General features: G+C 35.0%; 5 protein-coding genes across 12 annotated transcripts; 1 reads left to right on the top strand and 4 right to left on the bottom strand.

Annotated features, from left to right (window-relative positions):
• The first annotated feature begins 21,052 nt into the window (after positions 1-21,052).
• Positions 21,053-33,966, top strand: LOC112758341 (uncharacterized). Of its 6 annotated transcripts, none has more exons than XR_003179575.3 (32): positions 21,053-21,579; positions 22,353-22,440; positions 22,581-22,689; positions 23,207-23,305; positions 23,556-23,598; positions 24,081-24,152; positions 24,254-24,349; positions 24,479-24,709; positions 25,122-25,305; positions 25,786-25,897; positions 26,012-26,098; positions 26,196-26,334; positions 26,486-26,582; positions 26,687-26,749; positions 26,869-26,978; positions 27,309-27,413; positions 27,664-27,740; positions 28,068-28,143; positions 28,775-28,996; positions 29,560-29,631; positions 29,935-30,006; positions 30,090-30,154; positions 30,220-30,322; positions 30,402-30,528; positions 30,766-30,902; positions 31,082-31,189; positions 31,314-31,364; positions 31,431-31,508; positions 31,592-31,705; positions 31,973-32,169; positions 32,543-32,612; positions 33,176-33,966. XR_003179575.3 is itself a non-coding variant. In XM_025806988.3 (32 exons), exons 1-32 carry the CDS (start codon positions 21,448-21,450, stop codon positions 33,362-33,364), a joined length of 3,537 nt encoding a protein of 1,178 aa, XP_025662773.1. In that variant the 5' UTR covers positions 21,053-21,447; the 3' UTR covers positions 33,365-33,966. The 6 variants fall into 6 exon arrangements, 2 of the variants coding, with proteins under 2 accessions (XP_025662773.1, XP_072076066.1); XR_003179574.3 differs by having other exon boundaries at positions 30,759-30,902; XR_003179573.3 differs by having other exon boundaries at positions 30,397-30,528.
• Positions 33,967-43,834: 9,868 nt separating this feature from the next.
• LOC112756810 (uncharacterized) lies at positions 43,835-45,733 on the bottom strand. Its single transcript, XM_025805427.1, has one exon. The coding sequence runs from the start codon at positions 45,731-45,733 to the stop codon at positions 43,835-43,837; it is 1,899 nt and encodes a 632-aa protein (XP_025661212.1).
• A 6,023-nt stretch (positions 45,734-51,756) lies between these two features.
• Positions 51,757-53,015, bottom strand: LOC112758469 (protein LIGHT-DEPENDENT SHORT HYPOCOTYLS 1-like). Its single transcript, XM_025807161.3, has 2 exons — positions 52,881-53,015; positions 51,757-52,586 (listed from the first exon to the last, which is right to left on the bottom strand). The coding sequence occupies exon 2, from the start codon at positions 52,509-52,511 to the stop codon at positions 51,957-51,959; it is 555 nt and encodes a 184-aa protein (XP_025662946.1). The 5' UTR covers positions 52,512-52,586; positions 52,881-53,015; the 3' UTR covers positions 51,757-51,956.
• Positions 53,016-61,899: 8,884 nt separating this feature from the next.
• Positions 61,900-65,122, bottom strand: LOC112758337 (low-specificity L-threonine aldolase 1). 3 transcript variants are annotated; one of them, XR_011873991.1, is made up of 10 exons: positions 64,684-65,122; positions 64,014-64,468; positions 63,806-63,917; positions 63,483-63,533; positions 63,321-63,392; positions 63,099-63,231; positions 62,910-62,968; positions 62,547-62,616; positions 62,264-62,330; positions 61,900-62,015 (listed from the first exon to the last, which is right to left on the bottom strand). XR_011873991.1 is itself a non-coding variant. In XM_025806985.3 (10 exons), the coding sequence occupies exons 2-10, from the start codon at positions 64,454-64,456 to the stop codon at positions 61,977-61,979; spliced, it is 1,077 nt and encodes a 358-aa protein (XP_025662770.1). In that variant the 5' UTR covers positions 64,457-64,468; positions 64,684-65,122; the 3' UTR covers positions 61,900-61,976. The 3 variants fall into 3 exon arrangements, 2 of the variants coding, with proteins under 2 accessions (XP_025662770.1, XP_025662771.1); XM_025806985.3 differs by having other exon boundaries at positions 62,516-62,616; XM_025806986.3 differs by having other exon boundaries at positions 62,516-62,616; positions 64,014-64,523; positions 64,684-64,929.
• A 5,091-nt stretch (positions 65,123-70,213) lies between these two features.
• Positions 70,214-70,843, bottom strand: LOC112756809 (uncharacterized). The gene has a single exon (XM_025805426.1). It carries the CDS (start codon positions 70,841-70,843, stop codon positions 70,214-70,216), a length of 630 nt encoding a protein of 209 aa, XP_025661211.1.
• Positions 70,844-71,882: the final 1,039 nt, after the last annotated feature.

Genomic DNA, 71,882 nt, shown 5'->3' with positions numbered 1-71,882 from the left:
AAGTCTGGATTACCGACTTTTTCTTACTTATTTTTGTATCTTTGTGCACTGCTCCATCCAGTGCCCATACTTGCCACGGCCAAAACAAATTAAGTGTAAGCCCTCATATTCAATTCTAAAATCTCTTCCCAAAACGTAAATTGCTGGAGCCAGTTGTTGTCATAAGTCAATTTCCACACAAATGCGTTCAAACTTACCTCTAGAGTGTATAGAGGTGGTATGATCAACTTTGAGTATAGTATCAATCTTTTCCCTACTCTCCATAGGAACTGCTCTGTATACAACTCTATTGGAAGACCTGGAATTTTGACATAGACTGCGAGTTTCTGCACAGCTTGATCAGAGGAGCAAAAGAATGGTTTCCACTTTTGCACTAATAGGTAGTGATTAGTCACTTGCCATGACCCTTCAAACAAAGCATGTTGGTAATCACCTTCATCTGCAAATAGGATTAGGAAGAAATCTCCAAATAGATCCAAAATCCTCAGCTCTCCCTTTCGGGCCCAAACCCTTTTAACCCATGATTCCATTGCCCGAAAACCAGTATTCTTCCCCAGAAGTTTGACAATCAAAGAGCATTTCTATGGTTTACACCAAATGTTATATTCCTCCAAAGAAACATCTACTACCAGCTTTTGATTAAAGGGGGCTAGTTCAACATGATCTCGAAACAAAGCATTATCAACTTCATACTCATCTGTCACCAATCAAACAATTTCATCCAGAGATAAAACTATACCTATAGCATCTTTTATAAGAGACTCCTTATAAGAGAAGAATTGTTCTTGCTTATTATCAGGAACCATTGAGTTTTTCCTAACCTCAGCTAGTGAGTTAATTAGCTTTCTCTGATTAGGCATATTTTCATCCATCTGATGCACCGGATTAGGATTTGCGTTTTCATCAGTCATAACAGCCATTTCATTTACCTCAACTTCGACAATGGATTCATCCGCCTTAGCTTCGACAATAGATTCATTGATATTGGGTTTGGCTTTCTTTGTATCATGTCGAACCAATTCTTCTTTTTCGACGGACTTTGTTCCCGCCACCGCCGCACGTCCGCTCATGCGGAGAGAAAGGGGAGAAGGCCCTTGATTGCTTGCACTAATTTAATCGTTTACCGCGTCAAAGAAAAAGCCCTAGCAGAGCCTTCGTTTTCGCTTCCGTGAGTATATGCTAGTTCAGTTAATTATACCTCGTCCGGTTTATAAGGAAAAAAAGGGCCTAATTTGCAAGATTTTTGCAATTGCAACCGTCAAAATATTTTAAGCATACATTTAATCATAGAGTAATGCTACGTAGCCAAAATATTATAGACAATAAATAAAAATATATGATTAATAACACTTGCACTTAAAAAAGAATGTGAATTACTCTCCTAACTTAATTGACACAATTTCTTTCTATAACTATATTCTCTGATTTACTTACATCAAGAATTAATTTCAAATTTAATGTGAATCAAATCTCAAAAAACTCTCTTTCATTTTTACATTTATAATTCTATAATTTTTTTCTCAAATTTTTTTAAATTCTTATATTTTTAATCTTTAAAGAATCTCAAGTCACCTCGACACATTTTATAAAAAGTAAAAATATCGTAAATTTTAATCGGTCTCTATTTATTGAAAATTAGAAACGTCCAAAATTATTAGTTTATGACCTGCAAAATAAATAATAAATACTAAATTAGCACTAATTCGTTGATTGTAGACATTATGTGTTTAAAATTATAAATATTATACTATAAAATTATGGATGTTAAATTAAAAAATTTAACAACTTCTACTATACAACTCATATTTTATATATAGATTATTATAAAATAAATAGAAAATAAAAAATAATCAAAAATTAAAAAATAAATTTTAAAAGTAACTTATCATATTAAAATCAATAAATAAGCATACATATGAATATTGAATAAAAATATTAAAATAATTAAAATTATGATCTATTGGTGTACATATGAGATAATTTAAAATATACAATAAAACACATAATTTGAAATTTGATAATATTAATTGTAAAAATTTATTAATTATGGACATTATATGTATAAAATTATGAATGTTATGAATATGAAATTATAGATGTTGTTAATATAAAATTATGAATGTTATGTGTACCTAATTATAAATGTTATTTATATAAATTTATGTTCTGAATAAATTTGTTAATTAAATAAATTAATTTAAATATTCGACATATTTTTTTCAAATCCAATAACTAGGTAAAATTAAATCAGAATAAATCATTTCACTTTATTTTTTGATCTCGACGCCCTTTAAATTGCTTCGTGATAAGTAGGTGAATCAATATAACAGTAGTTACAAAACTCATTTCACTAATCCTCCAAGAATAAATGCATCAAACTCCTTGATTGATAATGCTTTAACATCGTGATTCCTAATTCTTAAAAGCTATTCCCTTTAAATTGCTTCTAATGTTGAATATGTGTGAATCAATATATTAGATTATTAGTGGTTACAAAGGGATCAATGTATTAGTGATTACAAAAAGAAATAAATTAAAATTAATGTTAATTAAAGTATATTATTATAATAGTATATATGAGAATTAATTTATAAAAAGTATCATTAATATATGATGATTGCATCCTAATAGTTAAGAATATATTGTTATGATTAATATGTGGAGGCCATATAATATGTGATAATACAAGTTGATTGATACGCAAGTGAGATAAAAAAAATTAAAATATAAAGAAGTTATATAAATAAAGTTAATTTTATAAATTTTTGGCTAGTTATGGTTGAATTATTTTAGTTTCTAAACTTTTTTTTAATGATATAGTATAAATCTTTTTATGATGTTAGTAGTTAAATTTAAAATTATCATGTAATTAAGTTCTTAAAAGATCTATGAAGAATTAATTTAGTCTTTAGATGACTTTTGACATCAAATAAAGGCTCTTAAAATTATATTTGTTTTTGTTATTAAGGCGTATGTCTAAGATATAACTCCTTATAGAAAGGAGATGCCGTGTTGTCTTTTTTATTGATAAGTTATACATTAAACTCCAAAAAGTATTAGATACAGTAGATACCTATAAAAGGTACTCCGATATTCAAATCAATAATAATTTAAAAAAGAGAGTGAAAATGACTTGAGTGAATATTAAGTTTTTTATGTCCTTTATTTTGATATAATATTACTTTATATAGATTGAAGAAGGACTAAACATTTCGAATATGTTCGATTAATGAATCATAAGCTACGGTTACAGTGAAAATTACAATTTAATTACTGTGATATTTTCAGTATCTGTTTTAACTATTTTATAGAATCATTAAATTATTGTGCTGAATGTTGTCATATTTTTAAGTTATGAACTAAGATAAAAATTTTATTAATTGAGTTATATGTAATGGATTAAGATTTATTCTTCGAGTTGATAACAAATTATGTTAACAACATATATAAATAGTAGTTATTTATGAGTAATGAAAATTTTAACATTTTTTTACCTAATTTTCGAATTATGGGTTATACTCATCAAATTATAATGACCAAATCAATACTCTACCTAAGTTACTACTACATTAACACTCTTGCTGATATATGTATATAATTATGACTATGATTATTTTCTATTTAAATGTTTTATTTCTTACATTCCACATTTTATTAAAATCAAATAATTTTTTTTCTTTTGGTTTCTTTAATATAATCTTTTAATGATATTAAGTGTCACTTAAATTAATATTTTATAATTTTTTAAAAGTAAAATATATTTTTTGTCCTCAAAGTTTGACAAAAATTTTAAAAATATTTTTAAATTTTTTTTTCTTTTAATTTTTTTCAAAAATTTTTTATTTGCATTACCTAACAGCTAAATTTTCAAAAATTTAATATCAATCTAACAATAATGTGATTGTTTGGGCGCCATTAAATTAATAAAAAAAATTTTCAATGAAAAAAGATTTATTTTATTTTTTAGAATGTTTGATAAATTTCTAATAGTAAAAATAAAGTACTAAAAAAATAAAAAATATCTTTTTTGAAAAGATATAATTTATATATTTTTTAAAAGATATTTTTTCTTTTAAAAAATAAATATATTTTTCACATAATAAATAAATAAAAAGTACTTTTATATTGTTATACCCAAATATAATTAATAGATAGAAAGATATTTTTACATGAAATATTCAAATATAAAATTATTTTTACTTTTCTATAAGATATTTTTAAAAAAATAATTCGAAAAAGATTTTTTCTTAGAAATTTATCCAAACAAGCCCAATGCATGGCAATTATGTTTGATTTGTTTATGTTGAAGGTTGTTCTTATGTAATTATTATTGAATTGGTCCTAAATTTTTTAAAAAATTAGTGTGGGTTTGGATTGACATTTGTCAAACTGTAGTTTGAATGAAAGTAATTTTGTAGAATTAATTTTAGGTAAAAGTGAGTCTATGCAAACATGATTTATGTTTGGTAATTCTATGCTACAATTGATTTTGATAAAATGAATATTATTTGGATAATATTAGTTTTTTTGGTGACTGAAATAAACTAAATAAAGAAAAACAAAACAAATAAAACAAAGTGAAGGTTGTGGTAGGCTTAGAGAAGGGGGATTGAATCTATGCCTTTCTTTTTTAGTTTCTGAACTGACCCTTTTAAACAATATTTGAATTCTGATTCTGTTTGAACTCAACAGCAGAAATTTATGAGATAATTTATTTTTGTCTCATGAATATCAGAAAACAGAACAGTGCAGAGAAGAGAAAAGCTAACACCAGCATATCTCCTAGTTCGGTTGCCTTGTGCTATGCAACCTACGTCCAGTCTCCTCCACAACAATAGAGGAATTTTCACTATAGTTAACAGTATTACATACACAAATTCCACAGGATTGACACAATCCTTTCTCACTCAAGTTCTAACCTAACTTGACATTGGCTATGCTAATACCTAACTATTCACTCTTAGTGCTAACCCAACTAAGAAAGGAATACCTTACAGGTACAAGATATAAGACACAGACATACCTAAAGAAATCTGAAAATAACTCTAGGCTTTTCTCTCAAGTGTATCTCTCAGCCTTTTTCCACTCATGACTTTTACTTGAGCTCTCTCAATATGCCTTTTCTCACAAGAAATTACAGAAAGATAAACATTAAAAAGTACATTACAATCTGTAAAACATGAAGGAGATTGACTACATCAACATCCTCTTTGCTATGTGATAAACCAGATTTGCATGTCTCTGATTCGGTTCTTTATTTTTGGCGGAATGCTTCTTTGAAAGAAAGCACTGTCCAAGTAGAGGAACTTCTTCAGAGAACTTCTTCACAGAACAAAAACCTCAATACACTGGGTTATCTCTCCTTATTTCTGAATGAGCAGAAAGTCTTCTTTTATCTCCTTGCATGTTGCTGGGTTCTCCTCCCTAGGTCAACTTCTTGAGTACTGTGCTTCACCAACACACCACATCACCTTTTTCCCAGTTAATCCCCAAGTTGAAAGTTTGAGTCTGACCTTCTTTCTTGACCGAAAGCATCAGGGAAGCAAAGAAAATTATTTTCAATAGTGAACCCAGATCTGAACCCTTGAGATACTTCTTGGTCCCTAAGAAACAATCTTGACCATTGATATATAGCAGTGGTGAACAGAGATTGCTTTCTTCATTTATCCCAAATTAGGGATTTTCAAGCTGTCTCCTTTTTGCTTGACCGAAGACATTTGAGTAGCAAAGAGAAAGTTGTTCAGTGGTAAACCCAAATCCAAACCATTAATAATGTGCTTTGGCTCCAAGAAACTTTGTGAACCATTGATTTACAGCAGCAGAGATCAAATACTTCTTTATTCATTTAACCAAAAATGGTATTGCAGAAGATTTGAGATGAAGTGAAGAAAGTAAGTTGCATGAAAATGGAAATAAATCACCTTTTAATTTCTGACTAGGATTAATATGGATTGATGTGGGTGATTAGATCTTTGCTTTATGATTAAGCTTTCTCTTTCTTTCTTCTCTGATAAAAGTAGAAGGAGGAACACATCTCTCTTTCTGATGTTTTGTTACTGACCGAAGCAATAAGAGAGAGTGAAGACTTCAATCTTGTATGAGAAGCTTGGTGGGATCAACTTGGGTAAGCATCTCGGGCTTGGGTTGGCTTTCTTCATATTCAACCCGTTGGTTTCTTTGACTTTGTTTCTTTTGGGCTCCACTTGACTAACCAGACCATTAGCCTTGATGACAAACATAATTAAAACATTTATCAAAAGGAATTGAATTTGAATAGAATTAAGAAACTTCCCTTTGAATGATGTCACTTGCTTTTGTGTTGCTCCCCTTTTCTCTTTCAAGAGTAGCTCCCCCTAGATTTATGCTCTTCTCTTCTTTCCTATTTGCATATACTTATTGGGAACACAATAAAATACTATATACTGTCCATGGATGCAGCAAACAGTAATAGTTTCAAACAGTTATAACATCTTATAAAATAGAGCTAAGGGATTTTACAAAAAATAGCCACAAGTTCAGCCTAAAACTGAATCAAAATATCTCAACAATAATAACAAGTATCCAGCTCAAGCTTTAACCAAAATAGAGCATCAAGACTAACAAAGACAAAACAGCAACAGATCATATAAAGCAAGTTCAAATTCTCATGCCAAAAAAATCACAGCAGCAGCAAAATTAGCAAATCAAATTCTCATGCCAAACAAGCACAGCAGCAGCAAAATTAGCAAATTCATATGCTACTAAATTCAATTCATACAATTACTCCTCCTTTTGTCATCAAGGGTGTAAGAGTTAATGAACTAAAATCCTGCAACAAGAGGTTCAGAGACTTTCCTTTGATGATACCAGATTAATTTGATGTGGTCCCCCTTTCTTTCTTATATGAGTTGCTCCCCCTTAATGTATGCTTATCGCTTAACCTGAGGACACAGACAATAATGCCAACACAACAATCCAATGTATATACATGCTTATCTGGAATTCTATAGTTGCACAAGAGTCTAATAATCCATAAAAGCACATATTGCAAATGACGACAGCATGTAAGCAACAATTCACCAGTACAACATAAAGTTCAAATGACTTAAAGTCATCCAAGTTCAATTCAAAAACAAGTCAAACAGATTTTAATTCATAAACACAAGTCAATTAACAAACACAAGACTAATCAAAACTAATATCCAATAATCTCAATAAGTCTTATGTCTTATCAAGCCTCGTATATGCATTTTTTTCTCCTTTTTGTCATCCAAGTGGGAAAAATAAAACAAAACAAAACCTGCCAAAATAGTATGTTAGATGCATGTTAAAGCTAAATGTTGTGTTTTGAAATACTAAGAAAAACTCGGAAGAGAAATAAAGATCATATTTCAACCAGCAACACCATAGTTATATAACAAAACTCACAATTGCAAAGACCACTTTTTGGTAAAAAAAAAAAATCATTAAGACCAAAAAGAGAGTTTCACATCTCTTGAAGGTTTCAAAAAAAAAAAAAAAAACAAAAAGAGACCACATGTGCAATAAGATTCAAGCATGATCCATGTCCATTTTTACACTACAAAAACTAGATCTCTCAAATGTCTCTTTGACCTGCAAAATAGAATTCTCAAACAAGGCATTAGCACAATTAAAACAAAAGTTGCAGTTTTTCAAAAATTGAAATGATAATAATGAGAAATGAAAAAAAAAACATGTACAATACATGAATAGGTTTGCAATTGCAGCAAGTTAAGAGTGTTCTTGAAAAAAAGAAAGTTCAGAACCCTATTCCAAAAAAGTTCAGAGCCCAGAAGATAAAATTCAGAGTGATGGTTCTTCTTCTACCCAGAATTGTCTCATCCGGACCTATGATACAAAAACTTCAACAAACACATCAGCAATTTTCAAACAATGAATCATGACTTAAAATCCCTAAACTAGTCCTAAGCATGCAAAATATGTCCTCAACTAGTGGTTTAGTAAAAATATCAGCTAATTGCTCCTCTGATTTAACAAATTGAATGCTAATATCCCCCTTTTGAACATGTTCTCTTATTGAGTGAAATCTCACTTCAATATGTTTAGTCCTAGAGTGCAAAACTGGATTTTTAGAAATATTAATGGCACTCATATTATCACACAGCAAGGGAATATTTTCAGCATTTAATTTGTAATCAGCAAGCTGTGTTTTTAACCACATAAGCTAAGAACAACAAGAAGAAGCAGCTATATACTCAGCCTCTGCAGTGGATAGAGCCACTATTGGCTGCTTCTTACTTGACCACACATTTAAGGACTTTCCAAAGAAGCAACATAAGCCTGATGTGCTTCTTCTATCAACTCTATCACCGGCAAAATCTGCATCACAATAACCAACTGCAGAAAAATCATCAATCTTAGGATACCAAAGACCAAAATTAGATGTGCCATGAACATATCTAATGATCCTCTTAACTGCAGAAAGATGTGACTCTTTTGGTTTGGATTGGAACCTTGAACACAATCCAACACTTTGCACAATATCGGGTCTAGAGGAAGTTAAGTACATAAGAGAACCAATCATTCCTCTATACCTAGTTTCATCCACATCTTTCTCAGTTTTTTCCTTGTCTAATTTTGAATTAGGGTGCATGGAAGTTCCCATAGGTTTGGCATTTTCCATACCAAATTTCTTAACTAGTTTCTTGGCATACTTCTCTTGATGGATGAAAATACCATTTACAGTTTGTTTAATTTGTAGCCCAAGGAAAAAATTAAGTTCACCCATCATACTTATGTCAAATTCACTTGTCATAAGTTTTCTAAATTCAGAACAAAGGGATTCATTGGCTGATCTAAAAATAATGTCATCAACATATATTTGGACTAGTATAAAAGAATCATTAGAATTCTTGATAAATAGAGTTGTGTCAGTGGTGCCTCTTTGAAAACCATTTTTCAAAAGAAAAGAGCTAAGTCTCTCATACCAAGCTCTAGGAGCTTGTCTTAAACCATAGAGAGCTTTAGATAATTTGAAAACATGATTAGAATGCTCTTTATTTTCAAAACCAGGAGGCTGCTCCACATACACTTCTCTATCTATCACACCATTCAAAAATGCACATTTCACATCCATTTGATATAATTTAAAACCACAAAATGCAGCATAAGCTAAGAGAAGTCTTATGACTTTCATTCGGGCAACAGGGGCAAATGATTCATCAAAGTCTATTCCTTCTTCTTGGTCATATCCTTGTGCCACTAGCCTTGCCTTGTTTCTTGCAATGCTACCATCTTCTCCCAACTTGTTCCGAAATATTCACTTGGTGCCGGTCACTTTCTTTCCACTTGGCCTAGGAACCAAAGTCCATACTTGGTTCTTTTCAAACTCAAGAAGCTCATCCTCCATAGCTTTAACCCAAGAGAGGTCACTAAGGGCTTCCTTGACATTTTGAGGCTCTATTTGTGAAAGAATGGCAATGTTTGATCCTTCATTTGCCTTTCTAGTGGAAGACCGTGTTTGCACTCCATGAGAAACGTCCCCAATGACAAATTCCTCAGGATAATTTTTCAGGAATCTCCATTCACGAGGTCTGGTGGATTTGGAGGCAGATTCAGATACCAAGAAATTTTGGATGCTGCTGGCTTCAGGATTTCCTTCAGATTCATGAAACAAAATGGAATTGTCTCTTGAATTTTCAGCAGTTGCAGTTTCTGGTTCGATTTGACCAGAATTTTCTTTTTCATGATTTTGAGTGGTTTCATCTTCCTTTTGATATTGATTTCCTGCATTACAGTCTTTCAAAATACTTTGCACCAAATTAATATCACAAAATGTAACATGTATGGACTCCTCAATAATCCTAGCATCTTGATGATAAACCCTATATGCTTTACTAGTTGTGGAATATCCTACAAACAGACACTCATACGCCTTTGGATCAAATTTACCCAAATTATCCTTGTTATTTAAAACAAAACGTTTGCATCCAAAGATGTGCAAGTAATCTAAGTTTGGTGGGTAGCCTTTCCAAAGTTCATAAGGGGTTTTCTTCAAAAATTTCCTTATGATTGTTCTATTCAAAATGTGGCAAGCCGTGTTAACCGCTTCAGCCCAAAGGAATTTTGGAACATTACTCTCACAAAGCATAGCTCTTGTCATCTCTTGTATGCTTCTATTTCTTCTTTCTACAATACCATTTTGTTGTGGTGTTCTTGGACAAGAGAAGTTGTGAGATATTCCAAATTCCTCACAAAAGGATTCAAACAAATTATTTTCAAATTCAGTTCCATGATCACTTCTTATAGAAGAGATTTTTAAATCCTTTTCATTTTGAATTTTCTTGCAAAAAGGTTCAAAGGCCGAAAATGCTTCATTTTTTGTGTGCAATAAATAAAATCCAACTAAACCTAGTATAGTCATCCACAATTACTAAACCATAATGTTTACCACCTAGGCTTTGAGTTCTTGTTGGACCAAATAAATCAATGTGTAGCAACTCAAGTGGTCTTTTAGTAGAGATGTCTTCCTTTGGTTTAAAAGAACTTTTTGTTTGTTTTCCCATTTGGCAAGCATCACAAGTGATGTCTTTGTCAAAATTTATCAAAGGAAGGTCTCTTACTAATTTTTTCTTTACAAGTTTGTTTATTTGAAACATACTTGCATGGCCCAATCTCTTGTGCCATAACCACTTTTCAGATTCTTTAGAGTGAAGACAAACTACATTTTGATCCTTTAGTTCATCAAGGGTAAGTCCATACATATTATTAAAACACTTGGCAACAAACATCACTTCATTTGTCTTTTCATTAACAACACAACATTCAAGTCTTTTGAAAATCATTAAATATCCTAAATCACACAGCTGACTTATACTCAAAAGATTGTGCTTCAAACCACATACCAAAAATACATCGTCAATGAAAGTAGATTGCTCATTACCTACTTTTCCAACAGCAATGATTTTACCTTTACCATCATCTCCAAAGGTCACAAAACCTCCATCATACTTATTTAGTTTGATGAAGTATGTTGACCTTCCAGTCATGTGCCTTGAACATCCACTATCTATGTACCACATGTCTTTTTTGTTCTTGGATGCTAGGCAAATCTGCATGAAGAGTTTCAAGTAGCCTTAGGTATCCAAATTAATTTGGATCCTTTGAAGTTAATCCATTTTGGTTGCCCAAGTGCATTGAAATCACAAACAATATTGTAAAATTTGTTTCTCATAACTCTCTTTTCAATGAAACATTGTGCATATGAGTGTCCAAATTTTTTACAATTTACACAATGATTTTCTGATGTGTGTCGCTGAAATTGAGGTGAGTTGCTTTGCTGGAAATGATTAAAAGTTTGAAATTTTCTGATTTTTGGAAGAGGTGCATTTCTTTTGACAAATTGATTTTTATTAAAATTGTTCCTCTTAATAAAAACATTTTCACCAGAATTCTTTTGAGCTTTTGGGCTTTTCGAATATGAGGTTTTGTTGTAAAATGGTGGTTTTTTGAAAGCAGCCTCATTTTTCGAAATGTACCCCAAACTTGGCCTATTTAAACTAGGTTCGGTTCTTGGTGAAGGTTTAGTTTCACTTATATTTACTTCATCAAATTATTCTTCAAATGTTGGAACATATCCAATACCAGATTTGATTGGTATGGATTTTGTATTTGATGAAGAAGCTACAAACTTTATGAGGAGACATTTGAAACTGCATCTTACTTGGCTATATAACCTAAACCAGATTTTTCAAACAATGGTCTTTGACTTGCAAGTAATTTGTCCAAGTTACTAGAACCTTGAGCAAATTTTGCTAAGTCACCATTCAGCCTTTTAATCATATCATTTAATCTTTCATTTTCAGCAATTAACTCATGAGAAGGATCCACAATGTGCTTTCCTTTTAATTTTTCAAGTTCAGATTTTAGAAATCTATTTTCTTTAATGATGTCCAAAGCACATTCAGTTTCCTTCACTTTTTCTTTTAAAAATTCATTTTCAGCTCTTAACACATCTCTTTCAAATCTGCATTTATTGTACTTGTCAAGCAGTTTTGAGGTGTTTAAAGTGAGATCATCAATAATAGCATGTAAGTCCTCAATGGTCAAATCATAATAATTTACCTCATCAAGATTGTTGTTTCCAGCCATGAAGCAGTCTTTATCATCTCCTTCAGATTCTGCTTTTTCATTTGAGTCGTTCTCAAGATCCTCCCAAGCTGCCATGAGCACTCTCTTCCTTTTCTTCTTTCCTTTGTCCTCCTTTTTGAGCTTTGGACAGTTTAGCTTGAAATGTCCAGCCTCCTTGCAGTGATGGCACGTCACCTTGCTCAAGTCGATCTTGTGCTCCTTTGAACTTGAACCCTTGTATTTGCCCTTGTTCTTCATCATCCTTCTAAATCTCCTAGCAAAAAATAAAAGCTCATCATCTGAAATACCATCACTAGACTCACTCTCTTTTGGTTCTATTTGTGACTTGAGGGTTGTTCCCTTTTTCTTTGAGTCTGTGTTTGTGTGTATGGTTTCATAGGCAAGGAGTTTTCCTCTCAGCTCATCATAGGTTATGGGACTTAGGTTGTTGCTCTCGATTAGGACAGTGGCAGTGGTTTTCTATTCTTTTGTGAGGCTTCTAAGGAGTTTTCTCACCAAGATTTGTTCTGCATAGTTTGTATCCATAGCATCAAGGTTGTTGATTATGATTGAGAATCTCTCAAACGCTTCATCAATGCTTTCTCCATCCTTCATGCTAAACATCTCGTACTCTTTTCGCAACATATCAATCCTTGTTTCTTTGACTTGTTTAGTGCCTTCGTGTATAACCTAGAGTTTTTCCCAGATTTATTTGGCTGTCTTGCATCTAGACACCTTCCGGTACTCTTCAAAGCTGATAGCACAGTGAAGAATGTTGATTACTTTAGCATTCAGCTCCATCTTCTTCTTATCATCTTCATTCCATTCAGCTTCTTCTTTTGGAGTCACCACTCCATCAGCACTTGTTTTTGTTGGGATCTTGGGACCGCTCACAACGATCTTCCATATGTTGTAGTCAATGGATTGGATGAAAATCCTTATCCTTTCTTTCCAGTAGGCATAGTTCTTCACGCTGAAGAAACGTGGCCGGTTGTTTGATTGGCCTTCAGTGAGGGTGTAGGCAACTGTGGTTGTGCCCAAGTTGTTCGCCATTGGATCTTTGCTCCAAGCGGTTAAGCTTGATTCTTGAGACCTTAGCTCCTGATACCAATTGAAGGTTGTGGTAGGCTTAGAGAAGGGGGGTTGAATCTATACCTTTCTTTTTTAGTTTCTGAACTGACCCTTTTAAACAATATTTGAATTCTGATTCTGTTTGAACTCAGCAGCGGAAATTTATGAGACAATTTATTTTTGTCTCATGAATATCAGAAAACAGAACAGTGCAGAGAAGAAAAAAGCTAACACCAGCATATATCCTAGTTCGGTTGCCTTGTGCTATGCAACCTACGTCCAGTCTCCTCCACAACAATAGAGGAATTTCCACTATAGTTAACAGTATTACATACACCAATTCCACAGGATTGACATAATCCTTTCTCACTCAAGTTCTAACCTAACTTGACATTGGCTATGCTAATACCTAACTATTCACTCTTAGTGCTAAGCCAACTAAGAAAGGGATACCTTACAGGTACAAGATACAAGACACAGACATACCTAAAGAAATCTGAAAATAACTCTAGGCTTTTCTCTCAAGTGTATCTCTCAGCCTTTTTCCACTCATAGCTTTTACTTGAGCTCTCTCAATATGCCTTTTCTCACAAGAAATTATAGAAAGATAAACATTGAAAAGTACGTTACAATCTGTAAAACATGAAGGAGATTGACTACATCAACAGCCTCTTTGCTATGTGATAAACCAGATTTACATGTCTCTGATTCGGTTCTTCATTTTTGGCGGAATGCTTCTTTGAAAGAAAGCATTGTCCAAGTAGAGGAACTTCTTCAGAGGACTTCTTCACAGAACAAAAACCTCAATACACTGGGTTATCTCTCCTTACTTCTGAATGAGCAGAAAGTCTTCTTTTATCTCCTTGCATGTTGCTGGATTCTCCTCCCTAGGTCAACTCCTTGAGTACTGTGCTTCACCAACACACCACATCACCTTTTTCCCAGTTAATCCCCAAATTGAAAGTTTGAGTCTGACCTTCTTTCTTGACCAAAAGCATCAGGGAAGCAAAGAAAATTATTTTCAATAGTGAACCCAGATCTAAACCCTTGAGATACTTCTTGGTCCCCAAGAAACAATCTTGACCATTGATATACAGCAGTGATGAACAGAGATTGCTTTCTTCATTTATCCCAAATTAGGGATTTTCAAGCTGTCTCCTTTTTGCTTGACCGAAGACATTTGAGTAGTAAAGAGAAAGTTGTTCAGTGGTAAACCCAAATCCGAACCATTAATAATGTGCTTTGGCTCCAAGAAACTTTGTGAACCATTGATTTATAGCAGCAGAGATCAAATACTTCTTTCTTTATTTAACCAAAAATGGTATTGCAGAAGATTTGAGATGAAGTGAATAATGTAAGTTGCATGCAAATGGAAATAAATCACCTTTTAATTTCTGACTAGGATTAATATGGATTGATGTGGGTGATTAGATCTTTGCTTTATGATTAAGCTTTCTCTTTCTTTCTTCTCTGATAAAAGTAGCAAGAGGAACACAGCTCTCTTTCTGATGTTTTGTTGCTGAGGGTAGCAATAAGAGAGAGTGAACTCTTCAATCTTGTATGAGAAGCTTGGTAGGATCAACTTGGGTAAGCATCTCGGGCTTGGGTTGGCTTTCTTTATATTCAGCCCGTTGGTTTCTTTGGCTTTGTTTCTTTTGGGCTCCACTTGACTAACCAGCCCATTAGCCTTGATGTTTAATTTTTATTCCATTTTGGGCTGCTAGACAAAGTCTTGGCCTGCAATGTTTAATAAATAATTAGCAATATATCATTATTAACACTCAACACTAATTATTTATTTTACCTAAAAATAATGTTTGTCATCACTAATTAATTTAGTTAATTTCTTAACTCAACACAAAGGAACTGCTTAAATAGAGGGATAGTCCCGTTTAAGACTACTCTTAAACTCCTCCACATGAGAAAGTTATAACTTCATCGCCATCTTTGCCATAGTATCTGCCACCATGTTTGCATCTCTCATAATCAAACGAAAGTCAACATGCCAATTCTAATGCATGATATCTCTTATTTTGAGTACCAATGGATCAATAAACTCAAAACCATATTGGTGATTAGTAATAAGATTAAATGCTTCCACACAATCCTTCTCACAAATAACATCTCGTTGACCCATATCCCAAGCTAAGAGATGTCCTCTCCAAATAGCAAATAATTCCCCTTGAAGAACACTATTACTCTCAATTATTCCCAAACACCCCCTTTGCCAACTCCCATTACAATCTCTAATAACACAAGCAAAACCAATATTATCACCCGAACCAAGATAACTAGCATCACAATTAATCTTAAAAGTACCAATGGATGGGGATTCCAAAAACTATTTAGAGTAGAGGGAAGGGACATACGTTATAATTCAAAAATATTTCTAAACTCCTTTTCTGAAGTTAATGTTAGGCAAATCACTTTTTTCAGAGGCCAAGTTTCATGAGGATTAAAGATGTCATTATACCTTACTTGCCATATCCACCAAAGTCCCGAAAAGAACTTGAACGGATGCTCTCTGCTATGATACAAGAACCAGTTCTTCAAATCCAAAGGATGACAAGAAATATCCAACCTACGCCATACAAGCTGTGCTTTTGGACAATCCCGAATACAATGTAACACCGATTCCTGACTAGAAAGACATCTTGGGCACCTATCCGATGACGACATCCCTCTTCTAAAATGAAAACTTGCAGTAGGAAGAGCCTCCTTAAGACACAACCAAGCCAAAAACTTGTGCTTTTCCGGAACAAGCTGACGCCAAAGCCAAAGCCAATTCTCCCACTCCTCCCAACCAAACAACTACTTACACAACCACAAGTAACCATTGCGTGAGTCATAGACTTTGGCAGCAGACCCAAACTAATACCAACCCACTTCCGGACCTGCTTGCACATCTGGATTGTAGGAGAGAATATTACATTTCAGATTTTGAGATAAAGGAGAATAAAGAGTATCCAAATGCCACCTACCAACCGACCAAATATCCTGTATCCGAATTCGAATCAGAAATGTGAACATAATCCATCTCATTAGATAACCGTCCTTCTCTTCTCCAGCTAGAAAACCAAAAATTCTGGTTCAAATCTTCGATACACCAAGTAAACATCCTTCAACACTTTCCAATCCTTGCAAAGACTCCTCCAAATGGGAGAGTCCTTGTTCTTAGGACAACTAAAACAGTCATATAGAGATGATCGGTATTTGGCATCCAACAATTGGACCCATAACTTGTTTGGCTGCTGGAAAAAAGTCCAAACTAGCTTTCCAAAAAGAGCAATATTCACACAATAAGGATCTCTAATCCCCAAACCTCCATTTTTTTTTGGAGTAATCAGTACCTTCCAACTAACAAGATTCAATCCTCTTCCATCAACTTGTCCTTTTCAAAGAAAATTCCTCATCATAGACTCCAATTTACTAATGATTCTTTTGGGAAAAATAGAGACCTGCATCTGGTACGTGGGAATAGCGGCTGCAACAGAATTAACCAAGCAGAGTCTACTAGCCCGATTGAGTAAACTCCCTTTCTAGCTTGTTAGTCTACTCCGAATCTTATCCAGGACACCATTGAAAGCTGAATGGATCACCCTAGAATGGCTAAGGGTAACTCCAAGATACTTGCCCAAGTCCTGGACAAATCTGATAGAGGATACCCCGATGAAAACCTCTTTTCTTGTTGCAGAGACATTCTTGGAGCAAAGCGCTTTAGACTTCTCCATATTAATCTTCATCATAGATGCTTTGCAAAAAGTCTCTAAAATCAACATCACATTTTGCACTTGTCTCTTTGTAGCTTTACAGAATAGAAGCAAGTCATCCGCAAATATTAAGTGGGATATTTTTGGTCCCCCTCTAGAAACAGTAACCGGCTCCCACAAGCCCAAATCAACCCAATGACTAATAAAGCATGCCAATCGCTCAATACACAACACAAAAAGATAAGGTGACATAAGGTCTCCTTGTCTAAGACCTCGGCTAGGAGTAAAGCTATTCAGACGATTCCCATTCCAAAGAATAGATAAGGAGGAAGCAGTGACACAATTCATAATCAAATTAATTGTAGGAATAGGCAAAGCTCTTAAGGGTATGAGTTAAAAATCTCCAGTCAACTCTGTCATAAGCTTTCTCCAGATCAATCTTAAAGGCCAGTGTGCCTTTCTTTGATTTAGTCTTCTTCATAAAGTGGAGGACTTTTTGAGCAATAATGATGTTGTCAGGAGTTCCTCGTCCCAGAATAAATTCTCCTTGAAGCGGGCCAACAATCTCCTCAAGATGAGGACATAGCCTATTAACAAGGACCTTCATGATGATCTTGTAAACTACATTGCAGAGACTAATCGGCCTGAAAACTTTCATAGATACCGGTGATTCAACCTTTGGAATAAGAACCAGTAAAGTCTCCATCATTCTTGGATCAAGAGTAACACTGGAGAATACCTGCTTAACCATCTTCCAAACATCAAGACCAATGATCTCTCAATATTCTTTGAAGAAGAAAGCTTGAAACCCATCAGGACCCGGAGCTTTTTAAGAGTTCATGTGAAAAACAGTTGTTCTGACTTCCTCCATAGTAACTGGTGCCGTAAGATTATTGCAAGCTTCCTCATTCAGAGAAGGAAGATGCACATCACCAAGGCAACCCAAATCAACATCATCCAAACGACAAAATAAGCTTTTATAGAAAGACTCTGCTTCTTGACTCAGAACCTCTAGATCAGTTTCCCACACTCCATCCTTGAGAAAAAGGCCATGAATCTTATTATGCTTCCTTCGCACAAGAGTTTGAATATGAAAGAACCTTGTATTCTGATCCCTGAACCTTACCCAATGCTCTCTGGACTTTTGGAACCATAGGAGCTCTTCTTGCACTAGAGTATTATTATAATCATCAAGCAACTGTTGCTTTTTCTGACACAAATAAATGCTATCCACCACTTCCAAATGCTTTTGTAAATAATTAATCTGCTGCTCTAATTCACATTTCTTAACAAAAATATTACCAAATACCTTCGAGTTAAACTCTAGTAAATTCTTCTGTACTTTCGAAAGCTTGCCATGAATCCCTCTATTACCAGATCACCATGACTGATTCACAATATCTCTATACCCGGGATAAGTAGCCCAAGCAGCAACAAATCAGAAAGGTCGATTCCTTTTAGGTTGAGGACGACATTTACAACGCACCAGAATAGGACAATGATCAGACTGAAGCCTATTTAAAACTTTTGCATAAGCCTCTAAAAAGATAAATAACCAACTACTATTTATACAGACTCGGTCAAGCTTTTTTGCCACGTCAATATAATTTTTCACCCTCCTGTACCAAGAAAACTACCTCCCAATAGTCTTCAAATCAAACAAACCATTATCTCCTAATGAAGTAGCAAACATGTCTGCTCTTTGATGAGAAAATTGGCAGCCCTTAGATTCATGAGAAAATTTGACTTCATTAAAATCACCAAGAACAATCCAAGGTCCTTGAAAAACCATGGATTGTGCAACAAGATAATCTCAAAGGAGAACCCTTTTATTAAATCGAGGACTACCATAAATACCACTACACCTCCAAATTAAATTATCAAATTGAACCTCAACAGTAACACCCTGATCAAAAGTATCAATGAACTTACAACAAACACCCTTCATAGAGGATAGAAACCAAATATCCCCTTATGCCCTTTTGCTTCTACTATACCAACAGAGTGATACCCCAACTTTTCCCAAAATAATTTTAAATGCTGAAAAGGGGAGTGAGTTTCAACCATAATAAAGAAAACATGTCTAAATTTTCTAACAAGTTCCTTACAATGCACCCGGACTAACGAAGCACCCATAATATTCCAAACAATCATATTTAAACTATCCATAAATAATAGGGATATAATAAATAAGAACATAAACTCTAAATAGAATCACCAACCTCAATAGGTGGTTTGTCCTGCGCTACTACCACACTCTGATCCTCAATAATTGCCACCTTCGGACCCCCTAATGCTGCACCTGTCATGCTTCCATCTACTAAGGTTTCCTCCGTTGCTCCACCATTTTTTATCAACTAGCGAGTTCTACAGGGAGGAAGGCCGCGGACGTTTCCGTAGAGAAATTCCAATCACTTTAGATAGATAATTAATTAATTACTAAAAAAATATAATATTAAATTATAATGTTATTTTTTTAAATATATTTAATCTTTTTTATATTTTTTTTAATATATTTTTTATAGTACTCTATTTTAGTATGTTATAATTTTTTACTATTATGATAAAAATGAATATTTATTTATTAAATTAAAAATAACATATAAAAATTGACAACTTTTTAAATACGTTTTTTATAATAAAAATTAATATTTATTTATTAAATTAAAAATAACATATAAAATAATATATTTTAATATTTTTTAAATACTATCAATAATTTTATTTTTATTATTGTTTTAAGTTCTAACTTTTTACTAATTATATTTTTATTATTATTTATAGTTAATTTGTTATTTAATTTATCATTTCTAATAGAAACAATAATACATATTATAAAAAATTAGAATAATAAACAATGCACAAGAATTACAATAATAAATTTTACAATATTAAACAAAAAAATATATTATAATTATTTTAGTATTCTCAGTATTTTTTTATTTAGTATTATTTTGGATAATAAAATTTTATTATTTATGACTCTATTGTTATGTATGATCAAGTTTTTATTTATTTTGTCCTTTTAAATAAGATGAATAATTCATATTATAATAAAATTATAATAAAAATTTAATAAAAAATAAAATTAAAATATGAAAAAATATATTAAAAATAATAAAAAATTAAAATATTAAAATAACTAGAAACAAATCTAAACATTCTTATGGAAAAAACTACTAAAACCAATAATAATCAGCAAAGTAAACGCAGAAGCTACACTTTCTTGCTTCAAGTGAATGCGCTTATAGGATGCAAAATCTCGTGTATACGTTTAGAAAAAAAAAATTACCAAAAACCAGAGAATAACGAAAGAACTTAAATGCACTTTTATTCTCTTCAACGTGTTTGCTAAACACATCTTTAATCGCCAAAAATATATTTAATGCCAATTATTTTAGAACAAAATTAAAATAAAATAAAATTTAAAAATATTTTAAAATCTTTTATCAAATTTTCGGGACAAAAAATATAATCTATTCTTTTTTTAAAGAAATACAATAACTAATATTTCGAACTAAAGTCTGCCGAAATATTATTTCATAATGAATTCAAATAGTCATCACATTTCATATGAACTAACTAATAAGATTGAGAAGAGTAATACTAATTTATATTTATCACTTTTAGTTTTGTTGGTGAAAAACGAAAAAAATTTATATGAAGTGTAAAAATCAGTAAAATCATAAAATAAAATATTAATCATAGTTAAATTTGTAATTTTTATTATATATGAATTTTACTACTTAGTTTAAAAATGATTAAATCTTAAGATATATTTGATTTATGTTTTTATTTTAACAATTTGTGAAAAATAAATATTTTATTATTTTATTGTTGTCTAAATACTAAAAACAAAAGATATTAGAAATAAGAATGCAAACTAAATGCACTTTAATTTTTCACTTTAACAAATTCTTTACTCTCATATTTAAAAGTTAAGACATTGGAACTTATATAATAAAAAAAAAACATAAAAATTAACATAATTTATTATTTTTTATTAACATTTTTAACTATCAATCTAATAATATATTTTTAAATAATATTAATTAATTTTAGATAAAAATAATAAATTGTGTTAATTCTCTAATATTTTTATTAATTTATTATAAATTAAACAAATTAATTAATTTTTAATTTTCACTAATTACTAATCTAGTGGAAATAAAAGGGAGGGGTGGGGAGGGGAAGCAGAAGTGGGGAAGAAACTGGACTTGACGCTCAACACCACCTACTCGCGGCGCACTTCTTGGGTTACTGCCGCCCGCACACTCATTCGTTACATTATTACTCGCCACCTCAGCTCCACTCCTCTTCTTCTTCTTTTGGAAGTTAAAGAAAAAACAAAGAAAGAAGAGTGAGTGTGATAAGTGATAACAATAAACCACTCAGCTCCATTCTTAAACAACACCTTCATCACTCTCACTTCCCCCGATTTCAATTCCCAACTTTACCTCCTCATCGGCGACGCTGCTTTCCAATCTCTTAAACAAAACAAACTACTAATTCAATTCAAAGCCCTATATAATAGTCAAATTGTTTGTTTGCTCGGAATCCCTTGCGTGCGCCAAAGATGCAAGGGTTTACAGCAGCAGCACCACCAGCAGGTGGTGGTGGTGGTGGAGGCGGCGCCGCCGGACCTTCCGATTTGGCTCAGCTTCAGTCTACCATGCAAGCCATCGAGCTAGCTTGCACTTCCATTCAGGTTCCCCTTCTACTTTCACCGTTTTCTGGTCTTGTCACACTGGATTCAATCATTCGCAATGGCATTTAGTTATTTTGTGCTACCTGTTTTACTACTGATTTTCAATCATGCTTGCTGTTTACATACAATGAAAGATCGGCAGAGTGAAAGTTCATAGATCGTTATATTGTGTTTTCTTCCAAGTTGCTATCCTTATCATTACTGGAGAGCAAGTTCCTTTTCTGGTTAGAATAGGAGGTATAAACTGTATGATAAAGAAAAGTTCTATGATCATATAGTGTAAATGTTGTACACCCATATAGTAAGAAATTTTTGCAGTTTCCTAAACTCAGGCACATTGCAAGAATATTGTATCTGAGATCATTTTCATTAATTAGTAGAAAATATTTATTAATAAGGAAAGTATCGACATGGTACCCACTGTCAGATTCATGGAACTTTCTAACCCATGCCTTTGCAAGGGAACAGATTGTAGATTAGTTTAGGAAGGCTAGCATAGCACCTACCTTTTGAGTGTAAACAAAAATTGCATGGAACCTCTTCCTGTTGCTGTTCATTACATCTCTAAAGTTGTAACAGATGTTGGGTATTGGGTTGTGCCACAATCTCACTACTTTTTATTGAATATGATTTTTGCTTTGAGATTTTCTGCTTCGAATCAATGAGGGTGCAGTAAAGTAGTAGGATCTCTGCATGCATTTAATAAAACATGAACTCATGCACATAAATTACTTATGAGGCAGTCATATTATCATTTATGTGTTTGTTTTCAGATGCACATAAATCCAGCCGCTTCTGAGGCAGTCATATTGTCATTAGGCCAATCCTCTCAGCCATACAAGACTTGCAAATTCATTCTTGGTAAGTATAAATGTTGTAAACAGACAAATCCGTGGTTCTTGGGGATACTGTTCGGGTTCTGTCAAACAGCCTTTTTATGTTCATTAAATTATTCATATTATTGTTAGATCGTGCTGATACTGTTCTGGATGTCTTTGCAGAAAATTCCCAGGTGGCAACTGCAAGGTTTCAAGCGGCTGCAGCAATCCGGGAAGCAGCTATCAGAGAATGGGGTTTTCTTAGTGCTGATGATAAGAGAGGCCTGATTAGGTTTGCTTAAACCTTTGAATACCCGTTTCCTTATGAATACTCTATGTACTGATTCAGAAGAAAGAGGTTTCGGTTATCTAGGGCTTTTTTTTCCTTCAAAAAATGACGATAAATATAAGGATGGAACCAATTCAGGATTTAGACAATACCTATTTTATTAACCACACAAGTTTTATCTTGTGTATGTATGCATACCACTTAAGAATCCAAACTGTGTTGTTTCAGTAATATTGATACTGGAACTGTCTTCTTTATTCTAAAGGAGGAAAATATTGCCGTGCCATTTCTTCTCAAAGGTTGCTAATTTATACACTTGCTGATACCAAATGTATTCTTTGACATCAAATGGTATACTTTTTTCTAATTCCTTGCCACATTAGCTGGGAGTGAAATATGTATGTTTCATGACTTATTAGATAATTATAATTTGAAGGATATTTCTCTAGTGATCTTGTCTCTATTAGAATCTGTCAAACCTATTGCTACTTATTCTTGTTTTATATTGTACTATGTGCAGTTTTTGTCTATGCTATACTATGCAACATGCTAGTTCTCCTGATGTGTTTGTCCAAGCAAAGGTTTCTTCAGTGGCTGCTCAGTTGATGAAAAGGGGTTGGTAAGTGACCTGCATATCAGCGTTGTCCCAACTAATGCGCATGCTAGATATCTTTTGCTAAACAAACAATTTACTGATATACCATGTGTTTGATTTGTTCTGATTGAAATTGCATAATACTAAACTTCTCTTTTTTTTTCAATACGTACTATAGCAATTAGCAATTTTATTGGCAGATCTGTATTGGATAAGGTTTAAGGTTAGATTTATGTCTCATGTTGTTGACTTGGCAAATGATTTCTATATATAGGCTTGAGTTCACGACTGCAGAGAAGGAGACACTCTTTTATCAGGTACCAGCTTCATTTTTTTCCCTTTTGTTTAAGCTATCTCTCAGACTATGTTACTCTTTTTACATGTTGACTTCTTCCTCTGCCTCCTTGTACTCATGCTTGAAATGTGTCAGTGGGCTGTTCAAATTCCTCAGAATTGATACAGTGATGACTGACAACTGGAGTAAATTTGAGTGGGTAGGTTGGGTCTTTTTCTTTGGATAGAAAATATTTGTTTGCTGTCTTGGTTTGGGGTTGCAACATTTAATATCCATTATTCATTTGTGATGCTAAGTTTATTCTGCAGGATATCCCGTATTGTAATTTGCCCTACTTATTATAACTTAATGCTCTTCTTGTTTGCTTACTTTTCCATTTTCCTCCTGTTATCTGGTTTTTCTGCTTTTTCTTCTGCATTGCACATATTGTTTGTATATCCATTCAGTTTTTTAATTTGCTTGGAAACTTTTGCCTCTCATGCCTGACAGTTTTATATACTTCAGGTGAACCAAGCTATTTTGGGCATTCATGGTGTTGATGTGCAGTTTGCTGGAATCAAATTCCTTGAATCATTGGTATTTAATATTGGACTTCGTCACATAATTTCGGGAGATTTCTTTTTATTGTTTCAAGTGTTAATCTTACCTGCTTTCTTTGTATCTATATTCTTTTATAGGTATCTGAATTTTCTCCATCCACTTCAAGTGCTATGGGTCTTCCAAGGGAATTCCATGAGCAATGTAGGAGGTCACTTGAGCTAGACTACTTGAAGGTCTTTCTAATATATTTAGTCTCTTTTCTGCAAATCACTTGAAGTTTCTCTAATTCATCTTAGTCATCTTTATTTTCTTTAGCATTAATGTAGTATTTCTTTTGTTTACCTGGCTCATGTTTATTTTAGATATTCTACCGTTGGACACAAGAAGCTGCTTTAAGTGTCACAAACAAGATTGTTGAATCTGACTATGCTGTTCCCGAGGTTAAAGTTTGCACTGCAGCACTGGATTTAATGCTTCAGATTCTTAATTGGGATTTCCGTTGCAATACCAATGATACAAAAGTAAATGTATTCTCTGCTGGAATTAGGCAAGATGGGGATTCTCCTAGAAGGTCTGAATATCACCTAGTGCAGGTTAGAAGTTGGTTTACCTTTAATGAATTAATATGCCTTGGTGGAACAAAAGATAACATGGTGCCAAACTTGGTGGGTTAAACAGTTTAACCGATCGATTGTATTGTGTCATGGCAATCAACCCACCAATTCATTTTATTTTATTTTATTTTATTTTCAACTTCATTATTGACCATGTTTAATATTGTTATCCCTTTATGGGGTGACCTTCAAACTGATCTTTTTAGAATGATGAACCTACCCAACCCTAGTTTTGGCTAACCCAAGGTTTATCAGGGCAGGCTGATCCTCTTGCTATCTCTATTGCTGCCATGCTTAAGAGAAGAAAACTATGATTTAAGTCATAACTAGAAATGTTGTGCAATTAGTCTGCTATTGCTGACTCTATTATTTTTTTTATGCTTATCTGCAGCCTGGTTCAGATTGGCGTGATGTATTAATATCAAGTGGTCATGTTGGATGGCTTTTGAGTTTATATTCAGCATTGAGGAAGAAATTTTCATGTGAAGGCTACTGGCTTGACTGCCCAATTGCTGTTTCTGCCCGAAAGCTAATCGTACAGTTTTGTTCTTTGACAGGAGCCGTATTTGCTTCTGGTATCCCCCTCTATGTTCAAGTTGATAAATATTTTACATATCTTTCTGATGCTTGTTATTTTAAATGATGGACTTACTGAGGTGTGGGGTTGTTGTGCGGATGGTAAGATCATCCTTGATAAGGTGTTAAAGTAAAGTAATTGGCCCTTTCTATAAACTTTCCCTTTTGTTCCACACACACACGGGATTGTCTTTTGGACTGGAAAGTATGGGATGACACTTTAGAGATTGGGCTTGGCTTCAAGCACTAGGCAGGGCTGCTAGATTGCTACTGTTTCAGTTCTTAAAATAATCTTATGCAAATATGTGAATATTAGTTAATTCAAAGTTTCAAACTATTATTCATACTGCCTGATTTTGCTAGATAATTAGTCGTTGTTAAAGGGGGTCTCTGATTAGCAATAGGGACTCAATTCCCTGTATCTTCCTAACTTGTGGAGAACCATGATTAAAGTTTGAGTTTTTTGTATTGTGATCTAGATGATGTGAAAATGCATGAGCACCACCTTCTGCAACTCTTATCTGGGATAATAGAGTGGGTCGATCCTCCTGATGCTGTTTCAAGAGCTATTGAATCGGGGAAAAGTGAAAGGTATGGGGGATCATCTGTATAGTACACCTGTACAAATGCACAAACCCAAATCTCAACCCCTCAAAACTTTTAATTATTTATATTTGACCCTATATTGGTGCTGGCTTCATTCAGTGAGATGCTTGATGGTTGCCGTGCATTATTAGCCATTGCACATGTAGCAACTCCCTATGTGTTCGATGATCTCCTAAAGCCTATGAGGTTATTTTTTATTGCAATTTCTTTTTCTGGTTTTTTCATTGTTAAACTTAATTGTAATTGAGTTGATGTGAACAAACTTTTTCCTTCGATATTTCAGGCCCTTTGGTACTCTTACATTTTTGTCAATGTTGATGTCGGAAGTAATTAAAGTCCTAATGACTAGCAACACTGATGAGGAGACTTGGAGCTGGGAAGCACGTGATGTCTTGTTGGATACTTGGACTGCCCTTCTTACGGTACTAAGTTAAAATAGAAAATCTTTTCTTTTATAATTTCTATTATTATTATTATTTTAATGTTACTCGTTACCTTAATAAGATTCTTTCTGTCCTTGAATAAAGAAGGTTTAGTTCTGATCATCAAACTGAAATATTTGTTGTTCTCCAGCCAATAAATATGATCTCTGCAAATGCTTTGCTTCCATCTGAAGGGATAAAAGCTGCAGCAAATCTCTTTGGTTTCATTGTAGAATGCGAGCTTAGAAGTAACTTTATATACAACTTTGTATATTGCTTTGTCATTTTCTTGTTTTACTTGCTTCTTTTTCATCGTATAGTTATGTTGATGTGATTTTTTCATTTAATTTAGTGGCCTCCGCATCAGCATTTAATGATGAGGGCGATGCAGACTATCTTCACGCTTCTGTATCTGGTATGGAACAAGAATTATGCAAAGACTATCACTGCTGAATTTCAGCGGTAAAACATATGTTATGTTGGAGCTTGATGAGTTTTCCTGTTTTCCTTTTTACATTAATATTGTCTTTGCAGCCATGGATGAAAGGTTAAGCTCCTATTCTCTTATTGCTAGAGCTTCTGTTGACGTTACAATTCCCTTGCTCCATGGAGTGTTTTCTGAGCGGGTTGCACGCCTAAATCAGGTTTATCTATTCTCCTACCTATTTAGACTACAAAAATTCAAATTGGTGGTTGTTCAGATCTCAGATATTGAGATGTTGGCCTTTTGTGATTAAGAATAAATTATCAAAGGAAACCATTGTACAGGAGGTAGACAAATCAAATTTACTTTTAGATTGTATAAAGGGAGAAAATATCACGATGCTAACACTGTAACACCAGCTCATTCCACTCAGACTTTCTCTTATATATATTGTTCCCTCTTTTTCTGCTTGTATTGTACTCACCATCCATAATATTTTCTGCTAAGCTGTGAATTATTTTCATAACTCAAATTATTCACTTCATTGTAGGGACGGGGAATAGTTGACTTGACTGAAACTATGGAAGAACTTTATTCATTATTGTTGATTATTGGGCATGTAATTGCAGATGAAGGGGAAGGGGAAATTCCTCTGGTATGTGGATTTTATTTTCTCCTTATTTTTTAAATTTCACTTGGAACCAGCCTTTAGTACTGCATTTTTTTAATATAAAAAATATCCTAATAAGGAGCAAACGCTCAACGGATTTTTATTTTTATTTTATTTTGGAGAAAAAGGTTCTTCAAAGTTACTTTGTATTTCAAACTTTATTTCATATCATATTAAATGTTGGCAGTAATGTGTGATTCAAGTTTTAATTTAATGTGCCTTGTGATATATTTAGGTTCCGAATGCTATACAAACCCAATTTGTTGTTAATGCCATGGAAGCAGACAAACATCCTGTTATAGTACTTTCCAGGTAAATTTCTTTTCCGCTCATCTGATTTGGGAATTCTCATAAACCTTTTCGTATTCAGTTAATACAAAGTGTTCGGCCATTTTTGCCATTGTTTCTTGGTTAGGCCATTTTAAAATTGTTGTCCTTTTGCATTTGGGGTTTGTTTTTGTGCACATGTACATGTATGTGGCCCTTAACTTGTAATTTTGAGTTGAAGAACTGGTTTGGCTTAAGGTATGAATTCTTCCTTGGATATGGAAGAATTGGAATTTGAAATCCTGATAACATTTGATATGATTTTAACCCAATTGTCCAACCATAAAATATTTATTTTCCTAATCAATGCAGCTCAATCATAAAATTTGCTGAGCAGTGCCAAAATCCAGAAATGAGATCATCAGTTTTTAGTCCCCGACTTATGGAGGTAACAAATGCTATTTATCTTGTCCTATACAGTATACGTTCATTTTCTATGTATTTGTTATTGTCGTCAAATCTGGATATGGTGCTGTGCTGCCTTGGCTTTATTTCAGTCCTAGACTGTATCTTTGGGGGAGATTTTCTATAAGATTTTACAATCACAGATTATTATAATCATGGGCCATTGCATATATTCCCCACCTTCCAACCCCCCCCCCCCCCCCTTTATTTCTCCCTTTCTTTTGTTTTCAAAATGCCAAGACTTACTGTTAAACAACTTGAAAATTTTCAAGGCTAAGCTGAAATTACTCTTTACCTCGATTGGTTGCATATGAATAAGCCACTTATGTGTTCAATGCTTTTAAGTTGTCTGAGGGAGGACAGTTTTAAAACCTCTGTCTAAGATCCTCCAAGTCTTTCTCTAGTTTTCTCACTCTTATTGTCACGTGCTATCTATGTCGTATTTATGTTATCTAAAAATGTGGGCTTATTTGGAGCTTCACTACGAAGTTATTTATTTGAAGTGAGATCATATTGATGCTGAGCCTGATACTGCATTTTGCAGTTTCTGTAATTCTTTTCTTCAACAGACGCGTTTAACTTCCCACTCCCTTTTTATTGTTTATCAATGCCAGTCACTTATATGGTTCCTTGCACGGTGGTCACGTACATATTTGATGTCTTCCGATGGGAATGGGGACAAAATCTTGGATTCAGGTCATCATCCCGAGCATAGTTCAAAAAAGGCTTTGCTTAGTTTCTTTGGAGAGCATAACCAAGGAAAACCCGTCCTTGATATTATTGTTCGAGTATCCTTGGTCACACTTATATCATATCCAGGGGAAAAGGATCTTCAGGTTTGAGTTTAAAACTCACATCATTTTAATATTTTCAAATACTCTTCTAAATAAAGTAATATTGAACAATTCTTCAAATCTTTTTATGCAATTGGGTGACAGATTAGGGCAGGTGGATATACCTGTAGTTTGTTTCCTTTTATTGATAAACAAAGAATATTAAGAAGAAAAGAACGATATAAGATTAGAGGACAAAATCTCCTTACATGAGTAAAGCGAAACAAAAGAAAAAACTATGAATGAAGGATAGTATTTTCAATATCGAACATGTTTGAGGGAAAAAAAAATCCTCAAAATGTTTTGAGTTTTACACCAAATTGAGGCCAAACACCTAACTATATCCCCCAAAACATGCTTTCTGAAAATCTAACATTGGAGGTGTGTGAATTGCACTTGAAGCAAATACTCCAATTATTATCGACTTAATATGCATCTTTGCCTTTTCTTTTTCCCCTTCTGAAATTTAATATTTCAATCATAAGCTCTGCAAGTTTATCTATGTTAAAACTACTGCAATAATAGTAAACTATCTTGCATTATTCTTTTGTATTATTTTTATGCAGGGCATTACCTGCTACCAGTTACTTCATTCACTGGTTCAGCAAAAGCATATATGCATTCATCTTGTTACACTGGTGAGCCAACAATTGCATGTATAATTTTATCTCTGGAAACTGGATTTATCTCTCAGACTCGTTTTCTGTTATGCTCTGTACAAGTGTTTTAAAGATATGAGAGACTAAATTTCCAATTATCTTAGAAGTAATGGTTATGTTCCAATGCTTTCAACGACCTTCAACTTTGACCATAGTCACTAAACTTCTAATTTTATGGCACTCGGTACTTAAAAACAGTAAATATTGTTTAAAAAAAAAAAGAACAAAAGAAGTAAATATTACCTTGGCATGTTTGTCTTGAACTTTTAATATCTTGGGCAGAATTCATGGAATGAACTAGCAACTGCATTTTCCACAGAAAAGACTTTGTTCCTTTTGGACACTGCTCATCAGGTAAGAACTTTATTAAACTTGCACATCCCAGCTGATTTGTTGCCATATGTTGTGGTGTAAATGCCTTCTGTTTTTTCCTTCAGCGGTCACTTGCACAAACACTTGTTCGTTCAGCTTCAGGCATGAGAAATTCGGACACATCAAGCCAGTGAGTATCTGCTGCAGCATTATTTTGTGACTTTACAACTTCCCTGACACTAAATTTATATGAAGGTATGTGAGGAATCTCATGGGTCATATTGCGACATATATAGTGGAGATGTCCAGCAAGAGTAATTTTAAAAGTATTGCCCAACAGCCGGATATCCTCCTATCGGTGAGGACACAAGCATTTATTTAATTCTCATCTTTATGTGAATAGTTTTCCAATATAATCACTGATATCTGTAGGTCAGCTGCATGTTAGAACGTCTGCGTGGAGCTGCTAGTGCTTCTGAACCTCGAACTCAGAAGGCTATTTTTGAGCTAGGGTTTTCTGTAATGAATCCCATTCTTGTTCTTCTTGAAGTATATAAACATGAGGTAGCATTCACTTTTTTTGATACCTTGCCATATTTTGATATTTTTATGCTCTTGACAAGTGTGATTTCTATGACTGTCGGTGATAATTTGTTTATTGTCCTTATAATGTCCGTTTTCTAAGTTACTCATATTCCTTACTATTAATCCATCATATTTTTAGTTTAGCTAATGTGTATGAACTTCCATGTTTCTGACATCTTTCACTGTACTTATATGTAATTATTGCTTAGTCTGCAGTTGTCTATCTGCTACTCAAATTTGTAGTTGATTGGGTTGATGGACAAATTACATACTTGGAGGCGCAAGAAACTGCTTCTGTTGTTAATTTCTGCATGCGTTTGCTTCAGTTATATTCATCTCACAATATTGGCAAGGTATTTTTTGTTTTATTATCAATTATGTACTATATTGGTTCTTTTATGGACAAATACTTTGGGATAGGACGAAAATTTGACTTGTTGATGAACTTGTTACTGGATGAAAATCTTGTATTAGTTAGACTTGTAACTTTCTCTCATACTCAGATCAAGTCTATTTTTGCTCCTTTTGTCAGATATCAATAAGTCTTTCAAGCAGCTTACTTAGTGAGGCAAAAACGGATATGTATAAAGATTTGCGTGCTCTTCTTCAACTTCTTTCAAGTCTTTGCTCTAAAGACATGGTATTTTTTTTATTTTTTTTTTTTGTGTATATTAGCTAGGTTAACCATTGCAAAAGGATATACCTGTCTCTCATACTCCTACCTAGCATTTGGCCTGCTTAACTGAAAATACTTAATGTGCCAGATCGATTTCTCGTCAGATTCAATTGAGATCCAAGGCACTAACATATCTCAGGTATTATTATTATTAAACTATTTCATATAAATTTACTAGTCAAACTCTGATACCTGGGTCTTACAGGTGGTTTACTTTGGTCTTCACATAGTTACACCACTGATTTCTATGGACCTCCTGAAATATCCCAAACTTTGTCATGATGTAAGATATTCATCCATCAAAGTGGAAAAATTGCTGTAGTGATTATTTGATCAAAAGCTGATACTTTAATGATTAATTTGCAGTATTTTTCTCTCCTTTCACATATGTTGGAGGTTTATCCTGAAACTTTTGCACAACTAAATAATGAAGCCTTTGCTCATATACTTGGAACTCTTGACTTTGGCCTCCACCATCAGGTAATATACGTGACACTTCTTTTATAGTACTCAATTACATTTGATGAGACAAAGAAACTACAAAATTTTAGATATATATATATATATATATATATATAAACTGATTTAGTTTTACCATTCACTGTCCTTTATGAATTTCTTGTGTTGAAAACAAGCGATATGTTCTCTACTATATATGTATTTCCAAATCCAAATAATTCTTTTGCATTTCATATAATGGTTGTAATTAGAATTTGTGGCAAATCTGCATGCCTTACTTTCTTGCAGGATGCAGATGTGGTTACCAAGTGTCTCAGAGCTCTGCAAGCTCTTGCTTCTTACCACTACAAGGAGACGAGTAACGGTAACATAGGCTTGGGCACACATGCCACGGGTCTTAAGGATTCAAATGGGAGTTCCCAAGAGGGCCTCTTGAGTCGGTTCCTTCGTTCATTGCTGCAATTGCTCCTTTTCGAGGACTATAGGTGAGAGTTCAAACAAAACATTTCCTTCCTCCAAAGCCTGTTCCCTAACAAAGGATTGTGTCTTGTGTTTATCTCTGCAAGCATAGAATGATTAATGTAATTATGATCTTGTTACTGCATGACTTGAATCTATCCATAGAATGAATATATTTGAATGGAGGTCAGTTGCATTTGAATCTATGGAACCTTCCATTCAGTCTCACATTGTTTGTAGAAATGACGATAGACCATCAAATGAATTTATATATTACATTCTGCCTGACCTTAAAGAACATAATTTCAGTATTTCAGACTTGTGAGCATGGTTTCTCACAAATACCTTGTATTGGTAAAACCATTCCAAAATTGGCTTAGTATTGGTTTGTTATTTCAGTTCTGACCTAACCAGTGTGGCAGCAGATGCTCTCCTTCCACTAATTCTTTGTGAGCAAAGCCTGTATCAGGTATGCTTCTCAAACTTGCATTTCGTATAATATTTGCTGCAAACTTTTCCGGTTAAAAGTGCTCATTTTGGTTAAAATGCGTAAATTAAGATGAGCATGAGCAAGGATGATAAATCAACGCTTGCTGTTTGATATTCTTATAAACACCTCTTAATCGCATGAATTCCTTAAAGAGTTTAATTTTGATGCACTGTCATTGGAAAGTAGTTTTACACGTAAATCTAATAACATAATGCCACATCAGCAAAAATAATTGTTTTTTATATTGACCATGTGAATCATCATCCAAAAGAACAGATAAGATTGCACGACTGTGTAAAACATTATACATTGTCAGTGCATCAAAATTAAACTCATTCCTTAAATGCTATGTTTTTTATTAATAATATTTTATTATTTTCGAGTTATCATTATATGCGGGAACTCCCATTGAAAGTCGGCATGTACTCTCTATTACCGATTACTAAATATTATCACAATGCGCCCCCACCCCTGTTCTCTGTGTGTGTTCATTCTTTACTAGACGCTCCTGAGATGTCTGTCTTGGGTGAATTTTTTGACAGAAATTAGGCAATGATTTGATAGAAAGACAAACAAATCCAACGCTCAGATCAAGGCTAGCAAATGCATTGCACACACTAACATCTGCAAATCAGCTCTCTTCCTCCCTTGATAGGATAAATTCTCAGAGATTTAGGAAAAATCTTAGTAGCTTCCTGATTGAAGTTCGTGGATTTCTAAGGACAATGTGATCAACCGTGTATGACTTCTGTTGTATAATGCTTCAAAGAATGAGTTGACATTCACATTTGAAACAAACCACCGGAGAGAGAAGCTCGTCAGATATAATTTTTGTGGAGTAATTGAAACATCCATCATATCGGCAGTGCCCATTCTGTTTACTCAGATCCGTCTGGTTGTTTCCAAAGGCAAAAGCTGGTTGTTTATGTTGGTCAGAGACTATGAAAGAAAGCATCAAGGCTCTTTAAAGATCTGAGTACCAACTTATTGGCATAATGGCTTGTGATGCCATTTTCTTCTTGGCGAATTGCATTGTTGTGTAGATATGTTACTCAAGTCTAAGATTCGATTGGAGGGGTTTTCTTTATGCAACCTTTCATGTTTGTGAAGAAAAGCACATTCTGTTCTGATCTGTTGAGATGTTAAACCATTTCCGTGTTTCTGCATACTTAAAGCTTTTATACACCTGTAACAACTATACTAATGCCCCCATCTTATTTTTGGTGTTTTTTCATCTCAAGAAGCACAATTTGTATAGCTGTAACTTTTTAACTGCAATTGTGTAATTATTCATGATGAATATTGAATTTTGCGGTTTTTCGTGATAAGTAAACTACAATGCTCCACTATGGTAAGTAATTGTCTGGGGTTAAATAGCTGTTCATCGTGGACAATCCTTACGTTGGGGCCATGCACTGGAAACACCCTACAAACAAGACTTGTTTGAAGTTATTGACAAAGAAAAGGAGAATGACTAGGATTTTTTTTATTATAAAATAAAATCTTTATTTTCAGATAAAAATTATTTTAACCTTAATTGCGAAGATCCAAATTTTTCTTTTGGTGTTAGGAGCAAGTTCGCCGCTCCGCTCAAGGAACCTTGTCATTTTCACAAGGTTTGCCACTCTCCTCGGGAAACTTTAGAGTGTCTGTTCAATAAAATCCCACTAGGCTAGTCAGTCACTAAAATCATTACTAGTAACTCATTCTTCTCCTTTTATTTTCATTTTTTATTTATTCTATACAATATTTAGAATTCTATTATTATTCATTCATTATGGTGGTGAAATAGTATATGATCAAGAGGAATTTATCGTGCTTAGTTCTGCTTAACTAGTATTTACATATATGTCACCTGAAGTCGAAAGTCTAATAGTGTTGAAGAATTTAATATTGCATACCATCGGTCAACAATGCATGAAAAGAGTAAAAAAAATTTAGTACAGATATCTGTCCGAAGTAGATAACACTTTGTTTTACAAAAAGTATATCATAGATTATAATTGAATATTATTATTTTGTTATTTTTTTTATTTAATGATGGTTTTTATTTAAGATTTTATATCGGTTACGTGATGATGAGGACATACGTCATATTACAGCTGAACCCCATGACAGACTCCCACATCGACCAAGGTCATCCAATAGAGGCAATCACCTCATATGTATGCAAGAGTCAGAGGTATTCGGAAACAAAGCGTCCCCGATCATCTGCATGATGTGTCTTCTGGTGTAATGCAGCAGGCGCTCCTCTGTCGGGTATTCCTCCAACTGCTCGCAAATTGCGAAATCAAGTAAGATTGACAGTTTACTTGTTTTGTGATTGTCTATCATGGGGCTCAAAATAACACCTAACAGCTGCTGACAAAAGTCCTCAATAGAGTGTCCATCATAAAACTGCTCCCACCCACCGATGTAGCCGCTGACTGGATCTCCATTAATGTTGAGTCCCAATTGATACGCCACGTCCTGTAGGGTGATAGTCATCTCTCCACAGGACAGGTGAAAAGTATGGGACTCAAGTCGTCATCTCTCGATCAAAGCAGAGACCAATGCCCAATCATTTGTCCCACTCTAGCATATATGCCACATGCTCAAATCCCGTTCGTCTAAGGTGTGTCCTAGTATGTTCGGGCAGCCATTGTAGTAAATTCCTTCTTGTACACAAGACTCGAGGACCCTACCAAAAAAATCAACCAATTAGACAAAACGGAAGCCACAAGTAATAAGACAAATTTTAAACATATAAAATACATAAGTTATAAAGTATACCACTCGGCCAAGTCTGCCAGCAATATGGTCAATCTGATCTCGTCTATAAAGGGTATCCTCGTATTCTAACATGTTTTACGCCATAAAACTATACTATAATAGAATAAATTAGAATAAAATAATTTTAAATTAACTAACTTTTTATCAGATATATTCAAAATAAATGTAAAACTTAAATCATAAACTATAATTTTATTCTAAACCGTAATAAGTTCAAATGAAACAATAATCTAAATAAAAAAATTTAAAATTAACTAGCTTATTATCAAACACATTGAAATAAATCTCAATACTCTAAATACTTAGACCATAAACTATAATTTTACTTTAAATCATAATTAGTTCAAATGAAACAATAATCATATTAAATTTTTTCATTAACTAACATCTATTAATCCCCTACCATAATCACATGATCGTTTGACATTATTTAAACTAATAATAGATGGTAATTTAAACTAACTATATCATCTAATTATCAAACTAACTAAAACTAATAAGAAAAGTTAATCTAACTAAATAAACAGTTAAATCATAAAATAATAGAACAATAAATTAAATTAAAAAAATAGAAGAACAAAATAACCTAAAATTGACTAATAATTGAAGAGATAAAAAAAATTGAATATAGCCAAAATAAAAAGTAAGATAAGAGAGGACGAGAGTAAAAAAGTAAAAAGTGAAATTTAAGGAAAGATCACCTTATATTTAGGCGAACTTACTTGAAATTCGTCAAAGAGAGCAGACAAGGTTCATCGAGGGAAGTAGCGAACTTGCCCTTGACGCAAAAAAAAAAAAAAAAAAATTCAACACTAAAATTAGAATAATTTTTATTTAAAAAAAAATATTTTTTATTTTATAATTAAAAAAATCCAGAATGACAATGTCTAATTGGGGATAATTAATTCGGGAATGTTAGGGTGTATATTTTTAGTATATAAAAAAAAGGAAAAGTTGGCTATTGTTAGTCTAAAATTCTAAATGTAAGATAAAAATAAAAGATATATATTAATTATTTAAGGGATAAGTATTGTTTTGGTCCCTCACGTTGAGGGTCGGAATCGAACCCGTCCCCGATCTAATTTTCGATTTAGAATTATTCTTAACGTTTTTTTTTCGTATTAAAATCGTCCTTTTTAATTTTTATTCCTAAACTACCCTTCCTTTTTAATAAAATTTAAAAAATTAAAAATAAAAAAAATAAAACACGGTTGGGGTGGGGGGAGGAGAGACAGGGAGGGAGAGACCGGGGGTGGGGGTGGGGGTGGCGGGAAGGGGAGACAGGAAGGGGGAGACCGGGGGTGGGGGTGGATGGTGGTGGGAAGGGAATACCGGAGGGTGGGGGAGGGGGGAAGGGGGAAAGGGGAGACCGAGGGTGGGGGTGGCGGGAAGGGGAGACGGGGAGGGGGAGACCGGGGGTGAGGTGGGGGTGGGGTGGGGTGGGGTGGATGGTGGTGGGAAGGGGAGACCGGAGGGTGGGGGAGGGGGTGGCGGGAAGGGGAGACGGGGAGGGGGAGACCGGGGGTGAGGTGGGGGTGGGGTGGGGGGAGGGGGGAAGGGGAGACCGGAGGGTGGGGGAGGCGGGAAGGGGTTTTATTTTTTTTTTAATTTTTTAAATTTTATTAAAAAGGAAGGGTAGTTTAGGAATAAAAATTAAAAAGGACGATTTTAATACGAAAAAAAAACGTTAAGGATGATTCTAAATCGAAAATTAGATCGGGGACGAGTTCGATTCCGACCCTTAACGTGAGGGACCAAAACAATACTTATCCCATTATTTAACATTACTCAATTAATTATATACTTTAAGGAGAAGTATATCTTTAGAACATGTTTGGTTAGAAGAATATTTTTATATTTCTAAAAGATTTATATTAAAAATTTTACATTGGAATAATTTTACAATGTAACATTTTCGAAAATGAGAAAATTTTTTACGAACTACACATTTCTTTAGTGGTAGAAAGTTTCAGCATACATAAAATTGAATGGCAATTTGCACATCGATCCAAAATTTGTTTGAAGCACATTTTTTTATTTTAATCGTTAAATTTAATAAATGCATTTTATTCTCCATTAAAAATAAAAAGTGTTTGGTAAGCCAGTTACCGGTCGGTTCGGGTGAAGATCCTGGGGGATGGTAGGGCTCGTCAGGTCGTGGACTGCCGGCCAGAGATGTGCGAGGTCCCGAATACTTCGTGTGAGAAAAGGGGGGTGCCACCTGCAAAGACACTCCGACGCTCTTGTCAGTAAATGTGCAGGCGGAAAGGGTGATGTGATATATGACGTACCTTGGGGGAAGGGTAGGTCCTTCCCCATATATACTATGTTAGAGGTGGGCCCCGCTAGGGCAGGCCCACCTTTTCCAAGGCCTCTCCTGCACAACTGTGGAGAAGCTATCAGGGACGCGTGTCCGGGTCAGCAGAGAAGCACTTTGCCCACGACCGCTTGGGTCGGGTAGTACTCGGGTCGGGCCGGCCCGTAATTGGTTTGGGCCAGGCCGTAACAGTGCCCCCGACGCGCCAGTAATGATTGTGAGATATTGGTGGCGCGTGACTTCTTCGTTCGTGTGTTGTCGCCGGGTCGGCTGGTCGTGGGGGAGACGTGCCCCCTGCGCGCGTGTCTCTTGGTTGTTGAGGTGACCGTTCGTCGCTTCGTTCTTCGCGCTGAGCATTAAATGCTCATAATGGGTTGTAAAAACCCCGCGCGCAAAGACCATTTTACCCCTGGTCTTTTCGCGCTTCGTGTAGCGGTTTTTAAACAGTTTCACAGTTTTTTCTTTCTTTTTCTCCCATTCTTGCTATTCCCATTTTCTTCTTTCCCTAACATCCAAAGCTTCTTGTTCGAGCATCCCTGTGCCTCTTCCTTCACTCTCAAGTTTCTTCAACTGATTCAGGTAATTCTCGCTCCTCATTTTCTCGTGCTTTACCTGTGCCTGTGCCTTATTGCTGTATGTTTATTGCTTGTGTTTACTGCATGCTTTCGCTGCTCTGCTTGGTTTTTGTTGCTGGATGACCTTCCAGTATTTAAGTAGATGAGTTAGGGGAGGGGTACCATTGCAGGGTAGGTTTCTAGGTGGCTTTCTTGATAGGTGTAGCTTGGTTCATGCCTGATTTTGACCGTTCAGTAGGATGAACATAGTCTCTGGGCGTTTTTCGGGCTCCCGATCTCATAGTCTAACGGAGTGGTACCCCGCTTGTAGGTATGCCTCGCGTTGTTGCTCGGGCTTCTCCTTCTGCCGCGAACTACGACCCGTACGCCTGGGTGACCTCCGATGTGAAGGATTCTCCGAATCAGATGGATCTGGAGGAACTGACGGAGTTCCGGCAAGCCGGGTACCTCTGTGGTGGCACAGACGAGGAGCTCAATTACGAGACCATCGTCCCCGCCCCCAGTGAGCGACTGTATGAGATCAACTTTCACGCTCCCCGGGTTGCCGATTGGATTTGGTTTTATAAGGCCATGTTCACCCAGGTAGGCGTCCGGATACCATTTTCCGATTTCCAGATGGCGCTCCTTAATCGTATATCCGTGTCGCCGTCACAGCTCCATCCGAACAGCTGGGCTTCTATTCGCTGTTTCGAGATGGTTTGCGAGTATCTCGAGCTGCCGGTGTCGGTGGATGTCTTCCTCTTCTTCTTCACCCTTACTAACCCCTCTAAGCAAGGGAAGGCGAGGAAAGGGTTCCTGTCCTTCCGATCTGCGACAGGTCGGAAGGTGTTTGGTTTATTTGAGGATTCCTATCACGGATTCAAGGACAAATTTTTCAAGGTTCGCCCCATTAAAGGTCGCCATCCGTTTTGGCTGTCGTTGGAGGGGGAGCGCCTCATCCCGACGTACTGGAGTTTCGGGGCGGGGTCTAACTCTTTTATTAAGGTGACGTATAAAGGGATGTCCCCCGTAGATAAGAAAATAGCCGATGTGTTGTTTGCTCTCTTTGGGAAGAACCCCGTAAACCCCCATCTCCTTATGGTGAACGGGAGGCCGCCAGGAGCTATATCCGTGAGTCGTTTTGTTTTGTGCTTGTACTGTTTATCATTGCTTGTTTTACCTGATCTAGCGACTGATGTGTTTGTCTGTTTGCTACAGTGGAGATGTCTGCCTCAGTAACGGGGCTTGAAAATTTGATGAAGACCTTCTTCGAGGACAGTGATGAAGAGAAGGCTGAAGAGAAAGATGCCGGGAAATCGGAGGGGCCTTCCGGGGAGAAGGAGGATCATGATGTGCCCTTTCCCCAGGATACCGGTATGTCGGAGAAGAACCCGGAAGGGGCGCAGGCTTCCCCCCTTCCTGAGGTGGTCGTTGGTGGGCATTCGTCCTCTACCCATCAGGAAGATAACGATGTGGAATTTGTCCACACCCCTAGGAAGCGGAGGGCGTCTGCCAGCCCGGAAGGGACTCTCACCATTATGGAAAGAAATTTTGATGCAACAAATTTTATTGACTCGCAGCTGATCCCCGGGACGGAGGAGCATTTTCATGGAACCGACTTGGCTGGGCAGGCGAGATGGATGTACCGGACTCTGCTCCGGGGGGCCGTGATAGCTCGAAAGGCTGAGTTCGAGTTGTCGGGAATGCAGGCTCTCCGGAGGAAGCTCGAATCCTCTGGCAAGGCAAACAATGATTTTAAGGTGCAAGTTGAGCTGCTCCAGAGTCAGCTGTCCGAGATGGGGGAGAAGCTCAAGGTTTCTGAGGAAAAAACGACATCTGCCGAGGAGAAATTGAAGGCTTTCGACGAGACGGTGGCCCGTTTAGCTGAGCGGGAGATGACTCTTGAGAGCCAGCTGAACGCTGCTCAGGGTCGGGTGGCGATCTTGGAGAAAGAGCGTGACCAAGCCGTTTCGTCGGCTAAAGCCGCTAAAGCCGAGGTCGAGGGGCTCAGGAAGAAGCTGAAAGCAACCAAAGAGCAAGGGAAGAACGCGATCTCCATGACTGAGGACGCCCTGAAGGCCCAGGTGAAGATCGTGACTCCCGACTTTGACACGTCGGCCATTGGGCTCTTCAAAATGATCCAAGATGGCAAGATTGTTGACATGCCTAGGAAATGATCTCTTTTAACTTTGGCTTGGTGTGGATTTGTTGAACTTTTTGTTGTAACTTTGTGGCTGACTTTGTGACTTTTATGGCTAACTAGTCGCTTGGTCGACTTGTCGTTATTACCGTTTATTTTGCTTGTCGTTTTATTTTTGTTATCGTTTTTTCGTGGTGGGCTTATTGCTTGTGCCCGTTTTGCCGTTTGCGCTGGCAATTCGATTGGAACCGTTGCGGTTCTATTTATGGAGCCGTTTGATATGGCCGTGGTTCCGCTGGCCTCCCGGGGTGATCAGTCCCGGGTTGCCGTTTACGATTGCGACCTCGTGGGGTGCGCGTCGAAAGAAAATAAATGGAAGAGTTTGGACAATTAAGAATTAGTCGTTATCTAGACAATGTTTATGAACATAAAAGGCATTCGATAAAAACAGATAACTGGGAATTAACATTTGATCAAATCAAAACTCTACCCAGTTCGTCGGGTCGGTTGGTCGATGAGCCCAAGCTATGAATAAAACCTCCTCAGGTTAGCCGCGTTCCAGGTTCTCGGGATATCCCTGCTGTCGAGTCTTTCCAGCCTGTAGGCGCCTTTACCGAGAACCTCTTTGATCCTGTAGGGGCCTTCCCAATTCGCCGCCAGTTTTCCTTCTCCTGGGGTCGGTAGACCGACGTCGTTGCGTCGTAGGACGAGGTCTCTTTCCTCAAAATCCCTTCTGAGGACTTTAGTGTTGTAGCGCAAAGCTATCCTTTGTTTCAATGCTGTCTTAGACAAGTGGGCCATCTCGCTGGTCTCTTCTACCAGGTCCTTTTCTACCGCTTCGTCTACCCCTGCGAGCAGTAACCGTGGACTCGGCTCGCCGATTTCGACGGGTATCACCGCGTCGACCCCGTACGTTAGGCGAAAAAGGGTTTTCCCAATAGAGCTTTGTTCGGTTGTTCGGTAGGACCAGAGGACCGAAGCCAACTCGTCGGCCCATGCGCCTTTCTTGTTGTCTAAGCGCTTCTTGACACCAAGTAGGATTACTTTGTTTGCGGACTCCACTTGTCCGTTTCTCTGGGGATGCTCCACTGAGAAAAATTTTTGTTTTATCCCTAGGCCGGTGAGGAACTCCGTGAACTTCTTGTCAGTGAATTGCGTCCCATTATCCGAGATAACGACCTCCGGGATACCGAAACGGGTTATCACCTGTCTCCACATGAATTTCCTGCAGTTGGAGGAAGATATGCTGGCCAGTGGTTCAGCCTCTATCCATTTGGTGTAGTAGTCGATGGCCACTATGAGATATTTGACTTGTCCTGGGCCAACCGGGAAAGGTCCTAAAAGGTCAACTCCCCATTGAGCGAAAGGTCGTGTAGACGTCAGCAGGCTCAGCTCGGAGGTCGGCGCCTTGTGGAAGTTGGCGTTTTGTTGACACTTTACGCACTTTCTGACAAATTCCCTGGAGTCTTTCATCATTGATGGCCAGTAATATCCAGCTCTGATGAGCTTCCTCGCTAGGGCTTTGCCCCCGATGTGGTGGCCACAACATCCCTCGTGGACTTCTCTAAGTACATAGTCCGTTTGGTCGGGATGTAGGCACTTTAACAGGGGTTGGCTGAGCCCCTTTCTGAACAGTTGCCATTGTATGATTGCGTATCTGGCTGCCTCCCTTCTCAATGCTTTGGCCGCCTTCTCATCGTCAGGTAACTTGCCTAGTTCCAGGAAGTTCGTGATGGGGTCCATCCAGGAAGGGCTTGACTCTGTCAAATGGAGGGCGACGGTTGGTTCCTTCACCATGCCCTGGATGAGAGACCGGTTACCTGCTCCCGGCTTCGTGCTTGCAAGTTTGGACAGGAGGTCTGCCCGTGTGTTCCTTTCTCTCGGAACGTGTCGGACCGTGATCTCTTGGAATTCTCTTGCCAATTCTTTTACCTTTTCCAAATATTTTTGTAGAAGGGGATCCCTGGCTTGATAGCTCCCGTTTACCTGCGAGGTGACGACTTGAGAGTCGCTGCATACCTCCAGCCTCGTTGCCCCGACTTCTCGAGCTAGCGTCAGTCCCCCTAGGAGAGTTTCGTATTCTGCTTGATTGTTCGACATGGGAAACTCGAACTTGGTCGATTGCTCGTAAATGACTCCCGCCGGGCTTTCCAAAATGACCCCGGCTCCCCCGGACATTTGGTTGGAGGCCCCGTCTACGTGGAGTCTCCACCGTGTGCCCATTTCTTCGGGAGGATCGCCCGTTACCTCTACTAAGAAATCTGCCATTGCCTGTGCCTTGATTGCGTGCCAGGGCTCATAGTGCAAGTCATATTGGGACAGCTCAATGGCCCAGGTCATCATCCTTCCAGCCAAATCAGGCTTTTGGAGTACTTGACGGATCGCTTGATCCGTTCTGACGACTACACGGTGACCCTGGAAGTATTGCCTCAACCTTCGAGAGGAGGTTAGGAGTGTCAGCGCCAGTTTTTCCAGTTTGCTGTACCTCAGCTCTGCTCCTTGTAGGGCCCTGCTTACGAAGTAAATCGATTGCTGAGCTTTCCCTTCTTCTCTTACGAGCACTGCTGCAAGTGCTTCCTCTGTTACTGCTAGGTAGAGGTAGAGTGGCTCTCCAGCTTTGGGCTTTCCGAGCACCGGAGGCGTTGCTAGGATTTTCTTGAAGTGGTTGAATGCTTCCTCGCAGGCTGGGGTCCATTCAAATGTTATCCCCTTTTTCATTAGATTGAAGAAGGGCAGGGCTTTCGCTGCCGATGCGCCGAGGAAACGGGATAACGCCGTCAGCCTTCCTGCCAGCCGCTGGACGTCTTTGATGCAACCCAGGCTCTTCATCTGGAGAATCGCTTGGCACTTCTCAGGGTTGGCCTCTACTCCTCTTTGGGTGATCATGAACCCCAGGAACATCCCAGCTTCCATGGAAAAGGCGCACTTGAGCGGGTTGAGCCTCATGCCGTGCTGTCGGAGGGAGGCGAACACGCCCCCTAGGTCTCTCAGGAGGTCATCAGGACGTGCGGTTTTCGCGAGGATGTCGTCCACATAGACTTCTACTGTCTTGCCTATGAGCTCGTTGAATATCTTGTTCATCAGTCTTTGGTACGTGGCGCCAGCATTTTTTAGACCAAACGGCATCACCTTGTAACAATAGATCCCTCCTAGCGTTATGAACGCCGTTTTGTCCTCGTCGGGTCGGTGCATCGGTATCTGATTATACCCAGAGTAGGCGTCCATGAAGCTCAGGTATTGGTACCCCGCTGCTGCGTCGACGAGTGCGTCAATGTTGGGCAGGGGGTAGCAATCCTTAGGACATGCCTTGTTGAGGTCGGAGTAGTCCACGCACATTCTCCACCTCCCACTATGTTTTTTCACCAAAACCACGTTTGACAGCCAAGTCGAATAGTCCAGCTCTCGGATGAAACCTGCTTCAAGGAGGCTGGCCGTCTGCCTGGCCACCTCCTCTGCCCTTTTCTTGTGACATCTTTCTCCTCCTCTGAGCCACTGGCTTGGCCTCCGGCTTGACGGTCAGATGGTGTGACATGAGCTGGGGGTCTATCCCTGGCATATCGGCTGGTGTCCAGGCGAAGAGGTCGGCATTGGCTCTGATCATCTTCATCAAAGGTTCTTTTAATTCATGGGGGAGGTTTCTGTTTATGAACGTGAACTTCTCGTCCCCATCGCCGACCCTAAATTTTTCCAAGTCCCCTTCTGGCTCAGGTCTGGGCTTGTCATCTATCCTGGCATCCAGGTCGGCAAGGAAAACCCCGGATGCTTCTTTGGATTTTTTCCTAAGAGAGAGACTGGCGTGGTCGCAAGCGACTGCCGTTTCCAAGTCTCCTCTGATAGACCCTACGGATCCGTCATCGGTAACAAACTTCATTACAAGCAGTTTCATGCTAATCGCTGCCCCGAGGTCATTGATTGTTTTTCTCCCCAGGATGATATTATAAGCAGTGGAATCTCGTAAGACAACAAAATCGGCCATTACCGTTCTTCGCCTCTGTCCTTGTCCAAGGGAGGTCGGTAGTGAGATGATCCCATCTGGCTTGATGAAGTGATCACCCAACCCTACCACACCGTGCTGGTGGGTCGCCAGGTCGGCATCACGCAGTCCCAAGGCGTCGAAGACGTTGCGAAACATGATGTTCGAGTCTGCCCCCGTGTCCACTAGGATCCGTTTGACGAGTCCGGTTCCGACTCTGGCCGTGATAACCATGGGGGGACTTTCCGGTACCTCATCGAACCATTGGTCCTCAGGGCCGAAAGAGATAGATGGGTGTCCCCGGGAACCCCTAGCAGATGAGGAGGAGACCGCCAGGACCTTGGCGTCTTTCTTCTGCGCCGATTTCGACCTCGGGGCGGAATTCCTTGCCGTTACTACATTCACCACCGTGAGACCGTGGTCGTCTCCCTCTGGTTCTTGACGTCGTCTTGTCGCCCGGGACCTGTCCTCACCCTCGTGATCCCGATTCCGTCTCCTCGGTTCCCTTATGAGGTGGGAGAAGTCGGCAAGCTTTCTGTCCCTGATTGCTTGCTCCAGGGCATCCTTTAGGTCGAAGCAGTCTTGGGTCTTTTGCCCATACCCCTTGTGATATTCGCAGTAAAGGCTTTTGTTTCCCCCCGTCTTGTCCTTCAGAGGTCGGGCCTCGATAGTATCCCTTTCTCGGCTATCTGTTGGTAGACCTCTGTGATTGGTGCCGCGAGGGGGGGTGTAGTTGGTGAATTTCCCGACTCGGGGAAATGGTTTTGTCGTCTTGCTCAAGCCACCGTCCCTGGTGCGTTCCTTTTGTCTTTCTCCACCATCGTAGTGCCTGGTTTGGTTGTAGGGGGGTTGTCGTTTATTGGCAGCCACGACCCGGCTGACCTCCTCGTCATTGATATACTCCTTAGCCACGCACTGGATCTCCTGCATTGTCCAGACTGGCTTTGTGGTAAGGTGCTTCCTGAAGTCCTCATTTAGGAGCCCATTCGTCAAACATAAACTCGCCACCGAGTCCGTAAAACCGTCAATTTCCAGGCACTCGTCGTTGAAACGATCCAAGTATTTCCTGGTCGACTCCCCGGCTCTCTGGGTCACCCCTAGCAAATTGATCGGGTGCTTGGCTTTCGCGATCCTGGTTGTGAACTGAGCCAGGAAGGCATGGCTGATGTCGGAGAATTGGGTCACCGAGCCCTGCAGGAGGTTATTGAACCACCGTATTGTAGGTCCCGCCAGGGTGACCGGGAAGGCGGGACACCTTACCTCATCTCCTACTCCTTCTAAGTTCATCCTGGCCTCGAAGGCCGTTAGATGCTCCAGGGGGTCCTGCGTTCCATCATACCTCATGTCCGTTGGCTTGTCAAAATGTTTTGGCAGCCGGACCTCGATTATGGAGCGGTGGAATGGGGTGGCCCCTATTATCACGGGTCCTCAGGTATTCGTTCTCCCATCGTCGTTCTCCCGACGAGCGTCTTCGTCCCTCCGGTTCGTCGTACGCCGCCCTTCACGTCTGGCGTAAATGACAGGGTCGTGACGTCTTCTCGCGCGCCCTCTCTCCCCGGTGCTTTTTGACTCGACCTGGGGGCTAGGCGTGCGCCGGGAACGGCTCCTGGAGCGAGAACGGGAGTGACTCTGTTCTGGGGTGCGCTGGTCGCGTTCTCTGTCCGCTAACCGACGCTCTAAGTCTTGCATTCTATGGCGTAGCTCTTGCATTATTCTGGCGTGGTTGTCTCTGGTCCCCCAAAGGGGCGTCTCTCATGTGATTAGGTCGCGTCCCTCGGGGGTGATCTCGGATGTTGTCGGGTTTCCGTCCCGGCGGCGTCGCCTCCGGGTACGGCCTCGCGGCCTGTCTCCGTTTCGACTAGCACGAAGTCCATGGACAAGTCCCCACAGACGGCGCCAATGTTTGGTAAGTCGGTTACCGGTTGGTTCGGGTGAAGATCCTGGGGGATGGTAGGGCTCGTCAGGTCGTGGACTGCCGACCAGAGATGTGCGAGGTCCCGAATACTTTGTGTGAGAAAAGGGGGGTGCCACCTGCAAAGACACTCCGACGCTCTTATCAGTAAATGTGCAGGCGAAAAGGGTGATGTGATATATGACGTACCTTGGGGGAAGGGTAGGTCCTTCCCTATATATATTATGTTAGAGGTGGGCCCCGCTAGGACAGGCCCACCTTTTCCAAGGCCTCTCCTGCACAACTGTGGAGAAGCTGTCAGGGACGCGTGTCCGGGTCAGCAGAAAAGCACTTTGCCCACGACCGCTCGGGTCGGGCCGGCCCGTAATTAGTTTGGGCCATGCCGTAACAAAAAGTCACTAAGGTTCTAATAATTTTGAATAGAATTAACTATACTTAATTCAATCATATTGAATATACTAAAAAATAATCACTAAATTAATTATTTATATAAAATAAAATATATAATGCATAATAATTATTTATTTAATAGTTAATTTTTTTCACCTAATAATAGTACAATGATAGAGAGGGAAGGTGGCCCCCTACCATTTTTGGCGTGGAAGTGTTGTAAAAATGGTAAAAATTAAGCATGACCAAAGATAGAAATAAAATGTAAAAGGAAAAAGCATAAGGAGGGAGGAAATCGACGGTTGGAAAATGAGCACGTAAGATGATCTGAATTGAGAAAGTGGGGCTCGTGGATCGAGGTAGTCCACTTAGCCGACAGGCAGTACGATGTGCACGTGGAATCACACAAATAGAAAGTGTGATGCACCCTCAAAGGGTTGACCGTTGATTGCGCTATACTTGTACGATGGGTCCTATCATGTCATTTCATACCCAAACCCTACTTTTCCCCCCAATGCCAAACTATTTCTTCCTTTATTTTTCCACTCAATGCTGTTTATTTATTATAACTTTCTTATCATTAACGTTAAAAAAAATTAATTGATAAAATGGTTGCTAAGAAATTTTTAGTGAAAAGAAAATGTGGTGCTCAAATGATTGTTGTTTTCGACTATAATTTACCTTATTGAAATTTTACATAATAAATATACATGATATATACATGTGTTTAGTGTTACATCACACACAAAATACATATTCGTAGTAACGTACATGTATGTAATACTACATTATCGCTGTTCTAAAGTTTCAACTTTTAACAGTGATCCTTCTTCGGTAATGTATATACAACAATTCATTAATAAAAAATAAATTTTTAAATAAAACTTAAATTATCAATAAGATTATTTTTGACCTGTCGAAATAAAAGAGATCGTGAACATTAAAAAAAATTCATTGATTCATTTCCTAATTGAAAAATCTCAACGTACGTACCGATCAAACAACTGGCAATTTCATGCTCTTTCGTATCTTGCTTGTGTTATTGACTATTTAACTATGGAAGTCGCTAACATAGACTCAAATTCATATATAGTGAAATTCAGAAGTGACAATCTTTTTCCGGGGAAAAAAAAATACTTAACTAGTGAAAATATTGCCATGAGTTATACCACCTAGCTAATCAGCTTTATTTATATCCATACATGATACATCATAATGATTTTAAATTAAATACAATCCTTTTAACAATTTATAAATATTTTAGTAAGTATCTGATGAATTTAAATGTTAGGTCGACACTAATAAGTTAGAGTAAATCTTTTATTTCCTTAATAATTTAAAATATTTATTTGATTTGATTTGGAGTCTTTAATAAAGTAACTTTTGTATTATTTAAAACTAAATCATTTTAAAGTCGCCTTAATAATCTTGCTTTGCCAACGGACTTTATGCCATGTTTCGGACTAGGCAGTGTTTGTGTTAACCTTATATTCAACAATACTAGGAAATCAAGAGAGTATCAACAAAAAATCAGCCAAATATTTTTGGGTGAATCTAAAACCTCTACGTGAAGGATATTTTTGGGTGAATCCAAAACCTCTACGTAGAGGATGCTTATGCTAGGCATTGGGATGTTTCTTTTCTTTGTAAATTAGATGGTTTTGAATCTATTTTCTGATTTATCATGTTTTAGGTATTTGGAGAGGGAAGGAAGGTGAAGAGACGGAAGCTAATTAAATCAGTTTCCGTGATTCACGTTGCAATAATACAGAACGTATCTCCTCCTAATTTGAATGTGGTAAAACATTTAATAACCAATATTTTAAATCAAATAAATAAATAAAATTAATTATTATATTTATAATTAATTAAATTGTTTCATTTTTGACTGATTTAGAATTGGTTCATATACTTTTCCATAAAATCAAACCATATACGGGATTTTTTAAGTTTTTTTTTTTTTTTCAGAAAACCATAATTCCACCAGCTCAATTATTATGTTCCTTTGTTTTTATATAGGACTCAATTATTATGTTGAAAGGTCCTTACACAACACAATTTAAGCATAAGGGAATCATATGTCTAATTCTTATATATATATATATAGTGGACCAAAGAAAAATCCTCATTTGGCATTTTTTTTCTTTTAAAAAAGGTGAAATAGTGCAAATTCACGAAATGGAATTTATATAATAGAAAGAATTTCAAGTGTTTTTAAAATATCAGTATTTTAGTAATTTTAATTATTGATTTTAATTATAAAAATATATATAATATATTAATTAAAATTAACAGTTAAAATTAATGAAACACTTGAAAATTTTTTCATATAAAGATGGTCAGTTTTTTTTACCTTAAAGAAAGAGTAAACAATTTAATTAAAAGGGTAAACAGTATCACAACATGCAGTGGCATAAACCATTAGATTTAATATTAAGTATATCGAATAAGAACGAACTTTGGAAAGGGTCCTGAAAAGTCCCTGGAAAAAGCTTGTTAAACCCTCTGCAAGATGCAAAACAAGTCAAAATGAACAGTATATATACATTCTTATCATAGGTTAGATCATTGATTTTTATTTTTGTGACGATAGGATACATCATACATGACACATCAAAACTAAAGCTGTATATGCAAATTTATCAGCTTCAATATAATTTGTGGAGTTCAATGGTTAATTAATTCCATAATTATTTTTAGAACAATAATCGAAAGACAATAATTTAAAATTATTTTATTTAACTTAATATTTATACTTTTATGTATATAATATTTAAAATTACATATTTATTACATTTAATATTATGTATTTATTTTAAAAATAATTAATAAATATAAAATAAAACAACTTTAGAATGATTTGAGATAATTTTTATTGTCTCCTAAATATTTCTGTCATTTTTAACAGTATATGTCACGCTCCTTTTTTTTTTTCATAAATGAATCAAATAATTCCATAATATCTTATTGTAACCACTCTTGTTAATGAATAAATCAGTTACATGTATCAAACTGTTCCTTAATAGTTAATAATTTTACTGTTTTCTTGCCATCTTATCTTTACCTGCTCTAATTGTTGTTATGATTGCCTCCATTATTTAATTAACTCTTCTTTGCAAGTCTTCTTATAACTTTCTATTTTAATAATAAGATTATATTAATTTTACCTTTTCATAATATATCAACACATCCAACTGATTATATATAGATATAGTAGATTTGATATAAGAAATACACAAGTTCGATTCTGATTAGGGTTTCATACTTTGGAACTCTTTTTTCCATCTTATATTTGATATAAGACATAGTATACTTAAATAATTACTGAGTATAATTTTTGGAATATTTCTGTACGTTTAACGAGAACTTCAATTCCAAACCTATTTTTGTTAATGCTAGAAAAATAAAAAAAAAATAACTAAAACTTATCTTATTTAACATTTATTATTTTTTACTAAAATTAATTAATCCTAAATAAAATAAATTTTAACTGTTTTTTTAACTAATTTTTTTTTGTTATTAAATATTTTCGTTTCTCATATTATCATATAATAATTGTTTTCATGTAGGAGCATCATTACGTATATACATATATAGGCGGATTTAATTTAATTATGTAGAAGGGTTGATGAAGAAAAGATAAAACTCAGTTTGTTCTAATTTAATTAAGTCTCAGAAGATAGACTGTTAAGAGAATCATTGAAAGTGACGATAATCATGTATCATCATCATCATCATTAGTGAAGCTCTTGTCGTTTTAAAGCTTAAATAAACAAACATTTTTTTTTATTTGCATCAGAAACCAAGAGTAAATACATTGGGTTTGATAATGTATATTAGAATATATATAATAATGTCTGTTATCCAAGATTACCTAACCCATATATTCCCAGAAAGGAGACAGACCATCATGATAAGCCTACGCTTTTCCATCCAAATTAAGGGGGTTAGGCAAATATAGCTTTGCCCTTATTGTCAAGAATTATTATTCTCCAAACAAATCAATTCCCCTTTGAGATTCCCATTTTTAATTAGCTGGCAGATATGATAAAGAAGATAATCTAGACTTTGTCTCATCACACTCTCACTGTCTCACACTGATTTCACAATAATATCATCTTTAAACTAATATATAATACCTAACCCGATTCGGCCAATTATATTAAGCTCGTGAGTTATTTTGCTAATTTCAAATCTTCAATAGTAAATTGATATGTAACTTATAGATTATTTATTACTGACTATTATGATGTTTTATTAAGTTGTATTTATACTATATATCTCCTTTGGTACATATTTAAAATATTTAAAATACTACATATATATATCAAAATTAATTATTATATATTTATATATAAATATATTAATTAATTTATTTTTAATATATATTTTATATTAGTAACTAATGAGTGAAAATATAACATGTATGTCTCATTTAATTTTATCTAGTTAAGTATTTCTCCAGTTAGTATATGGTAGTTCTGTTAGGGTTTCAACAGCAACAACAACAATAATAATAATATATCACTAAATCTTGAGGTTGAAGAAATGTTTATGATATTAAACTTCTCACCCTACATGGATGTATGTGCATGGAAGAAGAGAATAGATTAGAGGAGGAAAACCGCCAGTTTTAGCTAACACACAAATAGAATAAACTAAAATGATGCAAAGAAATTAAAGCATGGAAGAAAAAACACAAATGGCAGAAATAGTGAAGTAACGGAAAGTAAAAAACTTGGGTATATATCCAAAACAAGTTAATGCATCAATTGTAAGTTTGAATGATTGTATATATGACTGAAAAAGAAAGAGTTCACAGTGCAAGTTGAAAATGCAGTAGCATATACACATGGCATAGTAATTTCATTGTAATCAAACAAAAACAGCAACAATAATAATAACACGCATTGTTGATGATTTGATATGACAAGAAGCTACATATAGTTGGTCCAAAATGAATTGAAATAGATGAGTACTCTATCAAACTATTGATGTATATATATATATATCTATAATTAGACAGACATGTATATAATAAGTATATAGCAGCAGCAGCAGCACATTGATTAATGATTATAATTATAAATAGTAAATAATATTGTCCAAGACAAGAAAATAATATAACCATAAATAGTAGTAACAAGTGTATCTGATCAAGTCCATAAAATAAACCAAAAGAAAGAGAGACATAAAGAAAAGAACATATATATACCAGTTACGTTGTTCATGATGATGAAATAAATGATTGAAGCAGGTTCCAAATTAAGCATGAGTAGCAGAAGCATCAGAAGAAGAAGAAGAGGTTTTAGGCTTTGGCCTCTTGCGCTTCTTCTCGTAGCTTACTCCTCTTGCTTTTGACTGAAAATCACGAACATCTCTCAGGTAAATCCTAACGGCACGAGCGCCGAACGGATTCGTCTCTGCTCTGCCGCCGTTCTCCTCGTAGGCGGCGCGGAGGCGGCCGATGAGGGCGTCCAGGCTGCCCCAGGCCTGGCGGAGCGGGCAGGGGCAGGGCGCCGGAGGGTTAGGGAGCCCGAAGAAGGGGCACGTAGGGTTGTGCACCTTGGTCTTCCCGAACTGATCCAGGTAATGGAGGAACTCCAGAACGTGTGCGCCGCTGCAGAGCGGCAGAGACAGCGGCGGACGGTGGTTCCTCAGGTACTGGCAGAAGGTGTTCCAGTCTCGGCGCTTTTGGTTCTCGTAACGGCTCGGCGATGAAGATGACGAAGGTGGAGGATTGGTGTTTGTTGCTGCTGTTGGATTCACCAGGCTCTGGATTTCGAAGCTCCGGTTTGTTGGATCGGTTACCAAATCCATTGCTTTCAAGATCTGAGGGTTAGGGTTTTGCTTTCTAGGGTAACGCGCACACGCACACGCACTAGTTGGTGGAAACTGGAAAAGGAACCAATTAATTAATTAATACGAACCTGAATTGAAACACACACTCTAGTGTCTACTACTGTATCTCCTCATATATATGATCAGTGCAAATGGAAGAAGAAGAAGAAGAAGAAGAAGAAGAAGCAGAAGATGGTGTGGAAGTAGGATATAATAATGAAATGATTATGAATGAAAGAAAGATTGAGATGAGATTTTGGATTTTGGTTAGTGTTTGGGGAGTGACTACTAAACTGAGAGTTGAATAATAATGAAACTTATTGTGTGTGCAGTGTTAGTAGTACGTACTGTATGTTTTCATCATCCTAGCCAGTAGCCAGTGGTCACAAACAAGAAGCTTTGTTTTTTGAGGGAACCCAAGAAGGACCAATGGCTAATTAAATGATATAGAGAGAGACTGTGAGTCAGTCAGAGAGGACAAAGTTTGGCGGTAAACAGGGATACATGATGCTGACCATTGATTATCACTCTCACTCTCACATCCATCTATCATCTATTCTCCTTTCTCTTATTATAATTACATCCACAAACAAACCTTTTTATTTTCTCTCTTACTTTTAATTCATTACATATACATGACAACATATTATATATATGTAATTAAATGATCAATTAAGATATGGTGTGTTATAAGGAGAATAAGATTTTGAATAATTTAAACCTAATTTTCATAAATATCATATGTAGACAAAATAAATAAAGAGAATAAGATTGTAGGAACACTTTTTCAAATCAAGTCTTACACGGACTAGCTGCCCGTTTGTAAGTTTGATTCGTTTTCTTACTAGATACTACTCTGCTCACCAATTTCTCTGTTTTGTTTTTGTTTTTTTCTTTTTTTTTTTGGGACCAAAATTTTCGCCTAATTAATCTATGTAGGGTTGTCAAGACAAATCTTCTTGTGCACCACGTCATATTGATAAGAATGTAGCAATGTATAAGGTGGAATCTATACGGGATATAATTAGGATGATTATATAAATATTATTAAAATTAAAATTAAAATTAAAATTTTTATATTTTAATAATATTTTTAAAAATTAAAAAAATTATTAAATAATAAAAAAATATTATTTTAATTTTGAGACACTGTAATTATCATAACAATTATAGTATAAGAAACATTTCAAGTGCACCAGGGAGTACCGGTGCACCAGTTGTTTTAACCGTTGATTTCAATTAATATATATTATATATTTTTTTTATAATTCAGATCAACGGTTAAAATAATTGGTGCACCGGTACTCCCGGTGCACTTGAAATGCTTCCTATAGTATAAACACCCTGTGATGGACAATTATTAATAGAGAAAAGCTTAAGGATAAATAGAATTTATTATTTTTGTCAAACGCTTTTAATTATCAGTCTAATTTTTTTAATTTAATAATTTAATAACATATTTTTAGTTTATATTTTTAAATATTATTAATTAATTATTGACCAAAATAATAAATTTTACTAACATTCTAACACTACTCTTATTAATAATAATCCATCAATATGAGAAACCAATCATAATAATATGAATAATATTATGAGAAAACACCATTCTCGATATTAAAATGACATTCTCCTTCCCTCTTTATAAAATATATATTCCCCTCCCTTATAATTTTTAAAAAACTTTTTCTTTAATCCGTTTTAAATTTTGTGTTAATTAATGTTAACTTTGTCTATTTTTCAAAAAAAAAATAAATTATATTTTATAAAAATATCCTTTAACAAAAATTTTATTTTTTATCATTAAATTTTTCTTACCAAAATACTCTTTAATAAATTATTTTTTATTAATTAAATTGTATTTTTACCAAAAATATTTTAAAAAAAATTTAATAATTAAATTTTTTTCTAAGATACCCTTCAATAATTTTTTAATTATTAAATTATAATTTTACCAAAATTTTTTTAACAACTTTTTTATATTTTACTATTAATTTTTCGATCAATATATATTATTTTAACATTATAAATAAAAAATCTTAGTAAGATTATTTTTTAATATAAATATATATTAATTATTATATATTAACAATAGTAAAGTTTTTTTATTTAATGTTAAAATAATATATATTGATATAAAAAAATTAATAGTAAAATATAAAAATAATTGTTAATAAAAATTTTAGTAAAATTATAATTTAATAATTAAAAAATCATTGAAGGATATCTTAGAAAAAAATAATTTAATTATTAATTTTTTAAAAAAATATTTTGATAAAAATACAATTTAATTAATAAAAAATAATTTATAAATTTAATGACAAAAAGCTAAAATTTTTGTTAAAGAGTATTTTTGTAAAAAATAATTTATTTTTTTTTAAAATAGATAAAGTTAACATTAGTTAACACAAAAAAATTTAAAATGGATTAAAGATGAGATTTTTTAAAAGTTATTATAAAAAAGAAAAATATATATTTTATAAATAGAGGGGAGAAGAATTTCACTTTAGCATCTCGCAGGAAAGAGAAATAGTATTTTCTCTAATATTATTTGATGCATTATTACCATCTTTCTTCTTTCTCTAAATCCTCACCTCCTTTTATCGATTTCCAATTATATATTTTCTTTTGTATGTAAATAAATAAATACACAACAACAACAACAATTTTAAATTACTTATTAATAATATAATGGTTTCATAGACATATTAGTCAATATTATTACTTTATTCTGTCAAATTACATTTCTTCTCTCTGTAAAGAAAAAAAATTACATTTCTTTTGTATTGACGTTAATGAGAAAAATGTAGTTCGTCCTGAAGCGTTAGTTGTCTGATTTTCAGGGTTGTTTTTGTTCTGAATTTGAAATTTGAGAAAATTCTCCTAATACAACGAAATTGGATTATTTATTTAGCTGCTCTAATAAGTTTGAAATTTACCGGGTCATATGTTCTAACAATATTCTTAGCACTTTTGTTATAAGTGTGTATTTCTTGGGTGTCCTCTGTTGTTATAAGTATGCTTAAATGTGAACGTACATTTTTTTTTTCAAATTCTCGATACTTGATTAAGCGGACGAATGAGTTAATCACTTGACCAACCAAATTAATATGTTAACCGTTATTCTATACCAAATATTCGAGAAATAGAAAGGAAAAATGAAAAGAAAACAATAAGAAAGAGTCATCCGAAATTGAACGTCAACCTGAAAGCGCGATTCATGAAAGATGCTTTTGTGATGGAACAATGACATTTATACGAAAAATAATTTTAAAAAGCAAATTCATTGCACCTGCCGGAGGAATTAAAATTTAAAAGGTTATGGTTGGTTTAGACTTTTGTAGTAGTAACTAGTAACTAGGACGAAGCAGTAACTGCAAAGCTAGGTTAAGTTGTAAGTTGTAACAGATGAATAGGATTTTTTTTTTTTTATGAATTATTTTTAATATTAAAATAAAAATGTATAAAGTATAAAAATAATATTTTATGTAATGTTTATACATAGAGAGAGAAATTGATGAGAGGACAAAGTCCTTAATCCTTGGCTGACCCGGACCAAGCGGCACGGCAACAGGAGGTTTTTTCCGCCAATGTTACCCCTTTTATTTTTTATAAATTACTAATTATAATAGGCTTAATTTTTACCTATTATGATATCAAAATTTTTTTTTAATTAAATTTAATTAAATTTATCTAAACTTAACGAAACTCACTCGTACAATATACGCGTTGCGTCGTTTTTCTTTTTTGTAATTTTCGTGACTCCTTTTTTTTTTTAATGGGTACTGTTGTTGTCACGTTTTATTTTTTATTTTTTTCATGTGATATTGGAGTTATTCAACTTTTTATTTGATTTTTTTTTGTTTTTATTTTATTTTATTCCTTTTAAAAGAGTAAAACAAAAAAAATTATAAAAAAATAAAATAAAATAATGAAAAAAAAGTAACAAAAGATAAAAATGAAAAAGATGAAAAATTTTAAATTATGCATAATTTATTATATAAATAACACCAAAATTTTTTAATAATAATATATAAATTTTTTAGTTTTGACATCAAAATTTTACTACAAAAGCATAAAAATATATTTTTTAATGATGTATTTTTTTTGTTACTCTTATTTCTTCTTTTAGGAACATTATTTTTTATATTAGACTTGAATGAACATGTTTGTACTGTATTAGAATTTTATTTAGTTGAATGAATGCATGTTTGTTTCTCTTGTTTTTTCTTCTTCTTCTTTATTTGATTTTTTCGTATTTTTATTATTGATAAAAGAGTAAAACAAGAAGAATCATGAGAAGATAAAACAAGAAAAATCATTAGAAGGTAAAATAAGAAAGAGAAGTTGAATAAGAAAAGAAGATAGAAGAAGAAAATGATAATGAAGAAGAAAAAGGAGCACGAGTTGTTGTTTTGAGTTATCATTAAATAATTTTAGTGTATTTTGGATATAGTTTTGATGCATTTTAGATTTAAATAAATAGCATTTACTCTGAACTTATTTTGAATTAAGTTTGTTTGTGTATCGTCATCGTTAAGAAATTTCGATGCATTTTGGATTTGATCTGTTATACGTATAAGAAGAAGATGACGATGATGACAATAACAATAACGATAATGATAATGATGATAATGATGAAGATGGAAAAGAAGAAAGAGTAAAAAAAAGGAAGAAAAAAATTCATATAAAAAAAAAAAAAGAAGAAGAAGAGGAGGAGGAGACACTGGTGGTGATGATAATGATGATCACGAAAAAAAAAAAAGGAGAAAGAGAAGAAAAAAAAATGTTGTAATGTTAATAATAATTTTGTTGGATTTAGTTAAATATTTTATTTAATTATAAAGCTTTTTTCTTAAAAAATATTTTTTTTTCATATGATTTTTATTATAGTTTATGACCATATTTCGTAATAAAAAGTTAAAAACATTTACTTCATGTGGTAGCAATCTCAAAAAGAGAATTAATCTGATGTGATTAATGTTTGATTGTTGTGGCTATAAATATTTTTTTCTTATAATAAAAGTTATGACGTAAATTTGGTTCTTGCACCGTACAATTTATTCGTTGAATTTCATTTTATTGCGTACAATTTTTTTAAGAAAAAATTTAGGAAGCTAACTATAATATAAATCAACTCAAATTAATCTTTTATATTTTTAGTTTTAAAATTTAAAAAATTAAGATAATAAAAAATTATTTTTTTTATAATAGATCTTTTATTTTTTAAATAATTGGCTACTTTTTTAGTTGATTCTCTAGTATAATTGATTTTTTAATATATAACTAATTATATATTATTCCATAAATAAAAACAATTAATTTTTAAATTTATTAATTAAAAATTAATCTAAACAAATTAAATAATGTATATACCGTGCATGGTCAAAATTAAACTCTGGTTGATTTCCTAATTTTCAGCCACTGTAATAACATTAAGGCTTAATTTGGTAAATTTTTTTAAATAAGTATTTGTGTTTAAAAAAATATAAATTTTTTATTTTGTGTTTAAAAAGATTAAAAGATTCTATGTTTATATTTGTAATTTTTAAAAAATAAAAATATTTTTTAAAACATTTTAGGTGAAAAATTTAAAATTAAAAAAAGTTAATATAATTTTATATATTAATAAATTTTTAAATTTAATTTTTATATTTATGTTTATTATAATATTTTTAAATTTTAAAAATTATTTTATTTATTAAATTATTATTTATATTTATTAAAAATTAATTTTAATTTAATTTAATAAATATAAATATTTCAATTTTTAAAAAATAAAAATTTTACTAAACTAAACCTAAGTACAAATTTATAACCGCCAAATACCGCTTTTTAATGTTAGTATTGATTTTTAGTGGTGTTTTTTAATAAGGTAAAAATTTGGTATGTTTTTATTTTGTATAGATACTGTAAATTTGAGAGTTAGATTTGTGAAAATTAGATTTGTGTGCAGTTTTTAATTTTTTTTAAATATACAAATATGAGGATTATATTTAGGGTAATTTATGCAAATAAAATAAATGAACAAAATCTTTACGCAAATACAACATTGGTAATTTTTAGATGCAAATGCAATAAACGCAACTGTATATAATCCGCTACATCCTGTATCGGAACTCAATTGCACGTAATCCGCTACAGGCTATCGCGGATTACGTTGAGGCTGCTTTACTAATAAACCGCTACACCCTGTAGCGGTTTATGCTCATATGGTACAAGACTCATAATCCGCTACACCCTCTAGCGGATTATGAAGAGTGTGGAAAACCGGGTTGGCTTATGTTTAAAAAAATTACACTTTCTAAAATCGGGTTTGTTTTGCATAGAATAAAGGGCATTTTAAGCCATTTTTTATGCAAAATAATTTTAAAAAAATGACTTAAAAATGTTAGGAATACTATAAAAGTTTGTAACATCTTAGTAATTTAAGTAAATACTGGTTATAACTATATTTTTTTTTAATTTTTAAATTATTATTGACTATGTAGAGTATTTCTTTAATGTCCTAAGTCATTAGAACATTACAAATTTTTATAGTATTTCTAGCATCTTTTAAGCCATTTTTTTAATTATTTTGTATAGAATAAAATATTTTTTATAGTATAATTTAAATAAATTTATTTTTTTCTCAAAAGATAAATTTTATTGGTGCAATAAAATAATAGGCTCATTTCGGACTTACAGCCAAAGAAAAATGGGAATTCCCCAACTAAGCAAATGTGCTAGATATTAACTCCTGATAAAGACATGGAACGATTACTAAAAGGCGTGAAAATGATAAAGTGAAAAAGAAAGAATTTTTGGAGGAGGAGCGTCGTTCATCAATGGAGTTGAGTCACTGCTTCTAAAGTTCCGGACCTTGTATTAAAAAAATATTCATGAGCTATTAAAAATGGGCAAAAGAGTATGTATGAAATCCGAATTAATAACTCATTAATATTTTAAAGAACTCTCGTAATTAAATATTTTGTTAGCTTTTTTTAATGCATGAAATAAAATATATATTTTTTTAATTTTTAAATTATTAATTTTTTTTAATCAATTATTAATTTTTTAATAAAATATATAGTTATAACCAGTATTTACCTAAATTACTAAGATATTACAAACTTTTATAGTACTCTTAACATTTTTTAAGTCATTTTTTAAAAATCTTTTGCACAGAAAATGACTTAAAATGGCTTAAAATGCCCTTTATTCTATGCAAAACAAACCCGGTTTTAGAAAGTGTAATTTTTTTTAAACATAAACCAACCCGATTTTCCACACTCTTCATAATCCACTAGAGGGTGTAGCGGATTATGAGTCTTGCACCATATGAGCATAAACCGCTACAGAGTGTATCGGTTTATGAGTAACGCAGCCTCAACGTAATCCGCGATAACCTGTAGCGGATTACGTGCAATTAAGTTCCGCTATAGGATGTAGCGGATTATATACAGTTGTGTTTATTACATTTGGGTCTGGAAATTGCCAATATTATATTTTCGTAAAGGTTTTATTCATTTATTTTATTTGAGTAAATTACCTTTATATTTATATTTTAGTATTGAATTTTTTTAAACATATTAATCGGATCCTCTAATTTATTTTACGATAAAAAAAGTTTTATTTCACTATAAATTAGACCGTCATATTTTTGCACTATGAAATTTGAGGAATTTTTTTGATTTGTTATTTAAAATAAAAAATTAAAATCCGTATTAAAAAAAAAACACACTAATTACAATTAGTCATGATACTAAACTACACACCGTTTTTTAGGAATAAATTTAATATTTTTTTAAAATTAAATACACATTTAAAATACAAACTAAATAAAACTGAAATTTAAAATTTAAATTTTAAATTTCTATTTCAGATTTAATATATTTAATTATTAATATATTACAATTTAAATATACATCCAAAAATTAAATTAATTAAAATTTAAAATTTTAATTTTAAAAATTTAAAATAAATCTTAAACCATCTAATTATTAACTAATAGCATACAAAACCCTCAAGAAAGCAGGGTAGTCACATTCACCGCATTTTCCTACACCCAGAGGCGCATGCCGTCTGTGATTTGTCATCCTCCGCTGCTATTCATCCACGCCACCTTCCTCTTCGGCGCTCATCCTTGACGCCACCTTTATCCTTCTTGGCGCTCATCCACAACGCCGCCTTCCTCTTCTTCGGCGTTCATCTTCGTCATCGCATTCTTCTTTCTCGTTGTCGTTCGTTCGCATCAGCGTCGCCGTTCATCCGCGCCGAAAACATACCTAAAGTTTGGATGAATCTCTATTCATAGAGTTTTTCTTTGCGCATTCTCTGACACCATTGCTTTTTTTTTTTTATTATTATGTATAATATTATTTTTTTTGTAATTAAAAATCGAATAAAATAGGCCGAAGAAATTCTCATATATATTGCAATGTTAAATTATTTTTGTATGTATAATTCTGTATTTTGGAAGTATTTACGTTTTTCACTGAGTTTTGAATGTGTTTACCTGAGTTTAGTTGTCTGCAAGGGAATATTATGTGAGTTTTACTACTCTCTGGTTGTTCTATTCTCGTACTATTGTGTTGAGGATTAATTTGTTTTTATTGGTGATGTTTATTGACTATCAGTTATTTGGTGTGCAAGCTTGTGATTTGAATTGTGTAAATGTATAATTTTGTATGTGTAATAGGAATAAATTTGAAACATGGTCTTCATGTTCTTAGAGAAAGAAAGAACGTAAAGAAAAGAAACAATATCTGATTATAAATTAGGTAGAAAGTTAGAAAAATTTTAGTTTTTAAAATTTAAATTAATCTTAATAACCAATATATATCTAAAAAATAGGAATATATTTTAATTAAAAAATAATTAAATAATATTAAAAATTGACAAAAATTGAATTTTATTATACAAATAGTATTTTTTATAATTTAATATGTTTAATTAAATTATTATTTAATATATTTTAATTATTAATTTTTTATAAAAATAAGTGTAAGTAAGTTTCTCGTTATTTGAATTACAATTACGAAAACAGCTTATGACAGTGGAACTGTAACATGATGGAGGGAGCAGACGAGCAGTAGTAGTGAGCATGGTGAGACGTAGACATGCAGGGAGGGGAGTCAGAAAACTAATCACAACTTAGCTTCTACTGTTTATTTCTTTCTTTCTTTCGACCGTCATTTTCGGAAATTCACATACCAACTATATATATATATAGTCCACATCCCATTATTATTTAAGATTAGTTTTTGTTTTTTACATGCTGGCTTATTTTGCAGTTAAACGTAATGATGATCAAATGCTCTTGATTCTTGAACCAGATAGTAGTAGGGATTAATTTTGATTCCTTAGCTAGATTTTAACTATAAAATGATCATTAACCCCTAAGGCCCATATTTTATTATAGATTCAAGTAAATTACATGCGAGCAATTGTCAAATAATTCCACTAGTTGCCATTTTCATTTTGTACTCCATTTACAGCTTTCTGCAAAATCCAACAAAGAGGAGTTTCATCAATACTATATTCTAATATTCTAACTATGTTTGAGTGAAAAAATGAATTATTGCATTGTATGTATATATATACACTATATAAAACATCGTACAAATTCATATTTTATTTATTGTTAGATGAGATATAAACTTGATTTACGTTAGATTTATATCCAATTTAACGATAAATAAAATGTAAATCAATACAATCATTAAAAAAGAAGGGGCAGATTAATTCACCTGAAAGCAGGACAAGGCGAACTGAACATCACTTTCTGATATTTGGTGGTGTAACGCAACTCTCAACCTAGAAGAAGCAAATAATGCCATTATTTATTATCCATAATGTGTGGTTAATATGCATTAACTACTACTTATTATGCTGTGAATGTAATCACAGTAACGTGCCCTGGCTAATATTATTGCACAAAACATATAAAAACTTAATCAATACTAATTGAAATAATTAATAAGCAATAAAACAATAAAGACCTTGATAAGCCTGTTTGCATAAGAAGAATACCATATTCTTCTAAGTCCTTGCACAGCTTTATTGCCGTAGTTCCTGAGAACTCTTCTATTTCAACATATATCTGACAACAGAAATAAAATAAAATAGTTGTAGACCTTTTATTTTTTTAAGCAATTATACTAGTAGAAAAAAGATCAACAATTAAATAATTATCAGTATAAAATATATATTAAAATATAAAATACATATTAAAAATAAATTAAATAACACATATGATTATATACAAATATATAATAACTAATTTTTAATGTGCTCGTAATATTTTTTTTTTCAAGTTAATGCATCCATAAACAACTTTTACTATTGCAGGACTCTAATTTAGATCACAAAAATATTGGGGGAAAAAGTACTTACTATATTGGTTTCCACAGAAGAGGTATCCACTCTCAGGCCCTGAATTTTGTTCAATCCATCTAAAAAACAAAGGAAAATTTTCATGTAAAAAGCAAGTGTTAATTTGGAAGTAAAAAATGTTGAGTAGTGTGTAAAGTCTAAACTTGCAATTCTTCAAGCACACAAAAACTGCATGTGTAAATCCATTACCGGCCAAGAGTCTTGCTTTCTTGTGATCACTTTCTAACTTTGGAAGATTTTCCTTTAAAGCAACAAGTGCAGCAGCACATAGGACCCCAACCTGTCTCATACCGCCGCCTAACGTTTTCCGGAGCCGCCTAGCCTAAAAAAGGTGTATTGCACTAGACTTAGTATCATGTTCTTTCAGATAGAATCTGCATATAGCTTCTACTTTAGAAGAGTTTGAATTACCTTGACAATGAAGCTATTGGAACCAACAATGACGGATCCAACTGGAGCACCAAGACCTTTTGATAGGCAAACCTAATTAATTTTATTCAAATCAATCATAGACAGGTTAGATTAATTATCATGCAATGTGGGGAATAAGATTTCTAAAAGGGTATAACATACTGAAACTGAATCAGCTGCTTGAACAAGCCTATCCACTGGAACACCAAGTGCCTGAAATGTAACAATTAAAATTGCAAGTAATTTATTTTTCTTCAATTGTCAGTATTCAATTCAGTAAGGTGCATCATCAAATTTATTACTTACAACCGAGGTAGAGAAAATCAAGATTTTACGTGAAATTAGAATACTAAATTAAATATGTAAAACATAAAACTGTAACAAGATGTAAATTGTAAAATCGTCTTTGTAAAATGAATTGACTCATTTAAAATTGATATCAGAAGATTTAAGAGTTATATCGAGATTCTAACTACTATGCTTACAACAGATGCATTGAATATGCGAGCTCCATCAATGTGAAGCTTCAGTCCATGCTTCTTAGCAATCTGTCCAACTCTGTCTGTATATTCAACTGAAAGGCATCTTCCACCATGACTGAATGCAGCAAAATAATATCACAGAAAAACATTGTTAATAGAAGAAAGGGTAAGATTTCTACACCTTGATTAACAAAAGAACCGAGTTGCTTACTTGCAATGAGTATTTTCCAAGCAGATAAGCCTTGTGGTTGGAAACACAATCTCCTCCTTTGGATCTCTAATAGCAGCCTCAATCAAATCAATGTCCATGGTTCCATCATCATTGTTCTTAACAGTTCTAGGATGCACACCTCCAAGAGTTGAAATGCCTCCATTCTCATATATATGGATATGGGAGTTGTGTCCAAGAATCACTTCACTTCCCCTGCTTTCACAATGAACAAGCACGGATATAAGGTTCGCCATGGTGCCGGACGGGACAAAAAGGCCTGCTTCCTTTCCCATTATCTTTGCCATCTCTGATTCTAAGTGAAAAGCAGTTGGGTCATGTTCTAGAACATCATCACCAACTTCAGCACCTTCCATAGCAGCTCTCATTGTTTCGGTTGGCTTTGTGACTGTATCTGATCGAAGATCCACAATCCTTTTCACCATTTTCTCAGAAAACTAACACAAGCCAAAATCTAAATGTCAAATTCCATTTTCTCCTTGTTAATGGAATCTGGATTGAAACAATCATTGTTACATAATTTTATTAACAAAAGCATAGTCCAAAAAAAGTCACAGAAGATATCTTGGAACTTGGTATGCTTGCAAATTTCAAGAACCATGAATTACAATAATTTAGTGATTTAGAGATTAAGATAAGAGAATCTAATTACCTTGATACACCTGCTAAATTGAAATAGTAGTAAGAACCCAAGTAGAGTTGAGCAGTAATACGGTTGTGTACTCTTTATTTGAAGCAGGTTTTTTGGAGTAAATTGCAGTGGCAGAGATTCTAAACTTGAGTTCTGTTTAATACGGTAATCATAATCATAATCCGGGAAAGATTTAAAGGTGAATTTGTCGAAGGAATCATTAGCTTATGATGAAATGACAACAAACATGGAGAGCCAACAACCAATGGATAACACCAACTTGTTACCATATTTTATATTTTCCACCAACTATTGCTTTGTCTTTATTTCTTTCGTCACTTTTTTTTTTCCCTTACCAAATAGATATATTTTTAGGGTTATACTATCGTACTGAAAGGAAAATTTTTTTGCTAGTGCTGAAAGTACTGGCACAGGAGAAGAAGGAACGCATGTTTAAATTGTTGCTAAAGTCTCGGACAAATTCCTATATAATAACAGAGTGTGATGTATGAGGATTAAGTATAATTAATGAATTAATGAAGAGAAATATGTTTTTTTTTTGGTATTTTGACGGGACTTAACGCCCAAAAAAATTAAAAATCAAGGATAAAACGGGGTAATGATACCCCTCTAGCATCATCTATAATGTTCCTTAGCCCTGTTGGCATAGTGTCTATGAAATGAAATCCAAGGCATGCTTGTAAACTTTCCTTCACAAGCCAGTCGATGCTTTTGTTTCCTTCCCTGTATGTATGACAAAATTTTACATTCCAGTCTCTTTGTATTAATTGGCTGATGCTTCTTATGATTGTTTCCGGATGATTGTCCCTTTCTTCTCTTTTGCTGAGAATTTGGAATGCAATTTTTGAATCAATTTCTAGAATGATTTTTTTGAATCTCAAATCCCAAGCTAGTTTCAATCCATGGAGAATTCCCCAAGCTTCTGCCGTGAATGTTGTTCCTTTGCCAATATTCACCAAGAACCCCGCTACCCATCTTCCACGGCTGTCCCGAATCAAGTCTCCACACCCTACTATACGGTGCTTCTGTGAGACTGCTCTATCACTATTGATTTTTAGCCATCCATCCTCCGGAGGTTGTCACGCAATATGTATTTCTTTTTTCTTCCGTGCTCCTTTAAGGATATTGACTTTTTCAAAAGCATTATTGATCCTCTGCAGATATTCTTTAATCCATAAATGTGCATTGCTTGGTCTTCTAAAAGGGGGGGGTCAAAGATCTCCTTATTCCTCCATTTCCATAGCCACCAGCAAGTCACAACAAATTGGGACAGCCATGGTTGTGCATTAGCACTGATTTCCACTGTAAGATTCCAGCGGATCCATCTCTCGAAGGAAGCTCTATAGAAAGTGGTTATGTAAGAGGGTTTCACTAACTGCCACCAAATTCTTGAGGCTTCTGTGCAGTCCCTTAATGTGTGGAGTAGTATTTTCGGATTATTGGGGCATCGGTGGCAGTTTGGATTTGCACCAAAGATCTTCTGTCTCCTTTCTGAGGTCATCAGCTTGTTTTGAGTTGCTAACCACATAAAACATTTTATACTCTGGGGCCCTTCCATTTCCATATAAGATTCCAGGTTTGGTCTTGATTTTCATTTGCTTGAGAGAGTGTTTTATAAGCACTGGCTACTGTGAAGTTTCTATCTTGGGAGGGACTCCACATGGTCTTGTCCTCACCTAGGCTCTCTTTCGGGGGATGGCATGCAGTAATGTTTAATATTTTATCTTCTGGAATGAGCTCCCTTAGGAATTCCAAGTTCCATTCTCCATTTTCTAACACTACATCAGCCACTTTCATATTGAGAAGGGAAGCGTTTATTTCTTGTACATCCTCAATAAGAGCATGTTCATGATACAACCACTTATCTCTCCATAGAGAAGTCGACTTACCATTTCCAATAGAAAAACTCAGGTTCTTTTTCATGTCTTCTTTGATCTTTATCAAATCTCTCCAAAACTTTGAGTCAGATGCCCCATTTTTCATGTTCAGGATTGAATCTTTTCCCTTTCCATATTTATTGAAAAGGACTTTCGCCCACAGTGTCTTTCTTTCGTGCATTAACCTCCATACTTGTTTCATAAAAAAGGCATCATTTATGATATGAAGCTTTCTCATGCCTAGGCCCCCATTTATTTTCGTTTTACAGAGAGTGTCCCATTTCACAGCATGCAATTTTCGTGTGTTTGAGTTTTCTCTCCAAATAAATTTTCTCTAACATTTTTCCACTTCTTTGCAAATTCCAATGGGAATTTTTGTATGTAACATATCAAAATTGAGCATTGGATTGATTACAGTTTGTGCAAGAGTGATGCGCCTTGCTAAGGATAGACAATTGGCCTTCCATCCTTTTAATTTGCTCTTTGTTCTTTCAATAATGCTTTTAAAGTCTTCCTTCTTCTTTCGGTTGTTTGTCAAGTAAGCACCTAAGTATCTTTCTAGACATGGCACTTCTTGGAAGCCGCATATCTCCTTTATGCCTACTCTTTTGCAGTTGGGGACGTTTTTAGATAATAGAATGGATGTCTTTTCTGTATTGATTTTGAACCCCGATGCAGCTCCAAATTCGTCTAGAGTTTCAAGCACAACTTTCATTTGATTTTTCGTCGCTTCCACAAACAGCAAGAGATCATCAGCAAAGAGAAGGTGTGATATTTGAGGTCCTCTTTGTCCGCTTCCATTGGTATCCACTTTCCCTTTGTAATGGTCTCTCCTATGAATTGTGAGAGCTTGTCCATGGCGATGACGAAAAGGTAAGGGGACAGAGGATCCCCTTGCCTTAGTCCTCTACTTGGCTTGAACATATCAAGTTTCTCGCCGTTCCACAAGATCTTGAAGGAAACTGATGACACACTGCATGATGATGGAAATAGTTTTTTTCGACATTCCATACTCCAAGCAACATTTTTCCAAGAAACGCCAGTTAAAACGATCATAAGCTTTTTCAAAATCAATTTTGATAGCCATAAATGAATTTTTCCCCTTCATTTTTCCCATGGTATGAACCATTTCTTTTGCAATGATGATGTTGTCATGGATTAGCCGACTTGGAATTAAACTTGACTGATTCGGAGCAATTCTTTCATTCAAAGTGGGTTGTATCCTTTTGACAAGAATTTTGCTCAAACACTTATATATCACATTGCATAGGGCTATAGGTCGAAATTGAGAGACAAATTTAGGCTGGTTGATCTTGGGTATAAGTGTTAGAAGAGTTTGGTTTACCTGTTGTATTGAGGGGGGGGGGTCTTGCCATAGTTTCTGAATGAAAGCGCAGATGGAGCATTGGAGGACCTTCCAATTTTCTTTAAAGAACAACACATGGTATCCGTCTTCTCCAGGCGCCTTTAGGGAACCTATGTTGTGGATAGCTTCTTCAATCTCACTTGGAATGGGCATTCTTTCTAACATCTGTTTTTGTTCTTCTTCTAATCTTTTATATTGCCAGTTGCATCGAATAGTGGGGTGCTCTGGTCTTTCATCTCGGTATAGGTCAGTGAAAAAATTTGAGACTATCGATTTTACAGCTTCTACCTCTTCACACCAGATACCATTATTGTTCCTCAGCTTCACTATCTTGTTCTTCCTTCTGCGCACCAGAGTTTTTGTGTTAAAATATTTAGTGTTTCTATCTCCTTCTACTAGCCATTTTTGTCTGGATTTTTGTAGCCAGAAGATCTCCTCTTGATCAAGGATTTTTTTCCAATTCCTCCGAAAGGTCTTTTTCCATCCCATCAAGAAACTTATTCCTACCATAAAGCCTAGATTTTTGTATCCCTTGAATTCTATTCAAAATCCTCCTCTTCTTCGAAATATGTTACCAAAAGTTTCATTATTCCATTTTTTCAGACTTTTAGTTAAATTGTTTAAGGCTACTGGAAAGTCATACTCATTATTCCAAGCACTTCTAATAACATTTGGGAGGTCCTCATGTGTATTCCACATGGCTTCATACCTGAAAGGTCTCTTTCCTTGGGTACTATTATCAGGTCTTGTGTGTAGCAGCAAAGGGTGATGGTCTGATTGTATTCTTGGCAACACCTCCACAAATGCATTTGGAAAATTTGTACGCCACTCTGAGTTGCATAAAGCTCGATCCAGCCTTTTATAAACTCTTTCTTGGCCTTCTCTTATTCCCCCCTTCCATGTGAATCTTGATCCTGAATAGCCTACGTCTATGAGGTTGCATTTGTCAATCTAGCCTCTGAAACGTCTACACGCATGGGCATCATTTCCCCCTCCTCCTTTCTTCTCACTTTGCTCTGCGATGTCGTTGAAATCACCTATCATCAGCCACGGTAAGTTCATGTTTCTTGAGATGTTATGCAAAAGCTCCCACATTTCTTTTCTTTGTGCTTCATGTGGACTTGCATACACAGCCGTAAGGCTCCATCTCCTCTATTGATTGTTTTCAATTTCCATATGCACAAATTGCTTGTGGGTTGACATAACTTTGATTTTGAAATCATCATTCTTCCAGAGGATCCAGATCCCTCCAATGAAACTGACGGCTTCTTCGACTATGGCATGATTGAATCCCATTGCCTTAATCACCTCTCTTCCTTTATTTCCGCTACATTTGGTTTCTACCAGAATAGTGAGGTCAGGTTTCTTTTGGTTTTGCAACTCCTTGAGGATGCGAATGGTACTTTTGCTTGCTGCCCCTCTAATATTCCACATCATGATCTTCATTATATGACGCAAAAGTCTTATCCAAAACTCTAAACCAAAACAAAGACACCCTAACCCAAAAGGTTGGGAAAGCAAAGAGGCTCAAGGCCTCTTAATAATCATGCATATCCTCCCTCGTTAATGAAGGAGGTACTTCTTCCTGTGCTTCTCCTTGGGCTGGTTCCCTTTCAAAAACTTCCATGGCTTCTACTAGATCTTCTGAATTTCTGGCTCCAAAGTCTGGCGGGACTGGGTCAGGCAGTTCCTCCATGTCGCAAGCCTGTATTCCAGTGGCCTCAACCATTTCAGTGATTTGAGAGTCTTGGGTTTGGTTGTTGTTTGCCCAATTTTCCTGAAAATGAACGGCTTTGTCAGTAATGTTCATGCTAGTCTCTTCTTGGGTTTGGGTTTTAGTCTTGGTTTGGGTTCTTTCTTTTCTCATGGTTTGGGCTGTTGTAGGGGCAAGAGTTGGGTTGGTCTGGTTTTGGATTTCTTGCATCTTGCTATTTGTCTGTCTTGGTTTTGGGCTATTTTTGTGGGTCTGGTTATTTTCTTGTGGAATTTGATCTTTTAGTTTTGTAGGAGTATTCCTCTCCAAAGCTCCTTTATTTCTTTTTTTTTTTTTTCTGTGGTTGCCTTGCTTCCAGCTGGATTTGTCTTATCGCTCTCATCCTTTTGTGGTATCACCACAACCTCATTTGTCTCCTTGTCTCCCTCCACTACCTCATGCTGCAGAGCTGCAAAGCAAGAGGTGTGCTTCCCGTACGACAAAACTTTTTCTTTTCCTTTTTGGCCGTTACTGGTTCTCTCTCCATTTTTCAATAATTTCTTCCCCCTTGTCCTTTGGAGTTTGGACTAGCATTCAAGGGCCAAATCCGTTATTCTCCTCTGCAATTACGCCTTTGCCCTTACTTAACTCCCCTTTTCCAATTCTGCCCCCTTCTTCTTCCTCCGTCCCTGCCTTTTCGTCTCCCTTTCCTTCATTATTGTTACTGGCTTCTGGTTTTTCTTGTGACTTTAAGCTTCGGCATGAGAATTTTTCATGTCCAAAGCAGCCGCAGTTGAAACACACCATATAGAGGCCTTCGTATTTCACTAGATGAGTGATACCATTGATCTGGTATTGGGACACCAGGGATTTGCTTAAATCTATCTCTACGCAAATTCTAGCATATTTATCTCTGGAGATGTTTTCTGTTGTCATGTCAATCTTCATGGTCCTCCCAACAATGTTGCCAATCTTCTCCAATATTGTTCTATTGTAATACTCTATCGCAAGGCCTGGGAGACGAATCCAAGTTGCCAGTGTATCTATTGTTGCTGTGAGGGGGTTGAATTCTGGTTTCCACCATCTAATGGTTAAGTAGTGGTCAAGAATTTTCCAGGGCCCCTCCATGAGTGCAAAATCCAAGTCTTCCATATTATAGAATTTCAAAAGGAAGAAATCATTTCCAAGATCGATAACGTCAATGCTGCCGTTCTTCCCCCACATTTTCTCTAGTCTTCTTTTGAGCCACAAGAGAAATTCTCCTTTCCAGGAGCTTAACTATGATTGATTCCCACCATTCCTTGCAAATTTCTTTTTTCAAAGATTTGCTGATCACCAGATTGTATACCCCATTTTCAGTTTTTTCAATGCTAATTTCCGGTTCTTCGTCACTCTCCTCAGCACTTTCTTCTTCCATTTTGTCCTCCTGAGAATCCTTCTCTGCTTCCTTTCCACTTCCCCCTTGTTGTGCTTTTCCTGCCCTGACAGTTGGGCAAATGATCTCTTGCTGTTTTCTTCATTGTTTGCTCTCATCACTTCGATTACATGTATATCTGCTTCTGCTCCTTCAATACCCCTTTCTTCTTCCATCCAATCTTCTTTTCTAGCTACTGGTGTAGAATTTTCAGTAAATTCTTCATCTTCTGCTATCTTTCTCACCTTCTTCAAAGACCTGTGTAACAACTCTCCTTCCGACCTTGTGCTCAGCCTTGGCCCATGCGGTCTAGCAGCTCCCCCTCTCACAAAGCCACCTCTCATGGGGCTATCTTCGGTTATCGCTCAGACTCACAAACTCTAGAATCCATTACGAAGAGACCGTTGAAAATTATATTCATATACAGTCGACAGTATTAAGTTTTTTTTTTTTGAAGAGAAATACATTAATAATAGTGATTATGGTATTGGACTTTTTTTCACTAAGTTAATTTGGGTTATAAATATTTATAAAAAATATTTGATAGATTACTCATGATTTATTTAATATTATTTTGGGTTATAAATATTACTTTGTTTTATAGTTATTATAGTTAGTTTTTATTTACTTTGTGCTTTATTTTTTTTCTCGTAATTTTTTTAGTACTCATATCTTTTGTGTATATAATTATTTTTTATGAAAATTTTATTTTTTACTTATATGAATTCTTGTCTTCTATTTTTTTGTTATACTTTATTTTTTATATGTACAATTTTTTTATTATTTGTTTAGCTCAGTTAAAACTTGTAATTGTAATAGTTGTATATTATATTTATTGTCGTAATTTTT

Source organism: Arachis hypogaea, chromosome 16, assembly GCF_003086295.3.
Source record: "Arachis hypogaea cultivar Tifrunner chromosome 16, arahy.Tifrunner.gnm2.J5K5, whole genome shotgun sequence".
In the NCBI taxonomy this organism is placed as follows: domain Eukaryota; kingdom Viridiplantae; phylum Streptophyta; class Magnoliopsida; order Fabales; family Fabaceae; genus Arachis; species Arachis hypogaea.
The sequence above is the reverse complement of the archived record's forward strand: the minus strand, read 5'-3'. Positions and strand labels throughout refer to the sequence as shown.

Excerpts from the sequence above, each read along its gene's own strand:
- LOC112758341 (XM_025806988.3), top strand. The coding sequence starts at position 21,448 with ATGCAAGGGTTTACAGCAGCAGCACCACCAGCAGGTGGTGGTGGTGGT. Across the intron at positions 30,007-30,089 it reads TTTTGGACACTGCTCATCAG|CGGTCACTTGCACAAACACT; the intron begins GTAAGAACTTTA and ends TTTTTCCTTCAG. Across the intron at positions 30,323-30,396 it reads AGCCGGATATCCTCCTATCG|GTCAGCTGCATGTTAGAACG; the intron begins GTGAGGACACAA and ends TGATATCTGTAG.
- LOC112756810 (XM_025805427.1), bottom strand. The coding sequence starts at position 45,733 with ATGAGGTATGATGGAACGCAGGACCCCCTGGAGCATCTAACGGCCTTC.
- LOC112758469 (XM_025807161.3), bottom strand. The coding sequence starts at position 52,511 with ATGGATTTGGTAACCGATCCAACAAACCGGAGCTTCGAAATCCAGAGC.
- LOC112758337 (XM_025806985.3), bottom strand. The coding sequence starts at position 64,456 with ATGGTGAAAAGGATTGTGGATCTTCGATCAGATACAGTCACAAAGCCA. Across the intron at positions 62,969-63,098 it reads GAAAGCAAGACTCTTGGCCG|ATGGATTGAACAAAATTCAG; the intron begins GTAATGGATTTA and ends TTTGTTTTTTAG. Across the intron at positions 62,331-62,515 it reads ATGCAAACAGGCTTATCAAG|GTTGAGAGTTGCGTTACACC; the intron begins GTCTTTATTGTT and ends TGCTTCTTCTAG.
- LOC112756809 (XM_025805426.1), bottom strand. The coding sequence starts at position 70,843 with ATGTGGGGGAAGAACGGCAGCATTGACGTTATCGATCTTGGAAATGAT.